The 72,089-nt window shown below is 38.3% G+C and overlaps 2 protein-coding genes and 1 long non-coding RNA gene across 3 annotated transcripts; 2 read left to right on the forward strand and 1 right to left on the reverse strand.

The window, feature by feature from the left end:
* Positions 1–19,038: 19,038 nt before the first annotated feature.
* On the reverse strand, positions 19,039–20,094 carry LOC129749100 (uncharacterized). Its single transcript, XR_008737923.1, has 4 exons — positions 19,978–20,094; positions 19,631–19,911; positions 19,357–19,565; positions 19,039–19,266 (listed from the first exon to the last, which is right to left on the reverse strand). It is a non-coding gene; the product is annotated as an uncharacterized LOC129749100 (long non-coding RNA).
* Positions 20,095–21,519: 1,425 nt separating this feature from the next.
* LOC129741628 (uncharacterized) lies at positions 21,520–23,892 on the forward strand. The gene is made up of 3 exons (XM_055733367.1): positions 21,520–22,031; positions 22,087–23,775; positions 23,889–23,892. The coding sequence occupies exons 2-3, from the start codon at positions 22,178–22,180 to the stop codon at positions 23,890–23,892; spliced, it is 1,602 nt and encodes a 533-aa protein (XP_055589342.1). The 5' UTR covers positions 21,520–22,031; positions 22,087–22,177.
* A 40-nt stretch (positions 23,893–23,932) lies between these two features.
* Positions 23,933–28,372, forward strand: LOC129741629 (uncharacterized). Its single transcript, XM_055733369.1, has one exon. The coding sequence runs from the start codon at positions 24,239–24,241 to the stop codon at positions 28,370–28,372; it is 4,134 nt and encodes a 1,377-aa protein (XP_055589344.1). The 5' UTR covers positions 23,933–24,238.
* Positions 28,373–72,089: the final 43,717 nt, after the last annotated feature.

Raw genomic sequence — 72,089 nt, forward strand, 5'->3', positions numbered from 1 at the left:
TTTGATGTTGTTTTCCTGCCTTAGCCTCACTTGCTGGGTTTGGCTTTTCTTCAGGAAATTTTGCAGAGCGCTGGACGCATTTCTTGATTTGCTTACTCTGCTCTGCCCCGAAAAGCTTCTGGCTGAGCTTTGATATTATTTTATGGCAAGGTCCCTCCAGAAGACCACGATGGGTGGCTGCAGGCCGGATTTTACGTAAATATGCATATTGGCCGCAGGATTCTGTAAACTGAAACAGAAGAGCTGAGCTCATCAAAGCGGGAAATGAAGTAAATATATAGGTCGAGCATGCATTGCCTTGGATGATTTGTATTATTATTTGAACTCATCACGCTTGAGAGTCAATCGTGAAATTGAGCCCTGAAGGCTATCACTGATGATATTATGCAGCTTGAAGATACTAAGTTACGCTAAGCTGTATGCTATCTTATCTTATCCCCTGGACCAATAATCCGAAGACTATTTCATAAGATATTCAACAGAAATATATTTTTCGAGCTTCCACAAGAAAACGGGCAATTAATAATTTACATTTCAAGAAATTCCCATTAAAACGAATCAGCTGATTACAAACCATATAAAAGCTATGCTTGGACGAAATGTACAAATCTTAAAATCGTATCAGTAGACTGAAGAAAATGAAGAATTTCACCTGCGTTTCTGCAAGCGCATAAAGTAAATTTGGGTGGAACGTGTAGTGATGATGACATGAAACACGTTCTTTATCAGTTTATCATAAATCTGAGCTCACTGAACAGCTTTAGAAGTACCTTTTGGGAGCTGGAGCAATGGAAAGGCAAAAAATCACGCTTGCTCCTATTATATGAACTGTACATGACAGAGTACCGTTGAGAATAACGTTACAACCAAAAAAAAATGGCGAACGCACCAGATTTTTGGCTGGTGAGAAATAGGATCCAGCCGCTCAGCAGATTATTATTTTAATACTCAAAGGAAGGCTCCGTCACAAGTCACGCATATCAAAAACAGGAAAAGTCTGACAGCGTACTGCGTAGCTGATGATATTTTGGGAACAGAGCGCATAAAAAAATCTAAAAGAATCGCGAATGTGTGGGATTATGTTCGCAATGAAGTAGCACATTAAATTGGTGTATTTACATTCATTTTAAATTACAGACAACATGTTTAACATTTTTCATCAGTTGGGTGTTTTTGAGTGGTTTGATATACGTAAGGTTTATAAACTACATAAATTGATAAGCTGAATATCAGATTGAGTGTGACTAAAATTCTCACTCGACTCCCCATCAACAATAACTGACATCCATAAGTGATGTCAATAAAGTTGATAGATTCTAAATTGACCCCAAATGGAAGATGCCTTCAATTTTTATTTTCTCCAATTTAACCCATCAAAAAAGAGGGGTGTCGTAAAGAACGGCATTTATGCAAATCTGGGCTGATCGCATTCTACTTGGTTCTAGCTACTGCCACCGATGGAAATTAACGTCTCTCAAGTGTCACCAATTTCCCATTCATGGCTGATGGCTGCCGCTTCACTTCTCGGGACCAATAATCGCTGCTGCAACGAGCATCGCGTGAAATTATTTATAAATTGCTTTCACGAAACTGTCGACTTGATCTTTGCCTCAACACATTTGGATATATGGGAAAGCTCACATCAACCTTGGAATAAAGGGTTCAGAGTGGGGGTGGCTGTTCTGCTTCCTTCATACGTTTGTTAGTATGGCTTTGCAATTTTTATTGAAACGTGTTGCCCGATTTTGTAAGAAGTGCAGTGAATTGAATTGACAGGGAAGGAAGGGTACTTGACTCATTTTTTTCCTGGCTGGATTTCCTGCAAGTTGTTGGCAAAAGGGCCGGATTAGGAGTTTGGGAAAAAACATGCTAAAACGATATGGATAAACTTTTTTGTACAAAAGTGTAATCATAAGCAATCAATAATAACAAACGATTTTGGCTCCAAATCTTGGTTTTAAATATCAATTCGTTTCCCGGTATCGGCAAGGAAACTTTTGGGTTCGAATCCCATAAGTTGCCGAAAGGTAAGATGTGTTTCATCTTATAACTGAATATATAATAAGAATGTTCAATCAGTTGCCAGCTGGCCAGGTATGTATATACATGGATGCCGGAAGTAAACTAGCCCACCTGATTGACTCGTTCTCCCAAAATAAACCTACGTGAACACAATACATTCATCCATAACAGTTCCAAAGCCATGTGATCCGGGTATGATGTACGCGCTGCATTGGAGATTAGTCGAACTTAATAGTCTAAAGAACACAAACTTAGGCAGAAACTGCGGTGAATCCGTGCACCCATGGTGGATAACCAACATACATACATACATACAAATCTTGGTTTGAAATAACAATAAACTAAAAAAACGTGAATAATTTTGAAATGCTTGAAGCATTGTGTATGTGTGTGTGTGCGAGCGCGCGTGTGTGTTGAATAATGCTTCTATTCGGCTTTCGACATTAGGTCTTTAGTTTTCAAAATGGTGTCCAAGCGGCAGGAATCAGAATTTTGTGCATGCCTCGTGAAAATCCAAACTATAACGAACACAGAAACGGCAAAACCGTTGAATGTGGCGAAATCAACCGTCACTCAAGTTATAAAAGTGTTCGGGAAACGTATTTCTACAACTAGGAAGCCGGGATCTGGGGGAAATCGATATCCGGGAGCCGCAGTGACGAACAGAAGAGTGGCTGGCCCTTTCAAGCGAAACTCCAATCTCTCCGTTTGAGATGTCTCCAATAAGTAGGGAATATCGTCTACAACCCAGCATGAAGCTTTAAAACGATCCGGACTATCGACTTACAAGAAGGTAGTGACTGCTAATCGCAATGAAAAGCAATACCTAACGGAAAAAACAAGATCTTGGAAGCTGTATACGACATTGTTAGCAAAATTTGATTGCGTGATAATGGACGACGAAACCAACGCCAAAGCAGACTTCAGACAAAACTTTCGGGACAAGAGTTTCATACAGCAACCGAATGGGGAAAGGTGGCAGACGTTTTCAAGCATGTTAATTAAGCTATCAAAGTTTGCCAAGAAATATCTCGTTTGGCAAGATAGCTGTATTCAAGGCTTGTAAAGCAACATTTATTGCATCCGGAACCGTCAACCGGGAAATTTACGTAAAAGAGTGTCTTCAAAAGCTATTGCTGCCTTTCCTGAAGAAACATGACTTGTCTGTGCTATTTTGGCCGGCTTTGGCATCCTGCCATTATGAAAAAAGGCCATGGAGTGGTATGTCGCTATCAACACTCAGGTCGTGGCTCTGAGAAATAGTTCCACCTTCCCATGGTGCAGAGTGGAAGTGTTTGATGAAGAAAAAATCAAAGAAGTCCTAAGTTTCTTAGAAAAAGCAAGATTTAATATTTGAACAAAATATTCAATATCGACACACTGTGTCTTCGAAAAATCTTATAAGAAACTATGCATAGTGGTTATATAGAGTAACACACTCTCGGCCAACATATCAAATCAATACATACATACGAGTGGAAACGTGTCTGCATCACTGCAGATGTACGGCCGAGAGAACTACCCTCCTGGTGAAGGTGTAATACTAAACCGGGCCGATGTACCTGGAAGGCTGGCGGACCGTTAAGTCACGTCAGTCCCAAACGGTTTCCTGTGGGGCACCTGGACACACCCCACAGTATCCCAGTCCTTGCTGCGCTAAGCAGGTCACTGGCGCAGTGGACCGTATACTTACCTCACGACTCGTGGAATCATCTATGAATACAATTAATAAAAAAAAAATAAAACGTGGAAGAATGAGATGAGGCGGAGAGGAACGATTGTCCCAATGCGCTCGGCAGGGGTGCATTAAGACGGATTAGGACGTCGGCAGATGTTGAAGAGTGTGAAGATCCCTTCGTTGGAGTCCAGCAGCAAGTCGAGGAACTCTTAAGCTCCCCGGAGCTTCAGGAACCTGAGACTCCTGCTGAAATAGCGGTGGCAATCGCTGGCATGCAGGACCTTGTGGATTGTATTAGAAAGAAGTCTAACATCCACAAGGAAGTGCGGGAGAAACTCGCCAACGTGATGGCGATGTCCGTCAAGGCGAACAGAGCGGTGGTGAGCCTACTCACTGCACCGGAGTGCCGGGAGAAGGCACGTGAGGACGTGGTGACCTCTCTGCGGGCGGATACAATTCGGCCAAAGAAGGTCAGCGTCTGCGTGCAGATGGATGGCGAAGAGGAGTTTGCTTGAAAAGACAAGAGAAAAAGAGGGTCTCCAGGAGAGACGGGATCAGGAGCCCTAAAAAAACGTCTGATCCTAAGGTCCGGCAGAATCCGGGCGAAAAAGAGGTTGAAGGGAGAGGCCAAGTTCCTGGGGGGCAGACGGTTGAGCGCAAAAGGTCACAAAAGCCAAAGCCAAATAGCGTACCTGCGTATTAGCTGCCTACGGGCTAGATGACATATGCAGAGAGCGAGGTCTCCGTCAGCGAGAGTGCCCTATACAATTCAAGGTATGCCCTCTGCAGGGCAATCAAGGCGAGGCACGTTTCAGGCAACAGCTTACAGGATTGTCATGGCCAAGACGCGGAGTGGGGGTGTACCACAGGAAACGTGTCCGAATAAACTGCGCGAAATCGTCAACGAGCTATTCCTATAGCACAAGTAAAGAGGAGCAGATTTCGCTGGAGGAACTACGGGACATTGCCAAGTCCCTCCAGCTGGATAAAGCTCCGGGTCCAGATGGCATCTCTAAGGGTGCAGTGAAGGCTGTGCCCATGGAACATCCTGAAATGTTCCGGTCATCACTGCAACAATATTTGGATGAGAGGGACCAGACGTGTGGAAGTGGCAGCGATTTGTGCTCCAGCCAAAACCGGGTTAGCCACCAGGTGGCCCATCAGCTTATCGCCCAAAATGTCTCCTGGATACAGTTGGAAAGGTGCTAGAAAAGGTGGTCCAGAGCAGGATACAGCTCTACACCGAAGGTGTGAAGGTCTATCCAATAAACAGTTTGGTTTTCGGAAAGGCCGCAGTACTGTAATCGAAAACTACAGTATATGACCAGCGAGGGACTGGAAACAGTGAGTGTTTTGGCAGGGGTTTCACAAGCATCGATACTTGGCCTGGTATTATGGAACACCGTTTACGATGACGTGGTTCTCCTGGCATCGTGCCCATCAACCGAAAAGGTCTAGCTACTCGCCACTGTAGTGATTGAGAAGGTGGCAAGTTGGATGCGCTCTAAGAGCTTGCGCCTGGCTCACCACAAGACCGAGATGGTGCTAATCACCAACCTGATTTCAGCTCAATCAGGGACGATTGCAGCTGGACCGCGCAAAATCGTATCTGCGAGTAATCAGCGCATTTCGAATGGTATCCTCGGTAGTTGCTGATGTTGTTGTTCGATAATGAACAAGTCATTCCTTATGTTGTGGATGCCCCATAGGGAGACGTGCTAACGGTCGCAAGTCTCTCGTATTCTCACGTCTCACTGCTACACCGTCGGAGCAATTAGAGCAGAGAGCCTAAACTGGATAAGTAAACAAACGGAAATAATAGGTGTTGAAGTTTGATTCACCGAAATAGTATAACGCGTTTTAACTCGATCCGAAAAACCATCACCGGACAAACAAAGTTATTTCCCCACAGTGGGAATTAAAAGTGATCCTCTCAGAGTGATTTTTGATAGGTTTTTACAGTTCGCCAGTTTCGAGGGTGAAGTGCTAAGTGCATTTTGAAACAGTTATAGCGAGGGTCATGCCCATCTCGGTCTTGCTAGAGGAAGATATCTTCTGCTACGAGCACAGACACATGTCCGATGTGCGTAAACATGCCAGAGAGGCCTCGATGTCCAGCTGGCAGCACCAGTGGAAGAGCTCGGAAAGTGGCCGATGGACCCATCGCTTGATCCCTAACGTCGGACTTTGGATGGATCGGAGACATGGAGAGGTGGACTTCTGCATGACACAGTTCTTGGCTGGTCACGGGTGCTTCATGCAGTACCACCACCCCGGGTTGGAGACATGGCCTCGCCATTCTGCCCAACCTGTGGTGACACAATCGAGACACCAGAGCATGTAGTGTTCAACTGTCCGGGATTCGAAGGGGACCCGCTAACATGCTTGCCGCCTACGGATCAGACACGACAGCCGACAACATCGTGCGGAGGATGTGTGAGGATGCCAATTCTTGGCGTTTGGTCAGCGATGGGTTCATCTGCCCTACAGAGGAGTTGGAACCAGCTCCCGCCGCGGATTATCTGAATAGAATGCGCTACCTACGACGGAAGCTGCGGGCATAAAACTTGACCTTCTTCGCAGTCGAACTCGTAGGGGGGGAAAGTATTCATGCCGCGGAATACTCTCGGATAAAGTGACTTCACGTCGTAAGCGGGTGAGTCACTTGAGTCGGTGTAGGATGACGTCTTCGCCGGGAATCATCCGAGTAGTTTCGCAAAGTCCCGGACGTGAGCTGAGATAGGCGCGTGTTCAGGATAAGTTGCGCTCGATCGGCACACGGGCGGGCAAAGAGGAGAGGGCCTCGAGTCAAACCAAGCGGAGCTAAGACCTCAAGTCTTTAAAGGAAAGGTCGCTGGGCTCTAGCACTGGACTCGAACAAAGGCAGAGCGCACGATAGTCGTGGTAATCAAGCGAGCTACGAGTAAAGGTAGGACTTCAAGTCGTCAGAGATGTATGCTGGAGTTTTGATTCGAAACCGAGTAAGCCGATGAGCGCAAAAGCGCGGTCTTGGGTACAGCCTTCGTTGCAGGTCCGGAAAGGAATTATGGCAAGAAACCCCGGGTGGACTTGATGGCGTAGGGGTAGATATATTGTTTGTAGAGTCGACCAATTGCACCCATGGACCCAGCGTAGCATACTGGGGAGACGCGGTGGCTCGCCGTGCCTTGGAATGCAATCCGTAAAAAGAATATACCACCTGGGTGGTCAACTAATAAAAAATGTGCGTGTTAGATGTGTTTTTGTACTCTTGAAGTATTGACCATGCCTATAAGCTTGTAGGTTAAATAATTCATGTTTGTGCCTGAGAAGAAGCACACTGTTCACCAACAGCATGGCAGAAGATATGCTATGCGTTGCCACCAAAAGGTCTCCAGTTAATCTGAAGGACATCGAAGTAAAGTTCTGTACAGCCATTCATTTCAGTTACCGACGCTAAATGACAAGGATGACCACAGAATTGAGTAGAGGTTACATTCCACATGCCAAGCTGGATGTTTTTCAGTCTGGTTAAACCCAGCAAATTCAGTATTTTTGACGAATATGCTTAATTTGCTGTCTTGATCGCCTTGATTGCCTTGAATGGCTCAAACGAAAACCTCATCATACGAAAATGACCATCTGGAAGACACAGATGACATAGTGAGTATGGTTGTCCACCACAGTATTCACAAAACTTAGAGTGTACGTACACTTGAAAGACCAGAATGCACCCTCAGAGCTTTGCAAACCACTTATTGCAAAAATCAGGGGCTACATTCTCTTAACTAAAGTCTGTTTCACATAGAATCTGGTCGGATAAAATAGATCATTTCTCCGCAAAGAAATAACGTGCAACAAAAGTTAAAATGTCATTTTGTAGGGTTTTTATCGCACTTTAAGGGAAAAAAAATACATAAAATTCATTCGTCAGCTTTTCGGATGAATTTTCGTACTTTTTTGTGATACCGTCCTTCATTTTCTGCACTGTACTGCTGGTAGCCTCATCCGCCATCTTGTTCCACCACTTTTCCATTTGAGCGGGTTTTTTCATGGTTCTGCCACATTTCTTCAGTTTGCCCTTAACTATTGTCCAATATTTCTCGATGGGACGAAAATCTGGACAGTTTGGTGGATTGATACTTTTTTCAACAAAATCGATATTGTTCTCCTTATACCACTTAACGACATCCCGGCTGTAGTAGCAGCTTGCCAGGTCCGGCCAGAACTTGTAACCAACGGTTCCCCAGACTGCTCAGCCGAGCAAGAACCCCCCCTCTAAGCCTCAGGGTCGGCACACTCGAAGATTCGGAACAAGGAAACACCTTAAATGCGCGTTAAAGAAATTCCTTCTTTATTTCCCTATCTTGGGGTTCACACAAATGACCACCGGAACTTTCCCTAGATTAAGCTGGGTTGTCCTACATTAGGGTGGCGTCTTACAGGCGGCGAGCTGGAACAGCCAAAGCACGTGGGCCAAGAAAGGGCTTCTCCCCGGAAACGGATGCCGGAAGAACCCCTGGAACGTGGGTCACAGGTAAGTCAACGGGTCACTGCTGATACTGCATGTACGGCTTGCCCACCACTGACGTCCTGGCCGTGGGTTGTTGATGGCTGTCTGATTGCACTACACTAATTCCGAACACCTCTGGGGGGGAATTCCGGTGCAAATGGTCTACACACGCGGTCAGTGTACGGGCGGTCGAAGAGCCAGGCCAGGTGCAGCACGAGCCTAATGACGTACAGCAAGGTAGACTGAGGCCGGTAATCCGGTCAAATGGGTTCAAGCCCTAGAATGGCCAGCACGGGTAAACGGATGCTGCCAAGGTGGCGCGATGGAATGATGGCCAGCACTGGTTGACGGACGCTGGCACAGCGGGGTGGTTTTCCAAAGCCAAATATCGGGGTCCTGGATGTTCAAACGCTCTTCACAGCTGGTTGATGGCGTTCACAGGATTGTGTGGCTTCGTCAAGTTCTTCCATCCAAATGAAGGGGATCTTACATGCGGTCTTTGACCCCGATCCAGGTCAAAGGCTTTGTGGTGCATCCATGGATTCCTCCTATCATGCCCGCTTGTCATTCTTGGTAATGGTGCTACCAAGACGAACAGCACCATCTATCCGCCAAATACGCTCCCGTTGACCTAATCGCGCTGGTTGTTGGTGCGCTAGGGAATGTCAGGTGGTCCTCCTTCGTTGCTCACTAAGGCGCTTCCTTGCATGGTACGCGCTTTTATCAAAGATCCCTGCTGAACTAGGCAGTACAGGTTATGCTGGTCACAAACTTCACCGGATCTTTGTGGGACCGGATGAATGGCAAAACCCTCTTCTGGAGACTTTCTTCTTTGTAAACATTTCCATTCATTGTGTCCCCAGTGATGAAAATCTTAGTCTTCTTCCCACAACTACAGATCCCTTGCCAAATCATCAACTTACGAGCAAATTTATCTGAAAACAAACTTGAATCTACCCGCAACATTCCCTTTACGCTTCGCAAGGTAAAATTTGTTACCGGGTATTTGTCCAAAATCCATTTTGACGTAAGTTTCGCCGTCCATCAAAATGCATCCGTTGTACTTGGTCAACACTTTCTCGTACAACTTCCTTGCCCAGGTTTTGGCAACCAGGTTTTGTTTCAGCGTCCTGTTGGGGTGTTTGCTTGCATGATACTACCGCAAGCCTTTTCGCAAACAAATTCGTCGAGCTGTACTGTGGTTCGTCTGGAACTTTTTCGCCAAATCACTCAAGGAGATTCCAGAATTATTGTGAACTGATCGAATTACCTTTGCTCGCAGCTTCCAGTCATATGTTCCACTTTTACGCCTGGTTTGTTTTGCTCGATCCACCGTAAGGGTCTCCCGGAAACGTTGCAGCACCGAATTGACAGTCGATTTGGGATATTTCAGGAATTTCGCGATCTTTACCCCTGACCACGTCGGTTTCTCTACGTGAGTGTGCAGAATTTTCTCTCGCCTTTCGCGTTCCCTTGTCGATAACTTTTGACTGACTGCTTCAATCTTGATGAAATTTTCACCACTTAGTAAACAAACCATCCGGATCAAAACACTTTCAATAGATTCGCGATGTGACAACTAGGGGCGCTGCAGTAAATGAAAAGATGCGACCAGATTCTATGTGAAACAGACTTTAAACATCCGGGTATAAATTGTCGAAACATCGAATCCAAAAACCATAAGTTTTAACATTTAAATATTAAAATTCCCTAATACATCTCTGTCGAATCTAAAATGAACAGAAAGCGGAAAAGAATTCATATAACTCTCTTTCTCTCCTGGAGGTTAAGCTCCAGCTCCGGAAGTAAGAAAATGGAAAACCTTTCGCAAACATCGATGCAACGTCGAGACGCGGTGGTTCTTTTTCTTTTCTTCCCTCTCGCCTCCGTTCCAAAAGCGCCAAAGCCATCGAGCCAGTTGCCGAAGAGTAAAAATGCATAATTTAAACATCAACATAATATGGCACTTATATCCGATTTCCATGACAAACAGCGAGCGCCCCGAACAACATACATACTATACGGAGTGTGACTGTTTATGCTTTCTTGGTCTTTTTCCTTGACTTCGTCCTGAATTCTCGTTCCGAAAGGAAAACTTCTCAATTCATCCATACTCCTACAAACATTCATAGCTGTTCAATGCACAACAACCGGTTCGATTGGTTTTGGCTTTTCGATAATAAAATCGTTGACGTTGTTGTTGCCGCCGTAAGGCGGAAAGTACCTAAAAGAGCCATTGCTTATTTTGAAATGGTGAAAAATTCATGCGAACAATCCTGGTGGAAGCACTTTCGATCCGATACCAAAATGGCAAACGGTGACTTCCTGATGATGGTCAATGGTTTTTATCATGTGAGTAATCTATTAGTTGGGCTTAATCTGCCTCTCAGAGTCAAGGTTTTAAATTTCAATGCCGAACTAACATTCATTACATTTATACAAATAAAACTGTTGGTATTCAATCCAATTATAACAGAACGACATCAATCTATCCAGAATATGAATGATTTGTTAATAATCATTCGGTTCAATGGAAATCATTCTCGTATTAAGTTAACCTAAAGCTCGTTCAATTAAAGGTGGTCGAAATTTATTGCCCGTGCCAGCCCTAATGCGTATGGTTTCAGCGTATTGATAACATGTGGTTTTGACGTCAATTTTATCAGTTGCCCGCCATAGGTTTTTCATGATTTAGACCTAATGTTTGTGTGTAGGATTGTGTAATTGTTGAACATGTTTATGAATTAGTGGTGTGAAATCCCAACCAGTTTTAGAATTTCTAATCGAACCACAACATTTGCGGCAGAGGTATTAATTACACATTACTTGGTGCTAAACATTGGATTTATTATCAATATTTTAATGAGTGAACTATGGATTTTGTTTCTGGTGTTTCTACTTAATCGCCTTACTGCAGCAAAACACCACGTATTATGAACCTAAAATTTTTTGTTCTTCAAAGAATGATGGTATACTGTTCAAAATTTCTAAACCCTTCTAGTTGTAAAACAATTAACCCGTTCTAACGTCTTTTTTTGCCGTTTTTCACCAGACATCAATTCACTGCCAACAATTACCGAACAAAACTACTCGGCATAGTTCAACTTCCGCTTCCAAACCCTCCCGGGTCGCCTCGTCCTGCAAAAAGGCATCTTTCAAACTCGCGAGAGAACGTCATCTGCCGGGCGGTGTTGCGCGAACCGGAAAAGTGCATGTGTTTCAAACGTTGAAATATTTATATTAATTACCCTCTGTATGCTGCGCTGTGCATTCAGAAAACTCTTGGCTCGGTTCGGCGAGGCTGGAAGAAAGTTGCAGGTCAACATTTTTGCAGCTAAAGCGCCAAGGCAGCGTAGAACTAAATAAATTTCCTCCCCAGTTCGTAAGTTGTTCTTGGTCGACGGCCTCTTCGGCGGGAAAGTGCCAACAGCAAACAAGGCCATAATTTGAGATATTTGTTAAATGATACGAGATAAAAGTTGCTCGTTTTTAACTATGTTGGCTGCATTTTTCAAACATTTTCGGCAATTCGATCTGAGTTTAGGGTTATAGGATCTTGAGCTAAAAAAACATTATCATCCAAACTCCTGATTTTTCAATTCTCGCGTGAGCTTTCATTACTTCGTATGAAACATTGTTTATTGTTTATTGTTTATTTCTTAATCCATCGGACCAGAGGTCTACATGGATGTGATGGGAAAAGCACAAGGCACAAAAACCCATCAGTGGAGATAGCATAGACGATACAATAATTAACAGAATGTAAAAACTAATACTACTGATTTACAAAATAAAAGCAATACTAAGATCTAACATCAAACAGAATACAAAACAAAAATTAACTTAGCATTGTAGCTCGTAAGCGGTTCACAAACATATCACTCGTTAAATTAAAATCGAATTCACTACATACATTGTTGAATACTGCACACATGGAACGAATAGGCTCATTCTGACCGTAGAGTGTTCGATGAAATCCTAGCCGTAGAAATTCTCGCATTCTCAGTTGTCTAGGCACCACGTTGAAGTCGACTCTCGCAAGAATGTTTGGCGCATCGATGTCACCGAGCAGCAATTTTCCAACAAACGCCGCCTTCAAGTATTCACGTCGGTTAGCGAGGGTATCCAGATTCAACCAGGAGCATCGCTGTGAATACGTAGGAGATTCTTCCGGGACTGGCCAGGGGCAAATTCGGAGTGCTGAGCGAGTAAATTTGGATTGTACGGATTCGATTCTACTGACCCAGGTGTCATGGCTAGGGCACCAGACGACTGCTGCAGATTCCAGGTGCGAGCGAACTAATGCACAATATAGAGTTCGTAGACACTGTGGATTTGTGAATTCCCTAGTGGTTCGCAAAATAAATCCTAAAGTCCTATTCGCTTTGGCTACGACGTAATTTAGTTGATTTTCAAATGTAATTTTGGAATCCAACAGTACACCTAGATCCTTCACAACGGAAACTCGTTCAAGAGTGGAATCTTGGAGAGTGTGATTCCAAGCCAGTGGATTCTTTTTCCGAGTAAAACTGATTACATTGCATTTCGCCACACTGACCGTTAAGCAATTCAATTTACACCACTCCAGAAATTTACTCAACATGTGCTGCAATTCCAAACAGTCGCTGTAGCTTTCAATTTTCCGATAAATTTTCAAGTAATCAGCATACAACATTCTACACCCGGATGGAAGAACGTATGTTACATCGTTGTAATAAATGCAGAAAAGAAGAGGTCCGATGTTGCTGCCTTGTGGTACTCCTGAGTTATTCTGGAACACATAAGACTCAGCATTTCCTAGCCGAACAGTGAGAGAACGATTTGTCAAGAACGATTCAAACCAAAGAATTAGTCCTTCTCCGAGTCCGAGATGTTGAAGTTTTGCTAGGAGCAAACGATGGTCAATGCGGTCAAAGGCAGCCTTTATATCAGTATACGCTGTGTCAACCTGACCCCCTTTTTCCATAGTGCGAATGCAGAATGAAGTGAACTCCAATAAGTTCGTGTTCGTCGAACGTCCAGGATAAAATCCGTGTTGATCAATAGAGATGTACGACTTAGCTGCATAAAAAAGTCTCTGTGATACCAGAATTTCTAGAACCTACGAACAGGCACAAAGAAAACATCTTAAGAGTTCACAGGAAACTGCTGCAAAAATTATCAAAACAACTTTAAACTTTGATAATCACTTATAGAATATGTTGTTCAGGCTACGAATATTCTAAATAGGAAGAAGTTGCGGTTAGTTTATGTCAGTTTTTGTATTTTTTCGTAATAGAACTGTTTGTTTACATTTTGTTTCATACGATGTAATGAAAGCTCACGCGAGAATAATTTTTTACCAAAACTTGGTTGATTTTTCCCAGATATAGGGTAGAGACGCCTAAGACAACGGCTTACGGAAGCTGTTTTCATTAATGTTATTGAATTGCCTTCCATGTTGGTTTAAACACTGACATTTATTCATTGAACTACATTTCCAATATTGTTTTATGAAACTCTATAGGAAATAGATCAATCCATCACGTACTTTCGAACCTATAAATGATTTATTTTTCACATTCAAGTTCCCTCAGTTCCGTAACGTATCAGGTCCTTACTTCCGTCGTACAAGCTGGGTTGCCAGGTGCCAAGATTTGTCTGGAATCTTGGGGCTCCCCCTCCAAATGGTGGATAAGGTAGAGAACGAACTTTGGTATCGGACCATCTAAAAAAATCATGTTTAGAAGTTCCACAAACGCAATCGTTGAAAAATTTTGATTTTAAATAAATTCTGGGTCCAAAAATTTCACAAAACTTTTTCAGTGGTGGAATAGAGTTATCTTTATTCATGTTTCGTCTGTGAGGTCAGTAGAATACAACTATATTAATTAGCGATAGCTAATTTAGGGTTACCATACGTATTCTTTTAAGAGTACATGTACTATTTTTGATCGAGAAATGAGCGTACTCTACTTTTTGTGAAATCTAGCAGTTTGTACTCTTTTTTCTGTTGAAAGGCATTTTATCAGAGAAACGAACTTATTTCTTCCAGTTCTTATGTTTGTGTTCCTATATGTACAAGAAGTCCGAAAGAAATGTAACACTTTATGCATTCATGGCACGGTACTTCAGGTTTCTCTACTTCGTTGAGTTTCCAAACAATGAATTAAAATGGAAAGCATAACAAATCGATTAAAATCTAAGTTTTTCGTTACAAACAAGTTTTCTATTTCATAAGTAAAACTTTTCTATAAGTTAAACACAACAACTTCGAAAGTTTCAAAACTGCTTTTGATAAAAGCTTCTCCCAGTCGTCGAAATAAACTGTACAGGCAATCAGCGCCTTTGAATATGCAATGCGCCTAAAGCTCCTAAACAGTTGGCAGAGAGCACAACAGCAGTTTGAACTCTTTTTGACATGCTACGTATTCTCATGTTAACGATGTTCTGATCTCTATCTTTTCGAATAATCCAACGACCCTTTCACTTTTCACTAAAATCAGCAAGAAAATGAACAAATACTAAGAACGATAACTTTCAATTTGTAAAACTATTTTTTGCCATTATTGCCAGGTGAGTCACATAAGTAGCAACTAATTGTCACTATTTGAATGGCCTTAAATTTCCTGTTTTTCCCGTTTCTCCTAAATATTTTGAAAAATGATTTCAACGTACTCTTTTTGGCGTTGAAGGATATGGTAACCCTAAGCTAAATGTCACTTTCCACTTCTTATATTCCCTAACCGGGAAGGTACTCATTTCTCAATGAGTACTTTGATATTCTTACCCAGAATATCTGGCAACACTTTTTGTTTGTACTCTTTATTTATTGAGGGATTAACCAGCTGCTTTCACCCTCCGAAAAATTAATTCAAAATATCATACATGTCAAATTTCACTTATTCCACACTTTTTAGGGGCCGTTCAGATACCACGTGGACAGAAAAATGAGATTTTTGACCCCCTCCTCCCCCTCCGTGGACAAGCGTGGACATTTGGCAAACCCCTACCCCCCTCCCCGGATGTCCACGTGGACAGATATCAAATAGCTTTTTTGAAATACCTATGTTTTGACAGTTAGAAAACACCACTTAAAGCCTTTTTGTTATTGAAAAGGCTGATTTTGAAAAAAAAAAACGAATAAGAATTTCCTGATCAAAAATAATTTTAACAATTTTATATTTCTAAATTATCATACTTATCACTTGCGTTCAAGTAGCTACTAATTGTTTAAACTTGAATTGGAGCACTTTGCAATTTTAAGATTTTGATTTAAACATCTTAATATTTATTCACCTATAGAAAATATTTTGAAAGTAAGTATGTCCACGTGGACATGACCCAAACCCCTACCCCCCTCTTCGTGGACAAGCGTGGACATTTCCATACCCCCCCCCCCCCCCCCCCCCAGTTGTCCACGTGGTATGTGGACGGCCCCTTAATGAATTTTAACACTTTTCCTTCACTTTCTTTATCGTTTCTTAACACTCTTTCTAACGTTGTACCGTTGATCAATCCCGGTCTCTGGATGTTGTATTTTTTTTTTTTAAATGATGTGTTTAACAGTAACAACCACGTTGCAGGTATCACACATCGGTGGTTCTTCATGTCTCAGTAGATAATCTTACGTCATTCTGGTATGTCCTATTCGTAGTCTCGTAAGGATGCGTTGATCTTTTTTGTTTGTTACATCTTTCCATTTTCCGGTTGTTGACTTTATTTCTCTTAGTTTGTTTGTTCTGTTGCTCCTCCATATTCGGCTGTGTTGCTCCGAAATTTTTGATTTTATCCATTTTAATGCATCATCTTTGGGTGTTCCCATTGAGAGCATGACATTTTCTCTGCCTATATTCGCGAGGTTATCTGCTTTTTCATTGCCGCTTATACCCGTGTGACTTGGGATCCACACGAAGGTAATTTTATCCAGATTGCAGCTTTTTTTGAATTTTCTGGATTATCGGGTGTTTCGTCCCGGATTCTAATGCACTCAAAATACTGGCTGAATCCGTGTATAGGACAGTTTGTCTTGTGGCATCTTTTATGGCATAGTATATCGCTATTGCTTCCGCCGAGAAAATAGAGAAAGTTTCTGGTAATTGCATAGACCTCTGTTGTGTTACCACGAACCTAATTTGAGTAGTTTCGCTTAACCGTGTGATGATGTAAACATTTGTACACTCAGAATCAAAACAACCCAAAAATAAGAACGCCAGCGCATCAAAACAAAGTTCGACTGGCGTTCTTGATTTTGGGATGCTGTCAATGCACCAAAATCAAAGTTCGAAGCTCGAACTGACCACCTCAAAAAAAATTTCCCTTTATTTTCAGTTGGTTTCGTTTTGCAAACAAAAAAAGTCAGTCGCATCGAATACAATCTCTGGTAAATTGCTTCAAATTTGATAAAATTTTATCATACTTAATTAATTTTAATTTATGGAATTCCAGAAAACGTTTATTCGTCGATAATATTCACATCATGCCTCCAGCAAATTTCCGGATGGAAGAACAACCAATGGAAAACCGGAATAAGCGGAAGACGATCTAGAACAATCGCAGAATTTGCCATTCCCCTATTGGAAACGGGACCTTAAGATATCACTATGCTAGGTAGTCTCAGGATTGTGAGGACACGTGAAGTTCCTAAGCGCTGCCAATCGAGTTTTCGACATGACATGAATTCAGCTATTCTGCACATCAATCGTAGCCGTGGATACTATCCACTGGAAAGTAAATTCCAGTGACGATTGAAGTCTGGTTTTCCTTCCGGATGCATCCTGCAGGTCAGACTTATTGATTTGAGGGATGAATCATCATAAAAGGATGAAAATCCGTAAAAAAAGACCCATTGATTTTAAATGAAAAATGTAAGTTTTAAAAGAAAATATAAACAAAAATATTGTCTTTAATAAATTTTTATAACCCCTTTCGATATTTAGTTCATCAAAGGAAAAAATCCCAAAAGAAGGAGGAGTAGGTGCTGACCATTTGGAAGCGCACGCGTGTTTTTTCGCTCGTTGAAACTTTTGAAATTTTTAAAGTTTATTTTTCTGCCAATACTGAAAATTAATTTTAAATGGTTTTCGAAACTACCGCCGAAATAGAGTCTTTGAATACACCGGCTAGCAACATTCGGGAAAGTGAAATAAGTGTTATAAAACTAGTTCTGAGCTTGACTATTCAAATCGTGTGAGAAGATATATTATTTTGGTGCTTGGATTCTTGCCCTATCGTGTTCATTGATAGAATTACACAAAATGATAAAATAGAATTGAATTTGTGAAACGTTTATGAATAATTCTTTCATCAATACCGTTAAAAAGCCAGTGATTCTAAAAGTGCGGTTGCGGAAAACTGTAGGGGAGAGTGAGGATACTTGATCCCCTTTTCTTATTTTCACCATATCTTTTTGGAAAAATTTAGCAACTCGCCGTCTTTGACATTTTCTGACAGCTTGTAACTTCAAGTTTCTATGCTCCAAAAATTAGAACGATACTTGAACCCGTTGATGAACTAGAAGCATTTTCGTGGGAGTAAAAAAAATGCGATTTTTCAGAAGTTAGGGGAGACTTGATCCCCTATTGAAGAAGACTTGATCTTTTATTCAGGAAGCCCTAATCCTTGTCTAAAAATCAATTGGGTCAATTGTCAATTGACCATGTTTGTTCTCAATGTTCAGAATGTCAATTGGTCATGTTTGTTCTCATTTCACAATTTACAGCAGACATAAGAAGAAAATTCTATAACTTTGTCTCAACGCTAACAACATTGCATACTTAAAGGCGCTTTTTTTAGAATTAAGAGAAAATTAATTATTTTTGCTCTTTTCTTCAGACAATTATTTGATAAATATTAGTTTTTGGATAAATATAAGTAATTTCGTAATCAGCAATCATAACGATCAATTCAGAAGAAGAATATGCCGTTTGGAAGGGGGATCAATTGTACCCAACTCTAGGGGATCAATTGTACCCATGATCAACATTTTAGAAAACTTTTTCTGAAAAAAGTTGAGAGTTTTCCATTGCTTTGAAAATATGGCATTATGAAGTTCATTTTACGCTTGAACGATTGATACATTGGAACAAATATTTTTTTCATAATTTTCCCATGTAAGGAACATTTTAAAATGATGAAAAAAGATCTTCAAGTTACATTTTGTGAAATTTTTCAAACAAAGTTCAATTACTCAAACAATTATTTTGTTAAAAAAATTTAAACTACAAGCATTGTTATTTTGCTAATTTTGGCACATTTTTCTAGAACATTTGATCTTTGCAAAATATTCCAGTTTCGAGATATAGCTAAGGAATCAAGTATCCCCAGGGATCAAGTATCCTCATTCTCCCCTATTGTGTAGAACCATAGTTTTCAATGCATGTTTGCTAGATTCAACCCAATCACAAGAAAAAAAACGAATATCAGGTTTTTATAGTACAAAATTGGAAAATAAAACAGTGATAATAGTGAAATTGAAAAATGATAGAATAGGATAGAATAGTTAGCAGAATGAGGGGGAGAAATTTTTTTTTCCTAAACGTTTAACGCAACAATTTTTGTTTTGTTTTGCTTCACGCAGAAAAATTTATTTTAGAAACAATAAGATTTCGAACGAAAATAATAAAATTTTTGGTTGGGAAAAAGCACAAATATATTTCTGGTTACACTGACTAAAAATATCGATTTTAATTAAACTTATCGTTTGATTTAAAATAAAATACATCCTTTTTGAAAATGATTCATGATTCTTATCAAAATAAAAATTTTTTTGGGTAAAACACATAAAAATGCCATGATTCAAAAGTATATACAAAATGTGGATCATAATAACAGCAATCTTAAGGTTTAAAGAAATTCAGTATTCCAATTAAAATAAATTGCTTTCAAATTTATGTTTATTGATGGAATTATCGGATTTTACAAACTGGTTTTACTAATATAATTTATATATTTTTTTTTAAATCAACATGCCGGTAATGACCACAGCTTTGATTTGTTGCCTCTTTCAGCCAGATTGCGGCCCTCAGATATCTACGGCAACAGTGCGTCCGGGACGTACTACCGGAATCTTTCGTTGGCTCTCGGGTCGTAGCATCTGAAAATGGAAAAAAATGTTGGAATAGTTCAGTACAAACTTTGTTCTAACGGGGCAGTTTTCTGACTATTTGAAAACTTTGACACTTACCATGATAACTGCTGGCCGATGGATATATTTATTTCGTATAATAACCATATACCCAGCCAACATACCGTTCGGTGCCGTAGAATGGCTAGTCTGTGAGCTGGTGTTGTCCAGTGCATCTCCTTTAGCCGGAAGCAGGAACTGGTTCGGCCAACAACGATATGCTTCCGCCTTTTTTTCTGCCGATGAGGTTTTTGGCGGCAATGACAAACCTGGGGGCGCAAAGAAAATCGTTTTTTTTAGAGAACACGAATTACCAAAACTACAAACCATTTACCTGGAATTCTGCTTCCATTTTTTTCCTGCTGAGAAAGTTTCCGTCACACCGGGATCAATATCGATCTGCAGAATCGAGTCATCTTTTTTCCCAGCTTCAGGCAACAGTTGCAGCGGTACCTCTTCCAAATCCTCCCAAACGGTGTTGCTGTTGATAATGGCATGATTACCGAACCCGGATCATCTCCATCGGCTTCCAAGGATGGCACTGGGTGTATAACGGAAGTCAGCAGCAGTCGATGGTTTCCTGAACCAATGAAAGGCCTCAAAATCTGCCATGTTCTGAAATGAAATAAAATAAACGCTGATAAGTAGAAGGTAGAGATTTCCAAGGGTAGAAATACTTACCTTCCAAATTATTCCAGCCGGTTTCTACTGCTGATGATAGCCTCCTAAATGACAGTTTTTGCCATGGATATTCGTTTTTTGTTAGATTTTTTTTTTCTTTTTTTCCCATATTTCAACCTATCGTTTGCAAACACACACTTATTGAAAATAACCAGGTTTTCGATTAAAAACGAACTAAATTTTGATTTCAAGTAATAAATAACGAGTGTGTATAAATAATAAAATTTTGTAATTATTTTCCATCGATTTTTTCATTGAAAAAGCTGAAAAATATGCATTGAAAGGACAAAATAAAATAACAAAACGTTTTGTTGAACTGACTCCCCATCTTTTTTCTGCGTGTTGTTATGAACTGCGCTTCGTATGTTTGAGTTTTGGCTTGCTATGATTTAAATGCGGATTGCAACGTGTTGTGATTAGCCGTTTTTTTTTTTTTTTGTTGTGATTAGCCAGCAGATGGAAAGCCTACGGAAGAAGTATTTTGAAATGGAGCGAGTATAAATTAATTATTAGCACAAATTTTTGGACCGTTTAAAAATTCACGAAACCTTTTATGGGATACAGATAAGTATTCTTTCATTAAATGAATTCTAGTATCCTTTTCAAATGGTACGAGGTAAGATTTTTAGAACGTGTAACTATTTTTTCTTATTATATTTTTATTAGTATATTCTTATAAATTCAAATAGCTTAACTCTATTTAAGGGGTTTTGGTGGGGGGTTGGACAGGACATCGAACGATACGAAAACTGATATACGATGGATTGTGGAATTAAGCCAGCCGGAGTATCTCGGCAAATTTTGAATCTTGAGAAGTATACTCGAATACTATTTCAGAATTCTTCATTTGTGTCGAACAGTTGGAAGGGAGTAAGATGAGCCAAACCTGTCCCAAGCCAGTGGTAACGGACCCCTTGGTTGTAATGCAATTATTGTTGATGAATTAAGAATGAACAATATTTGAATGCGCGATCGAGACTTCCCGTACCGACTCGGGTCGAAAGACCTACCAGCCACTGGTGGGTTTAACTACATACATACAAAGGAAAAAATCCCAAAAAAATCTCTGCCGCATGACATGCCCCAAAATTAAGTTGCAAAAATGACGTTTATTCTCAAGTTTGGGAAAACCCCCTTAAACTCATTTTCATCGGGAGCCAGTTTCATCCGATTTTGCGGCATTTCACCTGGTTTTGGGTTTTACCGGCCTTGAGTGTACAGCGTTTATCATCATCACCTGTCATCAGCAATCATTGATCTATTGTTCTCCATTGCGAATTGAACAACAAGCAAGATGAACCAAAACGAACAATGTTTTGTTTCTGCTGCAATCAGCAGCAATGTGGGAGTGGCTAAGGATCCGCTGAAACTTTTGAATTTTTTTTTTTTTTTGTTTCGATTATAGTCGTTTTACCATCTGTGACGACCTCTCGGACGTAGCGTCTCCATCAACAACACCCAGAGTAAATACTTTTTAACATCGGGGTGTCAACATATTAATTTGAGCGCAATTATAGATTATCGCAGACAAGGATAGTAAGATCAAATAAGAGCAGTTAGAGTAAGAGTCATTTCAAGAAGAATTAAAGTCAGGAAACTAGCGGAAGTCGCAAGTCGAGTTAGCATCTTGTTCACATCATATAAAGTCGAATTATATATCGTGTATCAGTGCCAGAACACCAAGTAAGCTAATTTATTAGATTCGTTTTCGAACAACAAGCTAACACAGTTATCACTACAGGAGGCTCAAGTTGACCAAAACAACGGTCGTTCCATAAATCGTGCCAATAGACATCTTATAGGGAATCCACGTGCCAGTTGGTTGACCCCTAGAAGGTAATTTCTGAAACAACAAAAAATATAAAACCACAAAAGAATTATAAAAATGTATGTCACAGGTTGTCGCGAAAATATCAGCTGGGCCCACAGTTACTGTAAATTCATAGCTCGCAAAGTTCAACACTCGCTGTTCAGGATAACAAGGAAAAAGGAAGATTAGAAGAAGTATTTAGTAGAAGTTGAAACAGAATTGAAAACAAGGAAAATTAGTAAACGTAAGTTAAAATTTATTATTGATATGTATTCCCGCTAACTTACAAAATGTTTTAGGATATTTTAATATACCGAATTCTATTAAAACGTCGGAATCTCGTCTGTTTCACTCTACAAATAACATTAAAATATCGTTTAGTTATCCAACATGTCGAGAAAAACTCAAACGGGGAAGTCTGTGAGATATGATGGAACTTCGAAACACGGGAACTCACCCGCAAGTAACTGCAAATCGTGTGGAGGACCGGAGACCGAGGAAATGGTCCAGTGCGACAGTTGCGATCGTTGGTTCCATTTCCAGTGTGTGAACGTGACGGAGAGTATTGCGGAACGACCGTGGAATTGTGCAGATTGTACCAGCCGTTTCGAAGAACGTAATCCAGTGAGTACTTTTAATTTCCCCCCTAATGTGCCACCGGCTCGCCGTAGTTTAAGCCACACGCATCCTGCGGAGGAGAATGTCGCAAATGTTCCCCAAACAACTGAATTAATGAGTCAGTTATCGATTCCGAGCACCAACATAGCACCTAGCTCGATTTTCCCCCCACTTTATAACGCCCCGACTATTGCATTTGCCCCATCTCGTAACATTAACCCAAGATTGATATCCAATCAAAATACTCAGTCAATGCCCATCAGTACTACGTCTTGTTCAAATGCGGTCGTGTATCCTAGTACTATGTTGAGTGCGCCTGTGCCTAGTGCCGTTGTTTCGATCTCGAAGACACCAATCTCGTCTAGAAGGAATGCCCTACCAGTGACCGTGGGAAACAAGTTGCCTATTCAACGTGCGAATGATGAACGTTCCCTTCGGAATGAAGGTCCAGCGAATCAACTGCAGCAGAAAGCGACGACAAGCTCCCGGAAGTCTACAGCTAATCGGGCCATTCTACTGGAACTGGAGAAGTTAAAGGAAGAGCAGAAACATCTTCAAGAGGTGCACAAACAGCAGATGGATAACATCAACAAGCGCTATGAATTACTTGCAGAGTTGGCCAGTGAATCATCTTTAGGATCCGTTGCTGAGGAAATAGGTTTGGATTCAAAGGTCGAGGATTGGCTGGACCAGTCTGATGGGCAAAGAGTACGTCCGTTCGAAGAGGAATTGCATTACCCACTCACTCACAGAAGCACCCACAATGTAGCTGGTCCACACAGTTATAGCGCACCGAAGCAAGCAGTTAATCAACGACATTCCTCCGGGAAAATTCGTTTCGAGCCACAGATACAACCAACAACGTCCGAATTCCAAGGACGTCATAGACCATCATTCGAGCACCCGCCTGGTGAATCCGCGCAAGACCATCATCAACTTGGTAACACCCAACTCCAGACAGTAAAGGATCCATTTTTCCCCCAGCACCGATCAACACCACAGCACTCTCACTTTCCGAGTGTAATGAGGAATGCAGAAATTGGTGACCTTACAAACAGTCGCGCAGCAGCAAGGCAAGCCTTTGACAGGGAACTTCCAACTTTCAGCGGGCTTCCTGAAGAATGGCCCCTTTTTCTATCCACTTTCAATACCACTACATCGATGTGCGGATTTACGCAGGAAGAAAATCTAATCCGGCTTCAGAAATGCTTGAAGGGCAAGGCATTTGATGCAGTTAGATGCATGCTTATGCATCCATCTAATGTTACCAGCATAATCTCCACGTTACGGATGTTGTTCGGCAATCCAGAAGTTATTATCTATAGTTTGATCTCGAAAATTCAATCGACCCCTGCTCCACGAGCTGATCGGTTAGGAACGCTTGTAGAATTCGCGCTATCTGTAAAAAATTTGTGCGCGACGATCGAAGCGTGTCAGCTTGAAGCATTCACATATAATGTTACTCTAATTCGTGAATTGATAGATAAGCTTCCCACCCCATATCAAGTGGACTGGGCTAAGCATAGACGTACCCTTATAGAAGTTAACCTCAGCAAGTTTTCTGAATGGCTCTACGATTTGGCCGAAACTGTTTCGCCAATTGTTTCCATCTCATCTAATGAATTCCGACTATCCAGAACGACCAAAAAAGGGGTTGCCTTTCTAAATGCGCACTCTGAAGATGATCGCGTCGATTTGAATTTTTCTCCATATGCAACACATGAAGAACAACGGAACACCGACGACATTACAATAAACAGAGTAACAGAAAGGTTCTGTCTGATCTGTAAAGGTAACTGCCCAAAGGTCGAAGAATGTAAACGCTTTGTAGAGATGACTTACAAGGCACGTTGGGATGTGGTTCATGAATTCAACCTCTGCAAACGATGCCTGAGAAGGCACGGACGCAAGCCCTGTAAATCCCAGAAGCTGTGTGGACAAAACGGTTGCGATTATAAGCATCATCCATATCTTCATAAACACGGAAGCGAACCAAACGTACAAGAAGGTCATATGCACCATCATTCTTCGAATCAAGTTTTGTACCGGGTGGTACCCGTGATCCTATATGGACCCGAGAAAAAGCTGCATACCTACGCGTTTCTTGATGATGGTTCATCAGTTACTCTGGTTGATTCAACTATCGCAGGGGATTTGGGAATCAAAGGGAAATTGGAACCCCTTTGCCTCAAATGGACGGGGAACAGAACTCGGCAGGAGAAGGAATCTGAAAACATTTGGATTGAAATCTCAGGTACAGAGAAACATCATAAAAGGTACGAGCTTCCAGAAGTGCACACTGTGAAGAACCTTGATTTGTTCCATCAAACATTGGACATGGAACAGCTCAGAAGACGTTATCATCACTTAAAAGGTGTTCCAGCAAAATCTTATCACGATGTACAACCTCGAATCTTGATTGGAAGTAATAATGCGAATTTGGGTTATGCATTAAGAGGTCGAGAAGGTAACATGTATGAACCTGTAGCCACTAAAACTCGGCTCGGATGGATTGTGTACGGTGGAAGCGACAAAATAAGACGACAATTTCCCGGGTTTCAATGTTTCCATCACTGCGAATGCAGAACAAACAGCGACAATATACTTCATGAGGCAGTGAAGGAGTTTTTTGCCATAGAAAAGGCTGGTATTGAAAAGCCAATTAGACTAATCGAATCTAACGATGATCGTCGAGCACGAACTATTTTGGAATCACTTCAGCGTACCGACAACGGTCGTTACAAACTACGTCTACTTTGGAAGTTTGATAAATTTCGATTGCCAGAAAGCAGAAATTACGCTCTTCGTCGAGCACACTGTCTAGAAACTAAATTGAAAAAACAGCCCCAGCTAGCAGCGATATTGAGCGAAAAAATGAAAGACTACGTTTCGAAAGGCTACGTGAGAAAACTGACTGACGATGAACTTGCTGAAAATCGACCACTTGTATGGTATTTACCCATTTTCCCAGTTTTCAATGCTAACAAACCTAATAAAGTTCGAATGGTATGGGACGCAGCCGCCAAAGTCCATGGCATCTCTCTAAATTCAATGCTACTCAAGGGCCCCGACCAGAACTGCGCTTTGACCGACGTGCTTATTCGTTTCCGGGCGAATCGGATTGCGGTTTGCGGTGACATTCGTGAAATGTTTCACCAAGTTCTCATATCCGAAGAAGACCAACACTGCCAGCGATTTCTATGGAAGGACAACGTGAATGATGCTGAACCCAGTACCTACGTGATGCAAGTGATGACGTTTGGGGCAAGCTGCTCGCCCAGTTCTGCGCAGTACGTGAAAAACTACAACGCTCAACAGTACCAAGGCCAATACCCTCTAGCGGCAGCAGCGATAACAAATAGTCACTACGTCGATGACATGCTACTGAGTGTGGAATCGGAACAAGAAGCAATTCAACTAGCCAAGGAGGTTCGTTTCATCCATGCGCAGGCTGGATTTGAAATGCGAAATTGGTTGTCAAATTCGCGGGCCGTTGTTACAGCGCTGAATGAGTGTGGTGAGAACGAAAAAAGTCTCAACATTGGCGATCAGACGTCTACGGAAAAGGTATTGGGAATGTGGTGGTGCACATCGACAGACTGCTTTACATATAAGTTGTCTCCGAAGCACGAGGAAGATCTGCTGGCTGGAAAACGCGTACCTACAAAACGTGAGGTGCTTCGCACTCTGATGGCAATTTTCGATCCATTGGGATTCCTTTCGAACTTGCTCATCGTTCTAAAAGTTATCCTTCAAGAAATTTGGAGGTCAACCGTTGGATGGGATGACCAAATCCCGATGAAACTCTTCGATGATTGGCTACAATGGTTAAGTGTGCTGCCAAGAGTTAAAGATATCAAAATTCCTCGTTGCTATCTTTCCAACCTTTCAGTAAATACAGGAACTTTAGTAACTTTGCATACATTCGTAGATGCCAGCGAACTAGCTTACGCAGCCGTCACGTACATTAGATTTCAACAAGGCGATACTGTGGAGTGTGCAATAGTGGGAGCCAAGGCTCGAGTTGCACCACTAAGATTCCTCTCGATTCCAAGAATGGAACTGCAGGCAGCCGTTATCGGAGTTAGATTGGCAGATACCATTTCAAATGCGCTTTGCTTTAAAATAAATCAGCGCATTTTCTGGAGCGATTCTCGAGACGTTCTATGCTGGTTAAGGTCCGATCATCGACGTTACTCTCATTACGTTGGTCACAGGGTTAGCGAAATACTCGAAACTACGCAAGTTGGCGACTGGAAATGGGTGCCTACAGAAGAAAACGTTGCTGATGAAGCGACTAAATGGCAGCGTCTACCAGATCTTAATAGTGAATGCCGCTGGTTGAATGGACCCGAATTCCTGCGAGAGGACGAAGCAGCTTGGCCATGTGAGCGGTTTGGAAAATCGTATACAGAAGAGGAACTTAGACCGAACGTCTCTTGTAATGTACATTCACTTCTTCCTGCACCCTTTATACAATCGGATAGATTTAGGAGTTGGAACTTGCTCCGGCGAACAGCAGCCTGGATTCTTCGATTCGCGCACAATGCTCGATATAAAAAGTACCAAGAAAAGTGGACTGGTCCTCTCTCGGGAAAAGAACTTCACCGGGGAGAAGTGTTGATGTTTCGACAAGCTCAGAACGAATTTTTTATAGATGAAATAAACTCACTGGCGTCAACATCTCCCACACCTACCATACACAAATCAAGTCCAATCTACAAGCTGTGGCCCTTTCTTGATGATGAACAAGTCTTGCGAGCCGCAACTCGAATCGAAGCATGTGAAGCAGCTAGCATGGATGCGAAAAATCCAATAATTCTTCCGAAAGATCATCCAATTTCTCGACTCATAGTGCAACATTATCATGTAAAGTTCTATCATCGCAACCATCAGACGGTAATAAACGAACTGAGACAAAGATTTCGAGTGACACCTAGGCTATCAAGCCTATATTGGAAGGTGCGAGCAAACTGTCAGCTGTGTAAGAACCTAAAAGCCGCTCCAAGACCGCCTCGTATGAGTAATCTACCATCAACAAGGCTTTCGACATTCACCAGACCATTTTCCTTCGTAGGCATTGACTACTTCGGTCCAATGTTCGTTTCTGTCAAGCGTAGTACTGAAAAGCGTTGGGGCGTCTTAATAACTTGTTTGACCGTTCGAGCAATACACATTGAAATCGCACACTCTTTGTCAGCTGAGTCATGCATCATGGCTCTTCGAAATTTTATGGGGCGGCGAGGCACACCAACCAAAATCTTTAGCGACCGTGGCACAAATTTTATTGGGGCAAATAAAGAGCTCAAGGTGGCACTAGGGGAAATGGATCAAAAAGCTCTCTTGCAGGAAATTTCAAGTCCAGAAACAACCTGGTCTTTCATACCACCCGTTTCCCCTCATATGGGAGGATCTTGGGAGCGGATGATCCAAACAGTTAAACGAAACTTGAACCAGATAAAACCTAAGCATCAGCTCAACGACGAGGTGCTTCGAAATTTGTTAGTTGAAGTGGAAAACACCGTGAACTCTCGACCGCTTACTCACGTTTCATCGGAGGATCCAGAACAACCAGTATTAACTCCGAATCATTTCCTCGTTGGATCATCGAACGGACTAAAACCAGCTTCGCTATTGGACGACAGTGAAAAGGCCGTTAGAAGAACGTGGCGATCATCCCAGGTGGAGGCAAACATATTCTGGAAACGTTGGGTACGCGATTACCTTCCTGATCTAACCCAACGCTCTAAATGGCATACCCCTGCGGAACCCATACAGGTGGACGACATCGTGGTTATAGTCGATGCTAATCTGCCAAGAAACTGTTGGCCGATAGGTAGAGTCATCTCAGCGGAAGCGAGCTGCGACGGAGAGGTACGAAAGGCCGTGGTTCAGACGGCTAATGGAATCTACGAACGACCTGCAGTGAAACTAGCCGTATTGGATGTTCGACGTAAAACAGAGTAAGCCGTGGGTTAAACGTCTTACTGGGGGGGAGTGTGACGACCTCTCGGACGTAGCGTCTCCATCAACAACACCCAGAGTAAATACTTTTTAACATCGGGGTGTCAACATATTAATTTGAGCGCAATTATAGATTATCGCAGACAAGGATAGTAAGATCAAATAAGAGCAGTTAGAGTAAGAGTCATTTCAAGAAGAATTAAAGTCAGGAAACTAGCGGAAGTCGCAAGTCGAGTTAGCATCTTGTTCACATCATATAAAGTCGAATTATATATCGTGTATCAGTGCCAGAACACCAAGTAAGCTAATTTATTAGATTCGTTTTCGAACAACAAGCTAACACAGTTATCACTACAGGAGGCTCAAGTTGACCAAAACAACGGTCGTTCCATAAATCGTGCCAATAGACATCTTATAGGGAATCCACGTGCCAGTTGGTTGACCCCTAGAAGGTAATTTCTGAAACAACAAAAAATATAAAACCACAAAAGAATTATAAAAATGTATGTCACAGGTTGTCGCGAAAATATCAGCTGGGCCCACAGTTACTGTAAATTCATAGCTCGCAAAGTTCAACACTCGCTGTTCAGGATAACAAGGAAAAAGGAAGATTAGAAGAAGTATTTAGTAGAAGTTGAAACAGAATTGAAAACAAGGAAAATTAGTAAACGTAAGTTAAAATTTATTATTGATATGTATTCCCGCTAACTTACAAAATGTTTTAGGATATTTTAATATACCGAATTCTATTAAAACGTCGGAATCTCGTCTGTTTCACTCTACAAATAACACCATCTTTATGGCATTCGCGACTTTATCAACGTTGCAGTTGGCGGATCGTTATTGAAAAACTTATCCGGTACAACTGTGTTCGATGTTTACTCTTGGGCTCGAACTCGCGGACATCGGCTCAGGAGACAACAGACTTGCCAACTGAGCTATATCACAAGCCCTGAAACTTTTGAATGAAAAAGTGATATTTTCACTAAAAAATTCATTCAAAAAAAATTGTTGGAGATATTTGTAAGCTGGATTTACGAAAGTTCTGTTTTGGAAAGCATTTTAACAAGGAAATAAACCTGGTTGAAAAAAACTGGAATTTTATCCTGTTATCTGTTAACCAAAATGACAAATTTGATGTTTTTTTCTGGAATCAATGAAGTGTTTGAGTTGTTTTTTTGTACTGGAAGAAGATTTAAAATGATTTAGATTTTTTATAGATTTATTTAAGAGTGGTATTTCATTAATGAAAAATGCACTTCTGGAATGTCTGCTCTTATCTGAGAGCTGTTAGCACATTTTTCGAAAAAAATTGCAAAAAAAATCGAATGTTTTTCTTTCGGCGTGTCTTGCAAGTACCTTTTCATGACAAAATTTTGCCCAATAATTATTAAAAAATAACATTAGGAGATACTTTTCTTTTAATTATATGCCTGTTCCTAAAAGCTTCCCAAATTCTCTAAACTCTTGTAGCGGTACTGTTTGGTTAATATCTCGGATCAACACCTCCCCTCAATTCGCAGATTGAGAATACTGAACAGCATTCATGAACGCATCAGCTGGCTGATCCTCAGTAAAATTGTGTTTCAAAGACAGCTGACCGCTTCTTACGATCTCCTTGATGAATGCATACTTCACATACCGATGCTTCCTCCGCTGATGAGTCCGCGCCTCTTCCAGATACTGGATGCAAGAGATGTTGTCTTCCATTAACGTGAAAGGAGTGCTAACCACGCCCAATTCACCAAGGAAGTTTGTTGACCACAAACCTTCCTTGACCGTATGGCAAAGGGCTGCTATCTCAGCTTAGGTCGACGACAGACTGACCGTCTGCTAACGTTTCGTTGACCACGAAATAAGATTCTCGAGAATCATGTAAGCGTAACCTGATACAGATCTTCGATCTTCGGAGTCGTTGGCAAAATCTGCATCAGCATATCCGATGAGTGGTTCCGATTTCGGGTTTCTGCGGAATTCCAACGCCGTATCGGTCGTACCTCGAAGGTATCGCAGAATACGCTTCAGGCCTTGCCAGTGCCTATCCGCCGGGCTGGCCTGGTACTTGCTCAGTGCGCTAACCGCAGCACAGATATCTGGCCTCGAAGATGTCGCCAGATATTGTAGACAGCCGATCAATTCTTTGAACGATTGTTTGGTGATAACTTCACCATCGTTCAGCTTTGTCCAGCGAACGTTTGTGTCAAGCGGTGTGCTTACGGGATACAATCAGCCATACCGAATCGTTGCAGAACCTTCCTGACGTATCCTGATTGCGAAATCTCGATGACGCTATTCGGAAAGTCTCGCTTGATGGTCATCCTCAAGAAAGTCTTAACTTCCAGGAGATCCTTCATCTGGAATAGTCTTCCTCGGTCTTGATCAAGATAATCTCTGAAACGTCTTTTCCGGCAATCAGTATGTCATCCACGTACAGGATGAGCCCTCGCTTGCAGGATCGGTAAACGCAGCAGTCACTCTTCAACAGATAGAAACCAATTTTTCTTATCTCGTCGTCGAATCGCTGATTCCTTGCACGACCCGCTTGCTTCAAGCCGTACAGGCTTGATTTTGATTTGTTTGGATTAAATTCTACGCATAAAAAATGAAAAAATATACCAATTTTGTATCAAAATTTAAAATCAACGAGCTTATTTCTAGAAAAAAAAAATTTTTGATAAATTTTTTTTTATTCAACTGACCAAAATGTGTACCTAGCGTAGATTATTTTTAATACCAATGCCTTCAAAAGATGCGGATTTTTGTGCACTTAAACTTTGCTGAACAAAGTATGTTGTTTGTATCATCGTGTGAAGAGCTTTTCACAGTTTAATCCTTAAAAAACACAATTTATTATATTTTTATTTGAGTTATCAAATTCGTTTTAATAAAAAGGAAAGAGTGGCGTAACGTGGGCCATGAATATCTCAGCTGTGTGTTGAGATAAAAATCTCAATCCAACTGTCATTGTCGCTGCTTTGCGTAGCATGTTTTTCTATATGTTGTTGAATTATGTACGTATCATATACTTCTTTTATTTAACTATTTAAACAAGATCCCGCTAATTGCATCCGTGGGAGACCTAAAGTACATAACAAAAATATGCTCATACGCTTATGATCTTTGTTAAGTCATGTTCTTTCACGCTGAAAAGGAATTTTTGATGAAACATCAATAAGTCACACAAACGCAACCAATTTCCAATCATAGCTTGTGAGGAATCATGGGCCACACATCTAAATGAATTATGAAATTTCAGTTTTTGGACAACTCAAAAACTTTGCACGTTACTTAATCAATTTGGATTTGGTGGCCCACGTTTCCCTACTATTTTTGAAAGTCAAAAAAAATTTCTTTTTTAAACGGCCAGAATTCAGCAAATAAATGTATGTAATAAGAGACACCCTATTTTAAAGACTTTTTTCTTTACTCATCATACCATTTTCATCCAAACATCTATCAATTTAATTTTTAATTAACTATCATGAACTCTCCGATTAATAAATGATTTTGAAAGTTTGAAAAAACTGTATGGAACGTAATTTACTCAAAGAAATAAAAAAGTTATTCGAGTTTGTGTGTGACAACTTACGTTTATAGATATGGTGGTATCGAATAAAAAATCAAATCAATTTAATATTCCATCATCACCCTTATTACATTTCAACTGTTCGACATATGTGAATTAGCTGTAAAGTAGTTGGTTTGTTCCTGTTTGCTATTCTGTCCTCAATTTTCCTGTACCACATTTTAGTGAAAAGGGCCAATATGTTGTTGTTCGGTTAGTTGGTTTGGTGGGATATTAAATTAAATGGAGCGAAATCCACAAAATACATTTTGGGGTGGTAAAAATGCAAGTGTGTGTACATCGCTTGCCGCTACATTTCCGCATCGGACTCTTTTTGGGTGCTTCCGTTGTTTTCGGAATACCAATGGACTACAATCGCAAGATTAATGGTCCAAAGGTTCACGTGAGGTTGCAGTGAGCGATTAATAACGTTATTCCCCGGCCCAAGAAGTAACGCGTCCCAGTTTTTATGATTGAAGATAGGAACGAGAAAAGTTTTTTATAAATAAACTATTCTAATTGGAACTCTTTTAATGAAAGAAAAAGAAATTTTCTGTTAAAGATGACAATTCCAACGACATTGATTATGCCTAGTAGTTTCATCCATTATATTGCTTAGAAGATCCCAACATCAACCCTCGAATATTTACGTCTATGGTTGTTGATAATTGATTTTTTTAAATTTAAGTCATTTATGACCAAAAATCTTTTTTAACAAAGATCCTAATTTTATCATAAACATGTTCCCAGAATCATTATTCACTCATGTCTCAGGCTTGTTTTGGGGAAATGTTATCTGTTCAAAGCAGCCAATTTCACGACAAGATTCGAACAAAAGTGGATTAATTATGATGCCCGATTGCTTGCCCTGGTCCTGAAAAAAAGGAAAGCGGCCGCTCGCTCGTTCAAAGTTCAGAGTTTCGATTTCTTTCATCCTTGACTTGTTGGTTTTCCCAGCCTCCAGTAAGGGAAAAAAGGACATCTTTTCATGTTTACATCATTATTTTTTGCCCTCGTTCGGCCATTCATTTTGCCGTCCTGAACTTTGCCATCTTCTTGCCGGTGTAAATGTGTTTTCTTATTTCCGTGCTTTGTCTCGGGAAAGGTTTTTGTTTGTGCGCCGGCCGAGGAACCGAGGAAATCTTATGCCCGAGCCGAATAATTAGATTCAGGTAATTTGGGGCGAATCGTTCGATAATTTATGGCAAATTTTCCGAGACTTACGGTTTCTCATTTCTTATTTACACCTTCTTTTTCGGATTGGGCTGAGCTGGCTCGGGTCGATGATTCGTTCTGTGGGCAGGAAAATCCAAAGAGTTTTTCTTTGTTTTAATCCACTTCGGGTGTGGAGGATTTGTCTGCAGATGGAGCTGGAATAAATTTGCGGACGCTGTTATTGCAAGGGTTTTGTATTATTCGAGACAAACAAATGGACGGAATCCAATATCGGGTTTTCATTTTGTTGCTCCTCGAATGAACCGTTTTAAACCTTACCTTTGCTGATTTAAAATATTCAATTGGATCCCTAAGAAGTCTGCCAATTCGTTTTGAATTGACTCGTTAGGGTTTTATAAATGATTTCTAATTAAGAATTCTAGATCGAGAATCTTTTAAAAAGGAAATTTGTTCCGTATGTTTGACACTATTTAAAAAAGTATTCACATCGAACTTTTGTTGTAATGTGTTCAAGTTTTTTTTTTAACAATTTGTGCGAGAAAAATGATGGTTTTATTAACTTCTTGAAATAAGTATGTAACAAAGAAGTTTATAATAAACTGATGCAGCTAAGATACTACTTAGGTGAAACTTAAAAGGCGAGTATCACAATCTATCTTAAAAATTACAAGATTACAATTCAGTGTATTTATAAGTATGCCAGGCGCGATAATTAAGAAAATAACAAAGATTTTGAAAGCTATATAAATCAATAAGACTTAGACGTATTTTGAAAAATCGAGAATATCACAAATTTTCAAAGGTTTGGAGAACTAATCCTTTTTTAAATAAACAAATCCGTTAGTAAACCAAGCAAATCTAAAATTCAGCTCGTTTTTTTTTATTTTCTTGCAGCACTGAGCAGATGTTGATTCGCACTTTTCAAACGATGGTTGAAATAAATTCGCTGATCGACACTTAATCTCAAGTCCAAACAAGTTACTGGTTTTTCCTCTGACAGATCCAAGATCAATGTGAGTTTATTGTTTTAAATGATTGGGACTTATCCCAGAAATTTGATTAGCATAGTATTCAATTTCCAAAGTGTTTATAATTTTATGAAAAGCTTCCACAAATCTTCATTGACGAGGTGTATTACGTTGTTTATTGGAAGTGATTGTTCAGAAATGCTTGTTTGAGCATATTCAACTCAACATTAAGCTCTTCTGTGTTTTGACCATGCGCGGTCCAAACCGTGGAAAAACCGTTAAAAATGCACGAAAACGCTCGGACTTCTTTGAAAATTTATAAAATGTTCCTTATCGGTAAACTTTTGAATTTTCAAAATTTCAACTCCATGGGAATGTTTACCAAACAGAAAAGGTTAAATTGTCGTTAAAGTAAGAAATTCACATTGCAGTCCAATTTTCTGGGGTGATCAATTTTTCAATAGGCACTTCAAAAGCGTATTCCTTCTATTAAAATTATTAAAATTATTATTATCACTTTGACGCATAACTCAAATGTTCTATATGTAATCATTGAACTATCCATCGACAAAAATTTAACACAACACTCGCCGTAACTCAAAGAAGCAAAAGTTGTGGAAGTTTGAAATTCGCGGTCCGTAATGTGTTAATGTTATGCCTCTAAAACCCATTTATTCGCTGAATAATTCACGCAACTTTATTTTTATAATTATATACCATTTCGGTTTGACGAAAACTTTTATCGTTCAGGAAGCATTTTTTACATTTTATATTAAAAAAATTTTCATAACCCCATTGGCTAGATAATTTAATTTCAGTACTTTTCTGTAGCAAATATTGAGCATATTTGTCAATCTGTTTTCATTTTTCCAAACCACGTTAAAGCGGAGTAAAAAAATTTCTTTTCTATCTTACATAGGATCATTTTTTTCGAAAAACTAACTCCAGAATCGTGTTATTTTTAGATCGAAAAGCACATGGACCAAGGATTTCTGACGCCACCTTAATTAAAGTTTTAAGAAAATTGTGTTCATTTCCATGGTTTTCTCATGTTTTGAAGCTTGAGCGTATGTACATGTAGCTTTCTAAAACTGCCTGTCAAATGGTTGTCATTAGTATGGAACTAATATGGAATTAGTATGATTAACAGATTTTGAAACATTCTGCCCAAAAATAGTTGAAATAATAAAAAAAAAATTTTTTAATGATCCCGCGCCGATCTACCGGTGCATAGGGCCGTGGTAAAAGACCTCCACTGTTGACGATCCGGAGCCAGCGTCTTCACCTGGTCCCAGTCAAGATTCTCGTCGACAGTTCGGATTTCAGCGGCTAGGCTTCGCCACCACGAGTTTCTGGGTCTGCCTCTTCTTCGATGTCCTTCTGGATTCCAATCTAGCGCCTCTCTGTAAATCTCGTTTTCATCTTTCCGCAGCATGTACCCATTCCATCTCCACATACGTTCCCGAATCTCGATTTCTAGCGCCCTTTGATGATACCGGCGATGTAGTTCCTCATTCGAGATCCAGTTGCCAGGCCACCAAGCGCGGATGATATTCCGCAGGCAGCGGTTTACAAATGCTTGCAGTTTTCGCGTCATCACCGCATATGTGCACCAAGTTTCACACCCGTACAGCAATACGGATTTGACGTTTGAGTTGAAGATTCGGATTTTTGTCCGTAGAGAGATCTGGCGTGACCGCCAGATGTTTCGGAGACTCGCAAACGCAAATCGGGCCTTTCTGATCCGGGTTTCGATGTCTTTCCTGGTACCACCATCAGGCGTTATCTGGCTACCAAGATACTGGAAGCTCTCCACTTTCTCAACTTGTTGCCCAGCTACCATGAAACTGAAGGGATTTGCTGTGTTGATCTCCATCGACTTGGTCTTTCCGACATTGACTTTGAGACCTGCTGCCTTGGAACTTTCGGTGAGGTCGTCGAATTTGCTCTGCATATCCCGTTGTGTTTGGGCGAGCAAAACAATATAGTCAGCCAGGTCAAGGTCGATCAATTGCTCCATTGTTAAAGGATTCCACGGCAATCCTCGGTTCGATGCACAGTCGATCGACCCAGTCAAGATCTCATCCATCACGATGAGAAAAAGTAGCGGTGATAAGATACATCCTTGTCTCACTCCAGCAGTTACCGGGATTGGTTCGGACAAGACACCATCGTGCAAGACCTTGCACGAAAATGCCTCGTATTGTGCTTCGATGAGATGGACTAGTTTCTCTGGGACCCCTCGTCGCCTTAGAGCCGCCCAGGTGTTTTCATTGTTAAGTCGGTCAAATGCTTTTTCGAAATCAACGAAAACCAGCAGAAGAGAGTCCTGGAATTCGTTGATTTGTTCCAGTATGATTCGTAGCGTTGTGATGTGGTCCACACATGATCGTCCGGATCGGAACCCAGCTTGTTGCCGTCGGAGTGTAGTGTCAATTTTCTCCTGGATCCTGTTCAGGATCACTTTGCAGAGTACTTTGAGGGTTGTACAGATCAATGTTATGCCTCGCCAGTTACCGTACTCTGTCAGGTCTCCTTTCTTCGGGACCTTTACGAAAATACCCTGCATCCAGTCGGCCGGGAATGTTGCAGTATCCCAGATGTCAGCGAAAAGACGGTGCAACATTTGTGCTGACAGGGCAGGGTCGGCTTTCAGCATTTCAGCAGGGATGCAATCGATCCCAGGTGCTTTGTTGGATTTCATGTTTTTGATTGCGGCTTCTATTTCAGCCAGCGAAGGCGCTTCCGAGTTGACGCCATTAATGCGACTTACTGTTATCGCTTCGAGCTGCGGATTCTGTTGGCCATCGCTATTCGTGACTCGAAAGAGTTGTTCGAAGTGCTCAGTCCATCGTTTGAGCTGATCTGTTCGATCGGTCAATAACTGACCTGCTCAGTCTTTCAGCGGCATTCTTGCATTAGTCCTTGCACCACTGAGGCGGCGAGAAATGTCATAAAATAATCGGATATCTCCATTGGCCGTGGCTCTTTCTCCCTCTTCGGCTAGGAAGTTTGTCCAGGCTCTCTTGTCTCGTCTACAAGCTCGTTTAACTGCCTTTTCCAGCTCCGCATATCGTAAGCGAGCGGCTGCTTTGGCTGACCCGGTACATGCCTGCTCAATTCCGACTTTCGCCTTTCTCCGATCATCGACCATCCTCCAAGTTTCATCCGACATCCATTCACTTCTTCTTCCACACACTTTACCGAGAGTACCATGGCTCGTCGTTATAAAGGCATTTTTGATTCCACACCACTGTTCATCGACTGTTCCGTCTGTCGGCAATTCCGAGGCTCGGGATTCTAGCTGTTCAACGTATGCCCTTTTCACTTCTGGATTCTCCAACCGGCGGACGTCGTATCGACACCCGACTTTCTCCTCGCGCCGTTGGACACGCGCAACTCTTAGTCGTATCTCGCCAAGGACGAGGTGATGGTCAGATGCAATGTATGCGCTTCGTTTGTTGCGGACATCAAGAAGGCTCCTTCACTATTTTCGGCTGATGCAAATGTGGTCAATTTGATTTGCTGTTCGGCCATCTCGAGATACCCAAGTGACCTTATGTGCTGGTCGATGGGGGAAGAGCGATCCACCGATCACCATGTTGTTGTTGGCACAAAATTCTACAAACAGCTCTCCGTTTTCGCTCATCTGTCCTAGGCCATGGCGCCCCATGATGGTCTTGATTGTCGGAGCCAATCTTTGCGTTGAAGTCGCCCAAATGGATTTGAATGTCACCCTTCGGAATTCTCTCTACCACGCTGTTCAGTTGACTGTAAAATTGTTCTTTCTCCTGCAAATCGGCAACGTCAGTTGGCGCATAACACGGGACCATTGTAAGGTTTCTAGCCCGTGTTCTGAATCTGGCTACGATTATTCTTTCTTTTATTGGTTCCCATCTAATGGGGGCTGCGTAGGCCTGCGGGCTTAACAAGAAACCAACTCCTCGTTCCCGAGTAGCATGTTCTCCTCGTATGCCAGAGTAAAACAGGACTTACCCGGATTGTGTCTTGTGTTCTCCAGTATTAGGCCAACGGACTTCGCTCAGTCCCAGAATTTCAAGCTTGAGGCGGCTAGCCTCTCTAGCAAGTTGTTCCAGTTTGCCTTGTTGGGCAAGAGTTAAAACGTTCCAAGTTCCAATTCGTGTCCCTGTTTTCATGCTAAAAGTCGTCGCCAAAGTTCCAGGTCGGTCGTTTCTTTCGTATTCTGTAACAAATTCTAGTCGGGAACAGTAGGTTGTTAGCCTAATGTCCCTATCCCGCGATGGGGCTGCCATCTTGGACTTAGCCGGCGGGAGCCGTATTTCATAAATTCAGCCGCTCGCTGCGAGACAGACGCTGTTTGAGCCGCCCCTGACCTGGACTACTTCCATAGCCAGAACTTATGTCTGAGTCTCAAAGAATAATATGTGTGTTATCATTCTTCTTGTCTTTGTTCATGTTTTTAATTATTTTAACATAAAAACATTAAAATAATCAAAAACATAAAATGGTTGGGCCTACCATGGAGCAGAGGACGCAGAGACATCCGGAACACAGGAACAGAATCAAAAATAATTGATCTATTACATTATATTGAACATTGGATAAGTAAAAGTTAATGTGTATAAAAGATTGTGTAAAATAAGCTCTAAAAGATGTAGGAATTATACTTAGCTTTCATTTATCCTGCTTATGATGATTTCCTTATGAACATTTGCTTAGGTAGATTTCAGCAACCCAGTTGGTTGCACTCCCCCAAAAAAATTGAAAAGATCGCAACAATCACAACCATTTAAATCACAATTTTCCCAAGGCAAAAAATATAACCTTCATTTTGTAATGAGTTTCCACCTCTGATACCGAAAAATTCACATTCAAATTCGTTCTAGAACATTTCTGAGCCCACATGCATCAACAAACTTCTTCTGCATTCTTCTTCAACAAAACCCTTTTTTTCAATTTTTGTTATAGCTCGTTACGAAACGTATGACTGATAATTTTCATATTCTTCTTGTTTCGCCATATAATTAAAAAACTTTGTTTGTTCACATTATATGTAATAACTTCTTTGTAATAAAAATTTGCTGCACATGGAGCAAACATAGCATCGACCTATTTCTTTGACAGCTCACAAATGGGTCCTCCTTGTTTTAAAATTCCTGCAACACCAATTTGGAGTTCAATTCGGGGAGAAAACATTTTCTTTATTACTGCAATTGGACGAAAAACTTTTCGGATAAACCGGACTTCACTACAATGTGAAATTATTACGAAAAATTTTCATTTATCTCGAAAATTAAAGTGCAAAAAATTTCACGAGCGAGAAAAACACGACCGCACTCGATCAAGGCTTGCTTAGATCCTTATTGATTTCATTTTTCATAAAGTAACAAACTAAAAACACACATGTATAACATAGAGAGGCAGAAGAATTTTTTTCAATTATTTTTTTGTTAAAGAATATCATTGCTTGTTAAACATGATTTCAACAACCTATTCTATTCCTTAATGAAATAAAAGCAATAAGCCAATTTGAAAAGAAGATGCATTTAATGTAAGAATCAAAAAAGTAGTAAAAATGACTACAACAAAAAGCCCTAGATCACCTTTTTCATCAACAATTTGATTATTCAAAATTAGCACAGATGGAGAATGAGAGAATGCCGCAGCCAGTAGCGTAGAGGATAGCCTTCAAGTCTTCTAAGCCAGCGGGCATGTAATCGAATCCCAGTCATATTTAGTACACTTTCTGTGGGTTATTGGTTTAAGCATTTGTAAGATGCTAGCCATCATATCCTCGAAAGATGTACGGTTAGAGTTAAGAAAAAAGGAATGTACTTGTGTTCGAGAAAAAGAGCTTTGTATGCACTTGCCGTTATTTTCTCTGGTGTACCTTACATATATTTTGAGCCAATCAAACCAATAGCTTAGCTTAGCTTAGCTTGATTGACTACTCACATCCACCTTAAATCATTGAACCTGAAATGCAAGATGAAATATATTCTAAATCAATAGTTCCTTTTAAGCTTCTTCAAGCTTTAAATTAATTTTTTAACCGATAAAAAAACAAACACATTTCAAATTCAATGATCGCAAGCGTGGCTCAGTAAAACGAATTCCACATCGCCAATGGTTGCTACTCCGTGATTGACCGAGGCCATCAATTTTGTCCAGAGGTCAAATGAATGGTATCTGGGATTGACAGCACATCCACAATGAACAAAACTTATGCTCTCTCTTTACACATCAATAACGGCGCCGGCCACGTCCTAGTAGTCAATGGATAGAAGGAAAATAGAGAAAAAGGATTGAAAGAATAATAATTCACGCTTTAGGACCGAGGTCACCTCTGCATCCTAGCAAAACAATTTTTTTGTGGATTGGGTAAAAGGAAATGATCAGGAAACACTTTTGACTAGTGTTGTGCAATTTGGGTTAAAATCCTATTCTCCTATGCTCCTGTAATTTCGTATTGAAACTTTTCAATTGAGATGACTTTTTAATAACTACAGAAATAACATTTAGATAATTATTTGCAAGTTTTCGCCTAATTAACTCCCTGCCTAAAATCAAATTTAGTTTTAACTAAAACCCAAAACAATTTTTGATAAATTAAAGTGGATCGTCAAATTGCAGAAGATTTGAGTTTCGAAATTATAATAGTTTGATCTTATTCCTTACGATACTTAAACTAGCTTTAGCTTTTCATTTGATTTTTCGTGAAGAACATACTAGTAGCAAATATATTATAACCAACATTGAGTACTCTCAGCATGCTTCATATACTTCAGCAGCCTTTGTTTCCTATTGAAATTTCTGAAGATTATTTCTACTGAAACTCTTATTGATACTGTCTTGAACCAAAAAAGGTTCTTTCAAACAAAATATAAAAGACTCGTTAATGTTAATGTTAAGACTCGTTAACCTTGATAAAAAAAACAAATTCTAACTCTTTTTGTAAATCTGATGATTATCATGATAACATGATGGAAGGAATAAGTTAATGAAAACTTAAATTTTATCTGTAAAACTATTATCTGCTCACAAGTTTCTAACTTATTTGATTTTTTTATAAAAAAAAATCTTGTCTTTTTTTCAGCATTTTTATAAAATACCTGTGTTGCAATTGTATTTTTTGCTATATTGCTATATAGGATCAAACTGTCCATCAACCGACAAACATCAAAGTTTCAAAAGATTTAAAAATAATTACTAGGTTGCCACTGCTAATAAACAAAAACTCTATTACTTTTCTTGTGTTATGAGTCAATGCAAAATAAAAAGTTAGTGTAAAGCCATTATTATATTTTGGGCTTATGGCGTTTATGATTATTGTGATCCATGAACACTTATTATAACAAAACAGTACTTGTGTTCACATGAGCAATAAGAAATCTTATATTCTGCAGATACATTGTCTCAATTTACAAACAACTATGTATCCAAAATTATTATTTATTTATTTTCAAATTCTTGGAAACCCGGTTTTTGCTGTGAAGAATACTGTGAGTAATCTAGTGAGTAATGTAGTAACATTACAGAGATAATTTCCTGAAATATAATTCTGACAGCTTTAAATAGCAAAATATTGATGAAGGTTCTCTGTTCTCATGAATCGAAAAGAATTTTCACGTTAAAAAGTTAAAATTATACATTAAAATTAATGATAAATTTACAATAAAACTAGACAATAATTTACATAATTCAAGAATTTTTTTTTTAGGTAACGCCTAGATTCAAAGGGGAAACATCCCTTGTTGAAATATTACTGCAATATTGCCTACATTTAAGATGTTTTTAACGAAGAAATTTGTCGAAAACATGAAAAATGAATCAATTAAGATAAAACGAAATACAGTATTGTTCCGATTTTGTCAGCCCCGTCTTGAATTTAGGGCTGACAAAACAGGGTACCTGACAAAATCGGGGAAAAAATTTTTCTTGAAAATAATTTCAATTTTGATTTGATAATTGTCCGTTTACTTATTATTTCGATATTTTATGTCAATACCGTGATAAGGGGTGACATTGACCCCTTTTCTTTATTTTTTACCCTTCTTACAAAGAAAGTGTATAAATGTCGCTTGAAAAACCAACTTTCGATCCGAGGCGTTGAGGGCCAAGTGTTATATACCGTTCGACTCAGTTCGTCGAGATCGGAACATGTCTGTATGTGTGTATGTATATGTGTATGTGTGTGTGTATGTTACAAAATAATGTCACACACGTTTCTCGATGACCGCTTGACCGATTAGAGTTCTTGAGGCGTCAAATGAAAGGTCTTGCAAATAGCAAAATGGTGGACCTGTTCAAAAACTCAAACCTAAGTGAATTTTTACAAATACCCTCCATACAATGGATTGTGTACATTAGACTGAGTCGATTTGGGGTCATTTTGGAATTTCTCAAACCCTGGGGTCTAAAAAGCTTCTTCTTGGTCCAAAACTCATCCATGATTTTTTGCAAAATTTTTAAGTAACGTTTACATGAGTAAATTTGAACTTTTAGGTTTGTATGGGAAAATTGAATATTTTGTACTGAAAAATCGACAACATTTTTGTTTCGTCTGTGGAACCAAGCCAGCTGATGGTTTTTGTGCCAATTTATAAAATTCCTAAAGGAAATTTTCCGCTGAACAACTTTGTCGAAGACTGTAACTCCGTATTCTATTAGGAAAAAAAGTTATTAGCTGTTTAACAGGGGTATGTCTTTTCGCATTGATTAACAGTAAATTCTATTGACATCACTGCTTGAGCCTCGCGAAATGTTGCATGGAAAGAAGTCACGCAATACCTCGCTAGGCACCCTGCAGGGATGTCAATTGAATTTATTTTTTATCAGTGCGAAAAGATATACCCCTGTTAGACAACTAATAACTTTTTTTCCTAATAAGATACTAAGTTACGGTCTTCGACAAAGTTGTTCAGTGGAAAATTTCCTCTAGAAATTTTATAAATTGGCACAAAAACCATCAGCTGTCTCGCTTCCACAGACAAAACAAAAATTATGTTGATTTTTCAGTACAAAATTTTCAATTTTCCCATACAAACCTAAAAGTTCAAATTTACTCATGTAAACGTTACTTAAAAATTTTGCAAAAAATCATGGATGAGTTTTGGACCAAGAAGAAGTTTTTTAGACCCCAGGGTTTGAAAAATTCCAAAATGACCCCAAATCGACTCAATCTAGTGTACATGCCATTTGAAAAACCGTTGGTGCGTAGCTGCAGGATTAATATTCAATTGCAAAACAGCTGAATTTGTTGATCACATAAGTAAGATTACTTCCAACTTAATACATTTTGAACCTATCAGCACGTGTTGACAGCTCACTGCTGCCAACATTACAGAAATGCTTCATGATTAGGTGTCAATATTCATCAACCTCTTTCTGCTTCCAACCGCCGAGGTAAGGTGAGATAAGTTCTAAACTCCAAATAAAATCTGAAAATACTGCTTCAAATTGTACGGTTTTCAAAACAGATGGCTTTTTTTAAAAAATTCACAGATATCTCCAAAAATATTGGCCATTGAGAAAAAAAAAAACAAAACTCGCTCAGCCTTAAGGAAAAAGTCAAAATCCTTCGGAATCATGAGGACAAGGCTGCGAAGAAAGCAGACATCGCGAAGAAGTACAACATCCATCCAACAACCGTCAGAAAAATTCAAAAGAATGCTGACTCCATACTTCGTGCGGCATCCAACACCACGTGTCGTCTTAGTAAGAATTTCAAATACGTTTCCACAGGTGCGTATAAAAATTTCGAGGATGTTTTGTTTCTTTGGTTTCTTAACCAACGACGCCTGAACAAAACAGTTTCTTCGACCGTGCTCATAGTCAAAGCTCAAACATTTGCTGAAAGTTGCAACGTCCCAGATTCATTTAAATTTTCACTGCACTGGATACATATCTTCAAAAAGCGCTATGGTATCCGCAAGCTTAAGATATGTGGCGAAGCGTTGTCGAGCGATATAGGAAGTGTTGAGGGTTTTTTGGAGAACTTTTACGAGGAAATACTTCATCGAGAGCTTACAGCTCAGATGGTGTATAATGCGGACGATCGGAATTATTTTTTAAAATGTTGCCAACAGAATCACTTGTTGGTTCGAAAGAGGCTAGTGCTCCAGGACGTAAAATTATTAAAGAGCGCATCACTGCGCCATCTTGCGCCAATGTCACAGCAGACCATAAGCTTCTCTGATCGTAATCGGAACATCTCGGAATCCCAGAGCCTTTAAGAACGTCAAACTTCCCGTAACGTACCTTGCGTCCAAAAATGCATGGATGAGAAGCAGAAAATTTCAACTAAATTTAAAGGCTGACAAAATCGGGATAAAATGCTGACAAAATCGGGGATAGACAAAATCGGGGGTAGACAAAATCGGGAGCTGACAAAATCGGAACAATACTGTAATAGAAAACACTTATCTTAAAATCTGCAGTTGTCTTGAAGGTCTTCTTGGATTAAAATCTCTCGTAGGTACTTATTTCTTGGTCTGGATGCATCGAATCAGCAAAAGTCACTATTGCATTTTTGAAAAACTTCAGTTTGAAACTACACCTTAACTTATTTATATCACTTCAGATATTTGCACTGCAATTCAATGATAATAACCGTGTACAATTTCACGATTTTTGGCTATTCAAACTATTATTTTGAAAATTTTTCACGGAGCACGAAAAAATTCATTTTGAGCCAATCAAACCAATAATCATTAAAAAGTTTATCGTTAATGCCAATTTTTCAAGTTACTTATTAGGTTTTTAGTAGTTGAAATATTTTCATAATCTTCGCCAGTCGAGTCATGATTCTGAAACTGAGTTTCTTCGTTCCAAGACGCAGCTCCAGCATCTCTTTAATTTTCTGAATGATAGGTTTTTAAAATGATACATTCATTCATTTATTGAAATTAATTATAGTTGTGTATACGATAACACCGAATGGATATCATCGAGGTTAACATTGCCCCAGCCTGGCTGTGCTCGTGATGGTGGGTGTACTTCCTTTAACATTTGATGTTCTTTTGACAATAAATATGTAATAATACTAGCAAGTTTGTTTTTCATTAGACTCATAATATCTGATTCCTGAATATTTCATGAAAACTTCAAATATTCCGAAAAAAATATGTGAAATTTTAAATCACTGTGTATTTTTAAACGACAATAAGCTGTTCCTTTCTTTTCCTTTTTTATAGGAATTTTCCTCGTATAAGCTGTTCCCTTTTCGAGCATTGCTTTAAATCTAAATCTAGACGCCTCAATGTAACACGATGATGTCATTTAAGATCAGAAACGATGTTCCTTTTACGTGCATCGATGTTAACCTAAAATTACACGAATTTTGTTTGATGTGTGCAAGGAACGCATATTTGGCTGCCACCTCAAAATATATTCTTGTTTAAAGTTGAAGTTTTCTTGAATAATTATGTAAGTTATCTCAATAACAGTTCTAATTCAAATAGTTGTAGAAAGCCCATTGAACGAGCACAGCAAAAACAAAGCACTGCATTCGTTTGTCAGAGCAATAGAAAACCACAACTGTGGATTTTCCACTTTTCATCTGGTGCTGATTTTTTTTAACAAGATCGTTGAGCTACCTTCCCAAAAGAATGGCTGATGAAAAATCCAAATCTAGAACATCGCCCTCTCACAATAACTATGTAGGTAGAACTACACGAAAAGTGACAGAGCTCGACAAAGCACAATGTTGGTTTCGGCATTGAAGGGACTACCTCGGTGAAACAAAATGGCTGTAAAGAAAGACCCCAAAAAGCTTCTATTACTGCTAATTACAAAAAAAGCATCATTTAAACGACAACAAGAGACATCAGCTTTCATTCTTCTGGGGATGCTTTTTGGTGCTTCGATTGCTTGCCTGGCGTGTGGGTGAAGATGGGCGGTGGAATTTGTAGTACGATGTTGTTATTAATTTGCCGTGGAATGAGACTTAGTTTTTTTTTATGAATGAAGGATTGGAGATGAAACACCAATCGGGTGTTCGGAATTGTATGAGAATTAAAATTAAAATTTGTTTCTTCTTTTAATTAGGTAACAGTTTTTGAACCGTGAGTTTCCCTTAAAATAAATATAATTTAAAACCAATTAGTTATTTCAAATAAGAAAGTTACATTATAGATAGAACACTGAAAATTAGAATATGAAATTTAATATTTAAAAAATCTTTAATTTTAATCCACTGTTTACAAGGAAAAAGACCAAAATTCGAATTTTGTGTACAGAAATCTGATTGAAGTGAGCAGCACATAAAGGTAATTCAACATACTAAAGACTATACTCTCTCGTCGATTGCCCCAACATATGTGAGATTGAAACAAACTGGTTCATTTTCTGTTAGTTTGATGTGATACAATCTTTATTTTCTTTTGATGCATGACACAGAGAAACATTTTTCCCGTTACAGGAATCTCGTTGAATGTTGCTCAACAAGGATACAAAACGCATTTTCCTACTTTGAAACAACATTCTTCCATGGAACCGTTTCTCGTAGGGTGTTTGCCTTCACATTTTACATTGTAAAATGTCGCTGCGTGTCGTTTTTTGTCGCCGCTGTCGTGCGACACAAAAAGAAATCATCTGTTGCTCTCTGCAACAAAATTTGTATGCCAAGAGAGCATGACCACGGATGAATTTTACTGGAAAGGAGTCATTCATTTGGATTGAACGGATTGAACAACCCTCCGCCTAATGATGATACACGTGACATAAAAACTCGATGCGGTAGGCAGCAAAACATTCAGGAAAACAGCAAGTGAATGATAAATTTTTTCATCAATGTGGTAAATTTCTGACAAGACGGATCAATTGATTTGATAAGAGAGTTTATTTATTCATAATAAATGTTCTAAGTTCAGGACAAATAACAGTAAAGAAAAAACGAGGAAAGTATCGCTGGAGTAAAATACGATGCGGTATCGTAGGGTCAATATTGATTGACATTGATAATTATGACAATTTTGAAAATTTTCTCAATTATTTCAAAATCTTCATAATTATAAATATCTTTTTCCTTTTTTATATTTTTGTCAGTTTAGTTAAGTGTTCAATTTTGTAGTTTTTGCCAATTCAGTTATTATCTACAATTTTGTTAATTTTATATATTTTTTTTAATTTATCCCATGTGTAAATTGCATGATATTTTGTAAAAATTTGACAGATTTGAAAAATTTAAAACAAAACAACAAAATTCGAAAAATTTACATAATTGATCAATATGAAAAAAAAACAAAATAAACATAGATGATAATATTGCAAAAATTGACAAAATTGACATCAATGACAAAACTGAGGAAATTGACAAAAAATGACTACATTGGCAAAATTGACAAAAATTAAAAAATTGATAAAATTGACAAGTATAATAAAAATTGACAAAGGGCAAAAATTGTGAAAAAAAAAAACCTAACCAAATTGAAAAAATTTGAAAAAAAAATGACAAAATTGACAAAGTTTACCACATTGATAAAATTAACAACAAAATTGACAAATAAACATAAATTAAAAGAGGGAATTTCATCGATATTGTCATTTTTATCAAAAATGACATACAGAAATTTTGACTTTGCTGTCATTTTTATTATTTTTGAAATTTTTGTAATTTTTGTAATTTTTGTAATTTTTGTAATTTTTGTAATTTTTGTAATTTTTGTAATTTTTGTAATTTTTGTAATTTTTGTAATTTTTGTAATTTTTAAAGTTTTTGTAATTTTTGTAATTTTTGTAATTTTTGTAATTTTTGTAATTTTTGTAATTTTTGTAATTTTTGTAATTTTTGTAATTTTTGTAATTTTTGTAATTTTTGTTATTTTTGTAATTTTTGTATTTTTTGTAAATTTTTGTAATTTTTGTAATTTTTGTAATTTTTGTAATTTATGTAATTTTTGTTATTTTAGTAACTTTTATAATTTTTGTAATTTTTGTAATTTTTGTAACTTTTGTAATTTTTGTAATTTTTGTAATTTTTGTAATTTTTGTAATTTTTGTAATTTTTGTAATTTTTGTAATTTTTGTAATTTTTGTAATTTTTGTAATTTTTGTAATTTTTGTAATTTTTGTAATTTTTGTAATTTTTGTAATTTTTGTAATTTTTGTAATTTTTGTAATTTTTGTAATTTTTGTAATTTTTGTTATTTTTGTAATTTTTGTAATTTTTGTAATTTTTGTAATTTTTGTAATTTTTGTAATTTTTGTAATTTTTGTAATTTTTGTAATTTTTGTAATTTTTGTAATTTTTGTAATTTTTGTAATTTTTGTAATTTTTGTAATTTTTGTCATTTTTGTCATTTTTGTCATTTTTGTAATTTTTGTAATTTTTGTCATTTTTGTAATTTTTGTAATTTTTGTAATTTTTGTAATTTTTGTAATTTTTGTAATTTTTGTAATTTTTGTATTTTTTGTAATTTTTGTAATTTTTGTAATTTTTGTAATTTTTGTAATTTTTGTAATTTTTGTAATTTTTGTGATTTTTGTAATTTTTGTAATTTTTGTAATTTTTGTAATTTTTTGTAATTTGTGTTATTTTTGTATTTTTTGTAATTTTTGCAATTTTTGTACTTTTTGTATTTTTTGTAATTTTTGTAATTTTTGTAATTTTTGTAATTTTTGTAATTTTTGTAATTTTTGTAATTTTTGTAATTTTTGTAATTTTTGTAATTTTTGTAATTTTTGTAATTTTTGTAATTTTTGTAATTTGTGTTATTTTTGTCATTTTTGTATTTTAATAATTTTGTAATTTTTGTAATTTTTGTAATTTTTGTAATTTTTGTAATTTTTGTAATTTTTGTAATTTTTGTAATTTTTGTAATTTTTGTAATTTTTGTAATTTTTGTAATTTTTGTAATTTTTGTAATTTTTGTAATTTTTGTAATTTTTGTAATTTTTGTAATTTTTGTAATTTTTGTCATTTTTGTCATTTTTGTCATTTTTGTCATTTTTGTCATTTTTGTCATTTTTGTTATTTTTGTCATTTTTGTCATTTTTGTCATTTGTGTCATTTTTGTTATTTTTGTCATTTTTGGCATTTTTTGTCGTTTTGGTTTACTCACGGGACGGGAATTTGTACACCAATAAAACGAGCACATCGCCTATCATGCCTATGACGTCATGAAAAATACGACGTCATATTTTCGATAATCTTGAATAATGGTTGCTGGATATTGCTAGCAGGCCAAATGGACACGTTTTTGGAGTAAAAGTTTTATGATATTTACTATTAAAACAAAAAAATAAAAAAAAACGCACTCATTGGCCGTTTGCCGTTTGACCGGTGTTTTTTTTCATCGTCCTTTGCGTTTGCTGGGACAGGGATGAGGAAGAGAGAGGAATTGGGCTTGGACCTGCTGAAAAGAATAAAGCTTGCTTTTTACTCTTTCACATATTTCCATAAGAATGACAGCTAATCGGAGTGAAATTGGAGTGAAGGCTATTGTTTTCTCTGTTTAACACATCAGAAAAAAAATTCTTGGTAGTCTTGAAGGATAAAACAAAAGTCAGTGTAGGTTGTTTTAAGATACACCAGGGTAAGTGTGGACGGGTTTTCGTATAGTTCAACTTTAAAAAATCATTAAAAAATCAGCAGTGGAGCAATTTTGATAAATTGACGTTCAATGTGATGCAGAACATGTTGTTTACAATAGCTGAAGAGATGAGCTCGATAGAAGCAAAGCGAAAAAAGTTATCACGTAAATCGTTATGGACTGCTGGTGTCTTCACTTACCCCGCTTTATGGGGTAAGCAAGGTTGCAAAATCTCATGAGATTGAGATTTTTTTGAGTGAGATTTTCCCTTTTTGAATCTCAGTGTGATGCTAGGTAATCTCATCGTGAGTATCACAAACGGTTTTTGTCTTGAATGTCAACGCTTTCTCAGACTGAGAATCACGAGCATAAAAACTACTTTTTGGAAGGCAGAGATGCCATGGAATAATATTTGTGCAAGCTCTTGAACAATGAAACAAGTTTTATAGTTCAGAAAAAGCTGAATATACCACGATTTTTTTAAAACTGTCAGTTATACTTGATGAATGTTAAAGGCCAGTTATACTTTTTTTTTAATTTTATAGAGGACATACTATTAAAAGCTCAGTACAATCAGGTTGATGATAAGAATTTGTTTTTTTTTATTTATGTCTTAAGCAAAGTTGCGAAATCTCGTTCAGTTAATATTTTATCGAGTGAGGTTCTTCCTTCTCAGTGTGAAACGTTAACGTTGATTGTGAATGAAAGTTTTGATTTTAAAACATCTTTCTGAAGAATGTATTATCATGACTTGTAAGAATCTGATTATAATATTTATGTCTTAGTTTAATGAAAGTTTTACAGAATGAGCAAAAAGTTTTTATGACCAAATATCGCTCGTATTCAGAGGATTTAAGACCTGCAAGTTTTGAAATTGTATTTCCTACAGTAATGTACTTTTAAATCTCTTAAAAACGTTGATGCAAAGTTTTGCAATCATGGAAAAGAACCGCAAACATTGAAATGCCCAAGCTCAAAATTCTTCAAAAAACCCCCAATGGCTTAATGTGCTTGCCAGAAAAAACATCTCAAATCTTCTGGACATTACACGAAACTATAAAAAAAATATAGCAAACTCTGAATTGCTAAATATTTGATTATTATAAATATTAACACAAAAAGTACCGCAAAGACAACTAAGCTGGGAAACACTAAAATTCAGAATTAAAATTATAAGGATCCACCGGGCCTTATTTTACTAATTTAGTATCTTTGAATAACCGAAAGTTTTTTTGTCAATTTTGCAGAAAAAAGTTTTATGATTTTATTTATAGCATTCGAGCTATGCTTTGCTTTTACTTGAAGCGACAACCTTAAAAACGAAGTTGAAATTTATAGGTAGCTAAGTAGAGTTTTAATATAAATGAAGAAAATAGTTTCTTAATCTTCCACACAAATTAAATTTTAAAATATAAAAATTAAAAAATGATTGTTACCAACGAATAACCATTCCAATTAAAACGCATGGCATCCCAGCTTATGTAACCGGCTGGAATCGACCACACATGAAAAGCATTTATGAACCAAATTAAAAGTAATAAAGAAATATCAATATTTTCCCTTTCAAATGAAAGCGGCGGTTTCTAGCTTCTATCCTAACGGTTAATCTTTTTTATTTCAATTTAAAAAAGACATTTTAATGATTTTTTATGCATTTTAACGATTTTCTTTTTCAAGAAAAGGAAAGCTGGTTTTATTTGTACCGGCTCACAGATCTTTTCCAAATATTATCTCGACTCGCGTGATGTTTGAAATTCCCTGTGGGAAATTTCTGAAGTAGAAAACATGATCGTTGCACCAAAAAGTAGGATATAATTCATACCAGCCTATCTAATGTCCGATAAATTCACTTATTCTATTAAGAGCGTTTCCAGAAGATTTATAGAATTCTAAATAGAAAAAAGAATATGACAGAAATAATAATGTGCCATTGAATATTAAGATTGATCAAATATTATTGTACTACCATTTGGAGTAATTGTAAAATCGCTTCTTTTGTTAAGCAGCCTTACTTCTAATTTTTTGATTATTATCTTATGAGCTTTTAGAGAGATGCATCAGAGATGAATTGTTCTTTAATTATCATAGCTGGATTTTTTTTAACGATTTTTGGGTAGGTACGTTTAAAAATGCCCTTCAAAAGAAATTCGTGAAACCCTTGGAAAAACACTGTTCAATTTGATTTGAACGGCTAGTTTAGACTGTTAATTGATCATTCACAGCCTAGTACATCATTTTGAAGTGGTTTTTGTGAAATCGGGGATGTTAAGATTGGTTTCGAAAACTGGTTTTCTCTACGGTTGTTCCAGATCTTTCTCTAAGTGACTATTACAGTCAAAAATTCGGCAGAAAATTGCACTACCAATGAGTAGTTTGGAACAGAGAAGGGATATCAAGGACCAAGGACGTTTAAAAAAAGATCGTTTAAAAAGAGATTTAAATAAAAGTTGAAAGAAAGGACAGCTTATCACTGACATCACGGCTTCTATTTTCTCATTTAGTTGATATAAAAAAGTAGGTTTTAGTTCTGAATGTATAGATGCATATTTGTTCGAATACATGATCTTTATTAATATTTCCAAATTTAGATATCCTTCACTCGTACACAACATTTTCTGAAGAAGGGACCGCATGAAATTTGATGACTGTGATCATATAACAGTTCAACATATGTTTTTTTTTGTAAGTCAACAGCCGAGAAAATACAAAAAAAAAACCTAAAATAATCTGAGTTTTTACCTTTTTTTTGTAAAAATTTCAGCCCTTGAGAGTTAAAACAAATATCGATTTTTCTATTAATGTATTCTATGCTTAGCTAACTAAGCATATTTTACTGATTTCAAATAGCCAGAAAATCGATTAGAAATGTTGCTATTAATCCCATATTATGTTGTTGCTTTTAATTTTGAAAACCAACAAAACGTCAACGACTGAATTTTATATTTTTTTTATTTAAGTCGTCTTGACTATGAAATTATGTTATAAATTGTTTAGTACCAAAGCGCCGTATTTGCAAATAATATTTTAAAATTAAAGTGTTGTTCTCAACATTTTTAAGGCAGTGTGTTGTGTACATAGACACTTTTTAAAACATAGGTACCACGAGCTTTAACACTTTCGTTATTAAAAAGTTTCAATAAACTTTAATCATTAAAGCGCTCTTATTTTCTTTATATCAAAGCGTTTGGAGTCGTTCAACTTGGCGTGTCGCTAGTGTGCTAATCACGTTATATGATACATTCAAAAATTCCATAGATTCGTTACAAATTTAACTGTCGTCAAAAAATAGTAGGGGAAAAAGTGGGGAATATAGCTGAAGATTTCTCTGATGGGATTCTGGATTTCTGATTTTTTTCTAGATGTGATGCTCAGTGAATTTCGTTTGACATCGAAAGCTTTGAGCATCACAACGAAATTCATTGTGCTGCTTAATTGATACTCATCACGGTGAGTATCAATTTCAAATGATTATCTGAAATCTTGCAACTCTGGGGGTAAGTGTGGACGGTAGATTTTCCCTCTGATTTCACAGGAAATTTTCAAAAAATTTGTGTTTTCTTGGTTGAATACTATTGAGGAGGCTATTCGTGGGCGATGCCACATGAATAAAAATGATGGCTACAAAGGATTATGGCAAGACACACCCACACTTCCCCAAACCAGCGTGTACTCACCGCATTTTCGCCGAATGGATCCCACTGTACGGCACCTCGCCTGCCCTGCATGCGTCCGCCGCCTTTCGACCGAGCGCCGATCGGATGGCACCTCGTGCCTCTTCCGCTATTCGGCCGCCCTACGCCTGGGGCCGATTGGTGGCGCTGTCGCTGCTGGTTGGCCGCCCTACGCCTGGGGCCGATTGGTGGCGCTGTTGCTGCTGGTCGGCCGCCCTACGCCTGGGGCCGATTGGTGGCGCTGTTGCTGCTGGTCGGCCGCCCTACGCCTGGGGCCGATTGGTGGCGCTGTTGCTGCTGGTCGGCCGCCCTACGCCTGGGGCCGATTGGTGGCGCTGTTGCTGCTGCTTTCCCTTGTGGACCCTCTCTGCCGGAAGACCTCCACTTTTCTTCACGGCAGAGTCCCGGGGCCTCCGAGTTTTGTTGTGCTGCTCGGCGATTCGGAGTGCCGATTGGCAGCACTGCGGGAACTGTGGCCCTACGCCTGTGGCGCCTCCTGGGGTCTACCAGGGGGCTGCTGATCTTCGCGGAGGTGTGCCTCCGTCCTACACTTGTGGCGCCTCCTGGGGTCTACCAGGGGGCTGCTGATTTTCTTCGGCTCGCCCGAAATTGCCGCACCGGAAGGCAGTTGAGGTGAGGGGAGAAAAAAGAGCCGCAACTTGGTCCTGCGGCTCTTTCCTTTTTCTTTTCCTGCTCTTTTTCTTTAATGCCGCCTCTTCTGGCCGGCTCGTCTCTCCGGTTTTCTTTTTTCTTCTTCTTTTTTTCTTTTATTTTCGGCCGATTCCGCGACACCGATACTGGTCGTCAACCTTCCGGGAATACGCTCTGAAGCGGGTTTCTGCGCGGTGGGAAAATATCCGGTTAGAGCGGAATGGTCGGTGGATTGCATGGTCTAAGCTTTAGCTTACCTGCTTTTCCTTCGGCAAAATTTTGAGGCACGCCGTCCTGTAGCCACCAACACGTCCGAGCACCACTTACTTTTTCCGAAATGGCCGATCTTTTCCGCGTGGCCCGTTTGACAGCTCTTGTTGCACGCTGCGTTTGCTTTCCTCATTTTTGGGTACTTTTGGCATAAAAAGTACGCTTGGCGCATTTTAACCAATTTTGGTTTAACAATAACAACACGCTGATTTTTCTCTATATGGGGATGGGTTTTAATGTGTTCATTTTGCCAATCGCTCGTATCGTGAAATATTTTTAGGACTAATAACTTAGCTTTAACCTTAAATGCAACACAACATTGCTGCTTTGGTAGAATTTTTCATGGATCATGATAAGGATCCATGAAAAATTCATAATCACGCCACTAGGAGTTCGAAGGAGATATTAAAATCGACGGCTGTGTCGAGAAAACCTCGTACTGATGTCACCCTGCAGTGGTGAGTATCTTCAAAGACTAAGGACATAAACAATAAACTATATCTCTACGCCAACGAATCTTGGCAGAATCCAACAAAATTTAAGCCAACAAGTTATGGCAAATGTGTCGATCATTACCAGTATATCTGGCAGAAAGAAACTCCTTCGAATCCTTAAAACAATCTACTTAATAACATCCACCTCAGCAGCACACGGAAATCCAAAATCAAATGGTTATTGATAGAGATAATAACCTAGATCTTACAAATAGAACTTAACAAACGAAATTTAGGTGGGAACTTAACTGGTTTATACTAAGAGCAACAGAAGTCTAAGGAAAAGAGGGATTTAATCCTCTTAATTACCAAGGGCCCGGAATAGAGGTTATACCGCGCCTCCAGATCGCGTTCCTTTTGATGTTTCCTTGGCAACCCCCTTGACAACTGTGCATGATCCATTATGTATCATTCTATGAGGTTGGTGATTTGTGGTCAAGTCTGAATCGGACAGTTGAACTGTCGACACCATTTCAGGCGAGGGTAATTTGTGGTTCCGCTGCGCGTATTTTAGGGTGTGGACCGTGGTAGATGGTGTTCTCATAGCTTGTGGTCTTGACAAAGTTGGTAGATAGCTTTTGATAATTTCGTCTAGATCGGGAAGTCGTAATCGGAAGTTGACATGGTTGGTTGAAGATGTTCTTGATCGGGAAGTCTTAATCGGGAGTTGACATGGCTGGTTGAAGATAGTCTTGATCGGGAAGTCTTAATCGGGAGTTGTCATGGTTGATTGAAGATGGTCTTGATCTGGTAGTCATGATCGGGTAGTCTTTATCGGGTAGTCTTTATCGGGTAGTCTTAATCGGGAGGTCTTAATCGGGTAGTCTTAATCGGGAGGTCCTTGTGGATGTACTTGTTCGGTTTTCTTATTTCTGGGAAGCCTGGTCAGCTATGGTCCTCCGGACTAGGAGAAAGTCAGCAGGAATCTTGCAACCTCTTTCAAGCTACCCTGGGCGTTGTCCTGATTCGTCCTGTTGATACTGTGCTGAATAAGCAGGGTTCGTGTTAGCGGGACAAAATCGGATATTGCTGCTGCTGCGAATGAGCTCCCTCAGACGGACCCTTCTTCCGGAGTCATCGAGCAAAGCAGATGGTTATGGTGCTGACGATGAACGTGTTTTTCGCATCGGCGATGCTTTTGTTGGCAACCTTGGGTAGCGGACATAGCTAGACTTGTTACTGTACTCACGAGGAGGTAGATAAGAGATATTGCTCACTGCGTTTTCCAGATGCACGATTTTTCCCGATCGGCCTAACGGTATTTCCTGCGCTGTTGCGCTTGGTTGACAGGCGTTGGCTGTGGTCATAGCTGATGGTTTTTTGTATTGATTCGGAGATTGTTGGGGTTGGTGGATGATCTCCTGTTTGTGGTAGTAACGACTGGCGTGTTTTGACCTCGTTAGGCTCTTGTTGACTACCTTGGGTAGCGGTCATAGCTGGATTATGGGCGTGTGGCTTTTGATAGTTAGCGATAGAGAGTCGATATGGTAGTAGCGGCCGTCATGATGTCTACTCCTCACAACTTCTTCGCATAACTATGGTGCTGAATCCTCTTCTTGATGTCCTGACAATCCTTTCAATTGCAGCGACGTGGTGTTTGGAGCTGCTGTACTTGACTTTCCGAACATTCCAATATCCCGAACCTGGATGGGTTCTCTGCGATGGTGTGTAGCGCCTGGCTACGGTGGCTCACCAGTACTACTATCCCCAGCGCTGCTACGCTGCTTCAGATAACAGGATTGCATTCTGGACAATGAGTGGCGGCAATCCCACGCAAGGTTGCCAGCCCTCTCCAAATTCTGACGAACTTCCTGGCAGAGTTCTCAGAGTCCATTCAGCCGACGCTGGTCCCGCGCAAGGCCGTTGTCTCCTTCATAAAGGCCTACTTCGTGGTGTTCGTCGATGTCCTAGTGACGAATTAGCATCCGCTGTGTTCCGTTGAGTTGTTCGAATGGAAGAGTTCTGCATAATTTACTCCGAGTTGTTGGGGCGAGGTTTCAAAGATGATGTTGGTCCTTCAGCCTTCTCCATTTCGTGTTTTGTGCTCCGAGTGAGCTTGTGGTCAGCGTTGTTGCTTACATAGCTTGAATATCTTAGTCTGGTTTGATGTCCTTCACGTGGTAGCGACCTCGCTTTCCGGTCACGACATCCTCCAGAGTGTAGAGATTGGCTCCCAGCTTTTCTTTAACGATAGCTGGAATAAATTTGGGGTCCAGTTTCTTGTTGATATGGTCCGCCTTCGAAGAAAGAACAAACGAGCGGCGCCATACTAGCTCGCCCGGTTGAAAGGACACAGTCCGCTTTTGTAGATCGTAGCGCTTCTTTGTCTTCTCGTGGGTCTTCTTGATCCGCTGTTGGATGAATTTGTGAATCCTGTTGATCGTGGATAGCCGCATCTCCTGCGCGACCTTTGGATCGTCCGACACGTTTAAGTCCTGCAGAGTGTAGAGGTCCGTGTGCAACAGAAGTTCCCTGCCGAAGTTGGCGAAGTGCGGGCTGACTCCGGTTGATTCGTGCTTCGCACTGTTGATAGCTGCGGTGATGGCGGCCAGGTTCTTGTCCCACTCTCGATGATCTTCCTCCAACAACGATCGAACACAAGTGATAAGAACTCTGTTCACTCGCTCGGCGTTGTTGACCTGCGGTGCGTAGAAAGCGGTCTTCATGTGGATGATGTTGTGACGGCTTAGCAGCGCCCGAAACACCTGCGACTCGAACTGCTTGCCGTTATCTGATAAAATAATCCTTGGTCTGGAGAACTTGAGGAACACCTTTTCTTCCAAAAACTCGACCATCTTGCTCGAATCAGCGGCTCGCATCGGGTGAGCGATGACGTATTTCGTGATCCAGTCGACAATTACTAGCAGCACAGTGTTGCCTTTCTTGGATCTGGTTAACGGTCCGACGAAATCGATAGAAATTAGCTCCCACGGGACCTTCGCTGGCTTGAGCTTCCCCATCTGCGGCATCATTCTTATATTGGGCGCTTTACTAGCCTTGCACGTATTGCATGCTTTGACGTAACGGGCGACGTTGTCCTGCATCTTTGGCCAGTAATAGTGCTGCTGTAGTTTGTGCCACGTCTTCTGGAAGCCTAGATGCGCTGCTGATGGTGCGTCGTGGTATCGCCGAATGAGTTCTGCTCGGTGGTTTTCCGGAACTACTTTCTTCCATCGATGCGTGATTAAACCAGCCTCATCCTTACAATGACAATTTTTGTAGAGCTCGTTGTTTGCGATACGAAAGTCGGGATATTTGTCGCCTTTTGGAGATATTGAAAAGCTAGTGTGGATTCTGGTGCTTTATTCTTATCGGGATGCAATAGCCGTGCCATTTTATGATAAGCCTTTTTAATGACAGAATCTGTGTCATTTTTGCTAATTCTGAGAATTTTATAACAATCTTTACAATTCAAAACATATTGCACTAAATCTAGCTGATCTTGGGTGTAGTCAACACCCAATTTTGGTTTCTTCACTTTTTCTTTTCGGTCCGAAGCACTTTTGATAAGTCGAAGCAAATCTTCGGCTTCCTTCAACGGGTACAACTTGATAGATTTTTCCGCTAACTTTTGAGCCTTTTCCATATTGCCTTCATTGAAGGCACTCCTTGCTAGTTCGAAGCAACGGCGTGCTTCATCCTTGTTAATTTGGGCATAATCAACGTTCACATTAGGCTCATTATTGTTTTTTTGTTTTGTTGAATTTGTCTGATTTCTGGTAAATTTTTCATAGCCATGGGTACTTTTGATACATTTTAGTAGTAAATCTTCAGCCTCCTTCAACGGACACATCCTAAGAGATTTCTCTATTAACCTTTGAGCCTTTTCCATATTACCTTCATTGAAGGCACTCCTTGCTCGTTCAAAGCAACGGCGTGCTTCATCCTTGTTAAATTCTTCATAATCAACGTTCATATTTGGCCCATATGTAAAATTTGGCCCATTATTGCTTTTTTGTTTTGTCGTATTTTTCTGATTTCTAGAAAATTTCTCACTGGAACGCGGCGACGAGTCACGGGCACTTTTGATACTTTTTAGTAAATCTTCGGCTTCCTTGATAGATTTTTCCGCTAACTTTTGAGCCTTTTCCAGTTTTAGTTTGAAACGACTTTCTTCATGTGGTTCAGATGTTTGATCTGCTTCCTGACTGAGATCACTGCTACTAGTCTCTGGAATCTCTCCTCGTCCTTGACAGTTGCAATCCAACAACAGATGTGTCAAACAGTTTTGTTCCTCTTCCGAAAGTGGTGGATCGATGAAGCGGAATAGTGTAGAGATGTCACGGAAGAACTTATCGAACGTTTCGTTGGCACCTTGAAAACGGAAGCTGGCTTCCAGCCTCAGGATCTGCGCATACCCGCTTGGCAGAAACTCCCGTCGAATTTCTTGCTTGAATGCTTGCCAGGAATACAGACGACGTTGGGCAAGTGCTCTGGAGTACCAGTCGAGGGCGTCTTCAAGCAACAGGTGCTTGATAGAAGCCAGAAGTGTCTGATCGTCGATTCCCTCTGATCTGGCAAACGTCTCCACCCGGTCCAAGAAAATGTTGAGGGACGTGGTGTCCTTTTCGCCTCGGAACTTGAAAGGCCAATTGTGAATCGCCTTCTGCATCCGCCTGTCGTAGCTGCTACCACTTCGGTTTGTAAAGCTGTCGTTCAACTGCTGCTGCCTCCTTTGTCGTTGTTGAATGTCGAACCGCAGTTCGTCTAGAACGTTCACAGCAGCCAGACCAGCCGAACTACCCGACCTCCGGATGATTACTTCCTCCGAGTCCCTCTGTCCTTGTCTGCCTCCTTGGAATGGAAGAGAGGACGGCTCGACATCCGCTTCTTGCATCCGTGCTCGTGCTCCTTCATCATTTCCGGCTGCTTGTGGCCTCGGTGGAATCGTCAACGCATCGCAGGCATCCCTACTGCTACTGTTCTCTGCCTGGATGGTTGGGACACTAGTTGAAAGGCTAGTGTTTTCTGTTTCACTTAGCACCATATTGACTGCACTGTTCACGCACTCTATCTGAGCTAGCAGCGTCTCTACAAGCTCGCACACGACCCTACGCGTTTCCTCTAAACTCGCGACCACTGGAATCAGTGATAATCTTTGCCGGTAATGAAGCAATCTCGATTTCGCGCAAGCCATTTGATCGGCATTTCTATTCTGCGTGGCTAAATCAACATGATTTCTCAATTCTACAACTGCCCTCTGGCAGACCTCGATGTTCAACTCCGGCGACATTACGTGTTCTGAATTAACATAGATGGTGTCTCTAAGGGTGTCCTCTTGGACAAGAGCTTTTAACTTGACAACCCTAGCTCTTCTAGAGCATGGGGCTAGATTTGAAACATGGCGCAAGGCCAATTCATATTCCATCTCCTCATCATTAAGATGATACAAATCAATTTGTTTATTCATCATTCTTTATTAGGTTTATTAGGATCAAAAAACCAGACAAATGTGGACTTACAGATTACAAAATTACGATACGATACAAAAATTGAGCGATAATAATAATAACATAACAGTAGGTTTAACTAAATTACTGTTACAATCAAAAACATACTAATATCATCACAAATACAAATGATATTTTATTTTTCCCGAACAAAACTTAAGCGGTTCGTTTTTGTTGGGCGCCATTTATTGAGGAGGCTATTCGTGGGCGATGCCACATGAATAAAAATGATGGCTACAAAGGATTATGGCAAGACACACCCACACTTCCCCAAACCAGCGTGTACTCACCGCATTTTCGCCGAATGGATCCCACTGTACGGCACCTCGCCTGCCCTGCATGCGTCCGCCGCCTTTCGACCGAGCGCCGATCGGATGGCACCTCGTGCCTCTTCCGCTATTCGGCCGCCCTACGCCTGGGGCCGATTGGTGGCGCTGTCGCTGCTGGTTGGCCGCCCTACGCCTGGGGCCGATTGGTGGCGCTGTTGCTGCTGGTCGGCCGCCCTACGCCTGGGGCCGATTGGTGGCGCTGTTGCTGCTGGTCGGCCGCCCTACGCCTGGGGCCGATTGGTGGCGCTGTTGCTGCTGGTCGGCCGCCCTACGCCTGGGGCCGATTGGTGGCGCTGTTGCTGCTGCTTTCCCTTGTGGACCCTCTCTGCCGGAAGACCTCCACTTTTCTTCACGGCAGAGTCCCGGGGCCTCCGAGTTTTGTTGTGCTGCTCGGCGATTCGGAGTGCCGATTGGCAGCACTGCGGGAACTGTGGCCCTACGCCTGTGGCGCCTCCTGGGGTCTACCAGGGGGCTGCTGATCTTCGCGGAGGTGTGCCTCCGTCCTACACTTGTGGCGCCTCCTGGGGTCTACCAGGGGGCTGCTGATTTTCTTCGGCTCGCCCGAAATTGCCGCACCGGAAGGCAGTTGAGGTGAGGGGAGAAAAAAGAGCCGCAACTTGGTCCTGCGGCTCTTTCCTTTTTCTTTTCCTGCTCTTTTTCTTTAATGCCGCCTCTTCTGGCCGGCTCGTCTCTCCGGTTTTCTTTTTTCTTCTTCTTTTTTTCTTTTATTTTCGGCCGATTCCGCGACACCGATACTGGTCGTCAACCTTCCGGGAATACGCTCTGAAGCGGGTTTCTGCGCGGTGGGAAAATATCCGGTTAGAGCGGAATGGTCGGTGGATTGCATGGTCTAAGCTTTAGCTTACCTGCTTTTCCTTCGGCAAAATTTTGAGGCACGCCGTCCTGTAGCCACCAACACGTCCGAGCACCACTTACTTTTTCCGAAATGGCCGATCTTTTCCGCGTGGCCCGTTTGACAGCTCTTGTTGCACGCTGCGTTTGCTTTCCTCATTTTTGGGTACTTTTGGCATAAAAAGTACGCTTGGCGCATTTTAACCAATTTTGGTTTAACAATAACAACACGCTGATTTTTCTCTATATGGGGATGGGTTTTAATGTGTTCATTTTGCCAATCGCTCGTATCGTGAAATATTTTTAGGACTAATAACTTAGCTTTAACCTTAAATGCAACAATACTTTATTACTCGAACCGTCCAAAATTTTGAAAAAAGTTCATGATACTATAATTATTGTGTGTAATTTATGTTACAACACACGAGATCCGATTTTATCAAAAACACAGAACAAACAAGTACTTCACCCAAATTTTCATGATCCGAATGCTGAATATAGCTAAATAATACAACTGATTAAGGATGAAGGAAAAAAAATTGAAAAAATGTGTAAACATCAAGTCTTTTTAAAGCCGTCCACACTTACCCCAGGTAGGGGTTGGAGACAAAATTTTAGTTTTTTGTAAATAAACACTTTTTTCTTAATTTTAAACCGCCTTTTCTTTTCCTAACTGGTTGTTTGGAATGTAAGGATTGTTTCAATGTAGAGTTTTTCATCGAGAGCCAGCTAGTTTAGGAGAAATTTGCAATTGAAAAAGATACACATCAACTCGACATCGTATTTGAAAATAGAAAATTTCGAAAAAGTCCCTGTAAACATCCGTTATTGTCAGAATCGTATCTTTTTCCCAGTTATTGGAAAGATTGCAAGTTAATTGAAAATTCTGCATCAAAAGTTTGAAAAAATAGTACACAGTATTGTTTTTATAGCCATCGTCCACACTTACCCCGGTGTACCTTATAAAACATTCACTTTATAAGATCAAAAGTCAAAATTATCGTGAAAAATATTCATGTTAACAACTATTGACACTGACTGTGGAGTGGCTTTCAAAAAAAAAAAAAAACTTATCACAAAATTTGATAGCGTCCTTGCAAGATCTGAAAGAACTCCAATTGATACCTACTTGGGAACAGCTGTTGTGAATTGAGTTCCACACAACAATTTCTTGTTGTTCCCTATCATATGATCATATTGTACCGCATAATTGGTTTCCAACACCATTTGCACAGCCGAAGAAACCCATTTTCGATAACAAAAACGCTAACCTTCGCTTCACGACGAGACCTGATGTGACAAGTTCCAACGCCACGGACATATATCACCTGCTCGAATCGTGTTGGATCAGAAGAAATTGAATTAATTAACCACAACTCGCGTTCGCTGCTTATCGGTTTGTATTGATCATTTGGCTTCGTTGCTGTTATCCAAATGGAGAAAAAAAGCCAAATAAAATACATAAACGCCAATCGTTTTCGAATTTTTTTTCCTCCCGTTGTTAATCGAAGAACGAAACCGTGCATCGAAATTCCACGAATTTCGACCTGCACAAAAATGCACACATTCCTTCCGTTCGCTTATTGGCTGATGATGGCATTAACGAGCGTCGCGGGTGATGTCAACATCTCTTGAAGAAGGTAAATTTAGGCTCCAAACCACCATGGCAGAACGACTCGTGGAGGACGTGGCAGCAAAAAACATGTGCTTGTTGATTTTCGAGCATGGCCACATTCGTTGATCATGGAGGTGACTTTTGACATGATAACTCTGGAAAACAAGGCTTCAACGCTATGTGGATGAGGAAAGAAGGGATTGTCGAAAGAACCTTCAACATCTCTGAAGCTCGACTCAGTGACATCGACAACCAGCTAACATCCTACATATGTGAGAACTCCCGCCGTGAGAAAAAGTATGTATTTAAGAAATTGAGGCACTTTGGTCGGATTGATCGTGTCTCTCGTTAGCATAATGTGACTTACGGAACGCCTGGTTGGGATGGCGCCTTTTCCAAGTCCGATTTGGAAGAAAAAAGTCATGAAACAAAAATCATGATTTAGCGATGAAAACCGTGCGCCAATTTGAGGCTCTTTGATTCGGGCCGCGCTCTCCGGGTTGGATCCCAATATGACACGTAGAACCATTTTCGGAAACAATGGACCACTCTAGAATGACTCGGTTTCTTTTGGACAATAACCATATCTTGTGGATGATAAATGTGTTGATGAGATCAACGAAGTCATTGTTGCTGGGAATGCAATAATTCAACATTTGAAATGACCAAATAATGTCAGTCAAACAACAATAATTCTAACTCAAGGGTGAGCAACAAGCGGCCCGCGGGCCGCATGCGGCCCTCGAGATCACATTGTGCGGCCCGCGAAGCCTTTCTAAAATTGAATCAATTTCTCGATTTTTTTCTGCTATAGATCTTAAGTTATGATAAAATTCATATTGACTGGATTTTTATTGACCAGAAATAGTTGATGTGTCAATTACTTTTTTAAATTTAAGTGTTTTTGTTTGAACTTATTCAACAATCATTTAGATTGGTGACTCTTTTTTCCAGAAATTCTAACATTCAATGTGATTTTTAAAAGCAATAAGTCCAATATCATTGTCAAAAACGTAATATGGAAGTTTTTTCTAATTTGAAATACAATTTTCCTAATTTTTTGAAGGCTTTTAAATTCAAAATCAATAAATAATAGCGAGCCGGCAATGGCAAAAAAAACAGAACACAATTGCTGAGCACATGATAATGATTTTTTTTTATTTCTGTCAAAGATAAAATTGTATGATAAATCTACTCATCAGATTTTTTTATATAATTATTCAATCAAATTCGACAAAAACGCTTATTTCGTTGGTAATTGAATTAAAACTTGAGATTAAAATTTGCTTAAAAAATCTATGTTCTTTACAAAACACATATTGTTATTCGATGTTCGATAAAAAAAATCAGTAAAATTTTTTGCTGATTTTATAACAAACGTTGAAAAATTTAGTCTTTTCACTTGGTTAATAACAATTCATATTAACAGCGTCAGAAAATTTTCTTAGCGTTAGAAATCCTATTCAAGTAGCACTAATTTTTTTTTTAAACCTTTTACAAACGTTTAAAAAGTTAACAATAAATAATGTAAACTCTGTCTGAATTCTCATATATCTTAGGAATCTGTGAAATTATTATTATTCCCAAGATTTCAGCAAGTTTGATCAACATGTTATCTAAAAAATATTTTCACACTAATAGCAGAAAAAATCAGGGCTTCGAAGGCTATTTTAACTGTGGAAAGACTTTTTGGAAATATGTAAAGTACACCGAAATTTTGATCAGTCAGTTTGAACCACAAAATTAAAAAAAAATCTTTCGTTTTGAAGCTATAAGGGTGCTATACTTAGCTTAAGGTTGCCTGGTTTTATCCGGGTTTGTCCGGATATTTAATATAAAATTTGGGAACAGCCCGGCTCGGCTCCATGTGGTTTATCTATAGGTGGGGACAACCGAAAACTTTAGTGTTAGTTCGTTGTATCCATACAGTTGTTTATGAACGATTGTGACGTAACGCGACGCTATCACCCAGTCAAGTACAAAGCGTCCAAATGTAGCCATAGAAACTCACTAGAAGGAATGTTTGTGACGCAAATAAAGTTGTTTATTATTTTTACCTAATAGCGTCGCATACTAGGCGTCAGGAAGAAAAAGGGTTAATAAAAGGGTGCTTTGATTGAGATTTTCGAAATTACATGAAACATTGTATGCCGTCGGTGAATGGCGTCTTCAACGTCGAGACGCTCATGAACGTTTGTGACGTAGCAATCAAAACATTGAAAAAACTGATTCTCACACTCGTGCAAGGGTGTTCTTGTCCCCACCTATAGATAAACCACATAGGGCTCGGCTCGGTTGCCCGGAATGCATTGCAAATGTCCGGATTTTGCCCGGCTTCATTAACTTTATTGGACAACTCATCATAAAATACAAATTATGTTGTAAAATTTTTTGAATTTATGCCTCCAAAACTTCAAAACGCCATTTTTTAATTAGTTTTATCAAAACATGAGTTTTGATGAAAAAACAGTTTTTTATCAATTTTTCTTCTTGATTTTTGTTAAGTAACTTGTGGGGTTTAACCAGAAAAAATTCAATCATTTCCAAAACACCAAGAAACCCTGACTTTCAATAAGTTACGTAAATTATCAGTTTTGGCTGATTTTGTCCGGTTTGCATCATATAAAAACGATGTTAAATTTTTTTAAGATGTGAAATAAATAACAATGATAATGTCATTATCAATATCAAAAAGAAATTCGCTAAAATCTTGTAGTTTTTCCGATTAAATTTTTTTCAAATTTCAAATCTTTTTGTTATTTTAACTCCACAGGAGGCATTCGTCCCTTTTTGTCATAATCTTTAGAGTTCTGCGAATAATTCATGAATGTTCTTTTATATAAGTGCGGCCCGCCGAGAAGATTTTGAAACAAAACTGGCCCGTCGGTTCAAAAGGTTGCTCACCCCTGTTCTAACTGATTTTATTTAAACTATTAAAATTTTTAATAATTTCGAAATTATGTAAGTTTGACCAAATTCAAAAGCTAGTTCACTCAAGTTTAGCTTCAGAAGCTCAAAACATCCAAAGCTCTTGATATAATTTGTTACTGACCTAGCAAAGCAACCTTTTAAATCCAATATGTAAAAAATCAAATGATGGCTATAACAATCAAATAACATATTCGTTTTTAAACTTATTTCAATAAGAATCTTATATAAGTGCCCTTTGAAACAGTTACAAGACCTTTGTATATAAAATTAATTACAAAACACCAAAACACATTTGTTAGCGATTCTTTCTAAGCACTTCTAGAGTGCTACAAATCTATAAGTGTTAGTGAATCTCGTATTTCAGCATGTTTTGATCAGAGTTAAGCTTTAGTTGTCTTGATAGAGTTGGAGATAAAATCTGATCAAAATAGCTCGAATCTTAGTGATTATCTCCACACGGGTTGTTTAAGGTTGCATCCCTGTGAATTCATCATAATGGCTTCAATAAAATGTAAGTTGTGTGACTGTTTGGCTGCGGCCTAAATAATGTCACTGGGATACTGGTCCATGTCCTGCGAGGCGGCTTATCCAGTACTTCCCGGAAACGTTTATCTCATATTTCTGTCTAAATATCTGAGAGGGGGAGAAAACATTTCTAGGTCAATTATAGCAGGGAGAGTTCAGAATTGTTTCCAGTTCAAAATTTTGGAAGCAAATGTTTTGAATCAGTTTTGAATTCTTGCCAATAGTGCATATTGTGATACATGCATTTGCACAAACTGTATTTTTCTATATCTACTTGTTTCGCCAATATGTAGAATGATCATTTATTTAACAAATCTCTTTGCTTTCCTGGTAACTCTGTTTCACTAATCGTATTTTCACAGTCAGAACTTATGTCTGATCCCGGAGAATAGTAAAAGATGTTTCTTATTCTTCATGTTTTCTATTATATTAACATAAAAACATTGAAATAATAGAAAACATAAGCCGGCCGGGCCACTGTGGAGCATAGACGTCAGGAACAAAGAAAGAGAAGAAGCGTGGACCAGTACCATAATTACGCTTCGAGGGGCAACTCTGAAATCTTCTTCCATAAGGTTGATAATGACATTGGCACAGTTTGCGGGATAAAAGAGAGCTGTGTCATCAGCAAATAGGCGAGTTATCCTTACTGGATAGATAGAGATAACTTACTGGAATCGTTTATGTAAAGTAGGAAAAGTAAGGGTCCGATATTGCTGCCTGGCGGAACACCAACCTCCAAGTTTTCTAAGCGGCTTTCTTTCCTAAGTAGACAAATTGCTTTCTATTTGATTAAGAGTACTGCGTATAAAGTCATTGACCAAGCCTTCTAAGCAATAGCACTCAAATTTGTTCAACAATACTTTGGTTTTTGAAGTGTCAAAGGCTTTTTCAAAGTAGAGAAAAAGTCCGCCAAAAATTTTTCCGCGTCGATTTCTGGAATTACAGCCTCCATCATCTAACAGATTGCTATAAGCGTGCTGTATCCTGATTTGAAACCGTATTGTAAATGGTAAAAAAAGTTGTTCATTCTGCTTACCAAAAGTTTCTCAAACATTTTGCCTAAAAATGCACAAGGTTTGAATAATTCTTGAAAGGAAAATACACTTTCGTAATACGATTGCTTGATTCTTGAACCTAATTTACCCATTTCTGTCCGGATTCATTCCATGCTACGGTACTTGCCTTGCAATTTACAGAAAAAGTTTTCATTTTCACGGGCAATAAATTTGAACACGTTTCAGTGTTTTCATGAAGAGAATCCCAACGAATTAATAAAATCAATTTCAATGATCGAACATAAATTGTATTCTAGTCACAAAAGCCTAGATGTGTTCGCTGCTCGTATATGAAACGAGCAATATGGTCAAGTTTAAATTGTGAATAGTCCATAATGGAAGAGCATGATCGATGGTGGGCACAAAAAGCGCTGACAGTGCCGGCCTTCCTCTACTCCAACCAAACCTAATTGCATAGGCAGATAGATTTCATTCTGCCTATACTAACTACATGACTGCCAATGGGCTTGCTAGCTAGCATATTGAGGCTCTAATTTGTATTCTGGTTGTAATTTTCATGTTCATCCAATTTCCGTTTTTGCAGCCAACAGCGGCTGAAGTTACGAGCAGCACAAACAGCAGAAGCAGACGTTGCCTAATAATTATGCAAAAGTTATTCTACAAACATTGTAAAATCGATACATAAGCGTAAATGTAGGTGGAACAGAACAAAACGACGACAGCGGAGAGGGGCAGGTCAGGGAAAGGAATGGTTCCTGTCCTGAGTTTGGCCATATGGATTCGGACGACGGAAGCAGCTCCTCCGATTGACAGGCGGGAAATGCACTTTGACGAGTCTGGATGGTTTGCTGATGCATAATGATGCGTGTGATCTGATCCGTCAGCAAAAACATTCCCGGTCGGCTAGGCCAGGGGTCATCATGGTCGGCCAGTCATTGTCGAGTGTGTTGACGTTTGGCCATCAAGATTCGGAAGCGCTGTCGATTACAAAACCTCAGGATAGTCAAAAGAGCGATTAAAATGATGGTGCATTCTGTATAACGGAATTTAAATTCAAGCACATTTCATACTATTAATAAAATTTCTCAAAAATGCAGGTCTTGTTTACACCGGTTGGTGTTATAGGTACACCGTTAAATACGGAACATTCGCTGAAACAACAATTCTTATTTTGTGAGAGTCTGCAATATTTGCTAGAAATCAGTGTTAAGTTTCGTTCCCCTCCATCGTGTACTTCTCAAACGCTAAGATTTAAAAGGTCCTTCTACTGACAGAGGTTTTGTAAGGAAAATTATTAAAATATTATCAAGCAATGAGGTGTATAAGTTTTTTATACTGACAAACTTCCGAACATTCGAATCTTGATACTCAAGAGTATTTTTTTCTAAAATTATGCAAATTCATTCATTCTGTAAATTTTTTTTTAAAGTATTTCATTATATCAACCAAATTGTTTTCTCTCAAATAAAATTGTGAGTTACAAAAGATACAAAAACTACAAAAATTACAAAAATTGCAAAAAAAACCAATAATTGCGAAAATTACAAACAAAAAGGACAAAAATAACAAAAAAAAAAAACAAAAACTACAAAAATTACAAAAATTACAAAAAAAAACAATAATTGCAAAAATTACGAACAAAAATGACAAAAATAACAAAAAAAAACAAAACAACAACAAAAATTACAAAAATAAAAAATTACAAAAATAACAAAAATTACAAAAATTACAAAAACTACAAATATTACAAAATTTAAAACAGAGACAAAAATTACAAAAATTACAAAAATAACAAAAATTACAAAAATTACAAAAATTACAAAAATTACAAAAATTACAAAAATTACCAAAATTACCAAAATAAGAAAAATTACAAAAATTACAAGAATAACAAAAATTACAAAAATAAAAAAATACGAAAATTATAAAAATTACAAAAATTAACAAAAAAACCAAAATAACAAAAATTACAAGAATAACAAAAATTACAAAAAATTCAAAAATGACAAAAATTACAAAACTCACATAAATTACAAAAATTACAAATTTAACAAAAATTACAAAAATTACAAAAATAACAAAAATTACCAAAATGACAAAAAATTACAAAAATTACAAAAATTACAAAAATTACAAAAATTACAAAAATTACAAAAATTAAAAAAATTAAAAAAATTACAAAAATTACAAAAATTACAAAAATTAAAAAAATTACAAAAATTACAAAAATTATAAAAATTACAAAAATTACCAAAATTACAAAAATTACAAAAATTACAAAAATTAAAAAAATTACAAAAATTACAAAAATTACAAAAATTACAAAAATTACAAAAATTACAAAAATTACAAAAATTACAAAAATTACAAAAATTACAAAAATTACAAAAATTACAAAAATTACAAAAATTACAAAAATTACAAAAATTACAAAAATTACAAAAATTACAAAAATTACAAAAATTACAAAAATTACAAAAATTACAAAAATTACAAAAATTACAAAAATTACAAAAATTACAAAAAATTACAAAAATTACAAAAATTACAAAAATTACAAAAATTACAAAAATTACAAAAATTACAAAAATTACAAAAATTACAAAAGTTACAAAAATTACAAAAATTACTAAAATTACAGCAATTCAAAAATAACGAAAAAAAATTAAAAAAAATAACAAAATCTTCAAAAAAATTACAATAATTACAAAAATTTAAGCAATTCAAAAATAACAAAAAAATTAATTAGAAAAAATGACAAAAATTACAAAAATTACAAAAATTACAAAAATTACAAAAAATACAAAAATTACAAAAATTACAAAAATTACAAAAATTACAAAAATTACAAAAATGACAAAAACTACAAAAATTTAAAAAATTACAAAAATTACCAAAATAACAAAACTTACAAAAATTACAAAAATTACAAAAATGACAAAAATTACAAAAATTACAAAAATAACAAAATTACCAAAATAACCAAAATAACAAAAAAAACAAAAATAACAAAAATCACAAAAATACCAAAAATTATAAAAATTACAAAAATTACAAAAATAACAAAAATTACAAAAATAACAAAAATTACAAAAATTACAAAAATTACAAAAATTACAATAATTACAAAAATTACAAAAATTACAAAAATTACAAAAATTACAAAAATTACAAAAATTACAAAAATTACAAAAATAACAAAAATTACAAAAATTACAAAAATTACAAAAATTACAAAAAATACAAAAATTACAAAAATTACAAAAATTACAAAAATTACAAAATTTACAAAAATACCAAAAATTACAAAAATTACGAATATTACAAAAATTACAAAAATTACAAAAATTACAAAAATTACAAAAAAAATACAAAAATTACAAAAATTACAAAAATACCAAAAATTACAAAAATTACAAAAATTACAAAACTTACAAAAATTAAAAAAAACTACAAAAATAACAAAAATTACAAAAATTACAAAAATTACAAAAATTCCAAAAATTCCAAAAATTCCAAAAATTGCAAAAATAACAAAAATTACAAAAATGACAAAAATTACAAAAATTACAAAAATTACAAAAATTACAAAAATTACAAAAATTACAAAAATTACAAAAATTACAAAAATTACAAAAATTACAAGAATTTCAGAAATGACAAAAATAACAAAAATTACAAAAATTACAAAAATTACAAAAATTACAAAAATAACAAAAATTACAAAAATTACAAAAATTACAAAAATTACTAAAATTACAAAAATTACAAAAATTACAAAAATAACAAAAATGACAAAAATTACAAAAATTACAAAAATGACAAAAATTACAAAAATTACAAAAATTACAAAAATTACAAAAATTACAAAAATTACAAAAATTACAAAAATTACAAAAATTACAAAAATTACAAAAATTACAAAAATTACAAAAATTACAAAAATTACAAAAATTACAAAAATTACAAAAATTACAAAAATTATATAAATTACAAAAATTACAAAAATTACAAAAATTACAAAAATTACAAAAATTACAAAAATTACAAAAATTACAAAATTTACAAAAATCACAAAAAAAAACAAAAATTACAAAAATTACAAAAAATACAAAAATTACGAAAAGTACAAAAATTACAAGATTATAAATATTGGAATATTGTTTATCGCCGCGCTTTAATGTAATTTGAATCATCGACGTTTTTCGGCGGATTTTAGAATCAAAAACGTTATTACCAGTTGTCCAGACGTTTCGAGCTACTATGGCTTTCGCTCCTCTTCAGTGGACACTAAAATTATATTTTAAACAATGAATTTTTAACCTTAATTTACAATATTTAAAATCTTACAAACTACTGGCCTTCGTCTATACTAGTTTGATTCGGGACATTTTGTTTTGATTTTCGTTTACATTTGTATGTTAGTGTTTGTGACAATTTTTTGATTACAGAGTCGTAAGCTGTCTTAAAATTACAGGAGTCTATCTGCCTATTGACTACATTGTTGTCACCTCTAATCTTAATGTAAAAAGTTTCAGCTGTGATTCTTGCATTATAGCCTGTAACTTTTTCTAAAATGTTTGTATTGTCGAAGTCGAAAAGGTGACCAGTTTCCAAACTGTGTTGTGCTAGTCCAGTGCTTATTTGTTTTGTAGATACATTCGTTTTATGTTGTTTTAATCTTTTTTC

The sequence above is a fragment of the Uranotaenia lowii genome, chromosome 2 (assembly GCF_029784155.1).
Source record: "Uranotaenia lowii strain MFRU-FL chromosome 2, ASM2978415v1, whole genome shotgun sequence".
NCBI lineage: Eukaryota > Metazoa > Arthropoda > Insecta > Diptera > Culicidae > Uranotaenia > Uranotaenia lowii.

Excerpts from the sequence above, each read along its gene's own strand:
- LOC129741628 (XM_055733367.1), top strand. The coding sequence starts at position 22,178 with ATGTCGAGAAAAACTCAAACGGGGAAGTCTGTGAGATATGATGGAACT.
- LOC129741629 (XM_055733369.1), top strand. The coding sequence starts at position 24,239 with ATGACTTACAAGGCACGTTGGGATGTGGTTCATGAATTCAACCTCTGC.